At 41.6% G+C, this 51681-nt stretch overlaps 1 protein-coding gene across 1 annotated transcript; it reads left to right on the top strand.

Moving 5' to 3' along the window:
- The first annotated feature begins 13935 nt into the window (after positions 1–13935).
- Positions 13936–41247, top strand: LOC141955182 (ATPase family AAA domain-containing protein 2-like). The gene is made up of 25 exons (XM_074895146.1): positions 13936–13979; positions 14449–14512; positions 15512–15619; positions 16492–16600; positions 16823–16938; positions 18195–18369; positions 19614–19702; positions 20045–20204; positions 21791–21881; positions 22321–22635; positions 23898–24024; positions 25405–25588; positions 27137–27322; positions 28596–28728; positions 28863–29071; positions 30327–30486; positions 30930–31052; positions 31147–31296; positions 32470–32868; positions 33486–33607; positions 35572–35700; positions 36069–36123; positions 38965–39017; positions 39179–39371; positions 41108–41247. Exons 1-25 carry the CDS (start codon positions 13973–13975, stop codon positions 41245–41247), a joined length of 3597 nt encoding a protein of 1198 aa, XP_074751247.1. The 5' UTR covers positions 13936–13972.
- Positions 41248–51681: the final 10434 nt, after the last annotated feature.

Genomic DNA, 51681 nt, shown 5'->3' with positions numbered 1-51681 from the left:
ATCTCTGTGTGGCTTCTTTAAGAACTAAACCATTTCACTTTGAGGAGTTAATTGTTTTTAATGTAGTCTTCAACAACTAAAAGTTTTCTCTGTGCTTTCCAAGTCAGGCTTTTCTCGGCAGGGTGTCTTGCTTCCATGACAAAATAGGCAGACCAGATCCAGCTCAGAAGTGGTCTGCTCCTCAGGGGACCTCTGCCTCGGAGTGATGCTTGTAGTGGACCGTTTCCTTCCAGCAGAACTCTTTCAGGATTTTCAGTTGTACAGAGTCTTTTTTTTTTTTTTTTTTTTTCATTATTTTCAAGATTAATTAACTACGAAGGAAGAAATCCTTGGCAGGTTTGGTTTTTTTGTGGTTTTTTTTTTTTTTTTTTCTTTGCTAACAGTCATGGATTCTGCTTAAAGGTCACTGCTATGCTTTTGCAGTCTACACTAGAAACGGTTGTCAGAGGCTACAGGGAATTCTGCTGTGCGTTTTGTGCAGGGGAAGGCTGTGCAGAGTTAGGCAGGTAAAGCAGCTGGCACATGTTCTCAGCGTGGAGAACAGGAATGAGGAAGATAAATGTAAACATTTCACTGAAACCGAAACAGAATGATCATTATGAAGCTGGCTGTAAGGTGGTTCTACCCCTCCCCCCCGTTTTTGCAGACTTTTCCCATGCTTTGAGGCACGGAGTCATCCCTACCTCATTTGTAGGGTGGCTGGGCTCTGCTGGAGTGTTTTAGCTGCAGAGACAATGCAGAAGGGCCCGGGATGAGAGAGATGATTATGCTGGTGCTAGTTACATGTTCAAGTTGTAATGCCTCTTTCCTAACTCCTTGATGTGCAAGGCCTTGGTGTGGTGGCAGCTTTTGCAGTTTTTCTGATATTAACGAGCAGTTTAGTTATTCAGCTTATTTAATTCATAGCAAGTAAAGAGCATACAGGAGCACAAGAGCTCTAAGGTAAACCAGCATGTGATGGGTGTATCCTCCTCCAAGTTTCCAGTCCCAAGAAGTTCCATGGCAGATCCAAAGTGGCTACTGTCCCTTTGGAAACTGTGTGTCTGCAGGTCTCTAACCCTGGTGTAATTCCCCAGGCTGAGCCAGATTGTTTTCTTGTGGCGTGTATTTGAGGGCTGTGTGCACCAAAGTTCCCTTTTTGTCTGGACAAAGTGGAAACTCATTTTTCGAGGCTGAGCCTTCATGACTTGTCTGTGTAGGGACCTCAGCATTAGAGCTCACAGCCTTGTTGCCTAAACACGTTTATCTGTTCTGACAGTGCTTCAACACAGAGTGACTTCTCAGAGATGCCGGATAGCTAAACACAGTTTTTGTAAAAAGACTTTTTTGAAATAATTGTTAGTCATTTCCTGTAGCATGAGAAAATAGCAAAATTTGAAATGCTTTCAAAATTTGAAATGCTTTCAAAATTTGAAATGCTTTCAAAATTTGAAATGCTTTCAAAATTCCTTCATCCAGTGGCCTTATCTTTCCAGTTGAGCCATTTGCTTCTACTGAATTTCACTTCTTGAGTGTGTTTTTTCAGCCTGATACAGCTGATGGTTACTCTTGCTCTGCTGAAAGCTTGTTGGAGTTAACCTCATGGTTCTTGGTGTTTGCTATCCCACTGAACTGGGATGCCTTCTTATGAATGACGGATGGTCAGAGTTAGCAATATACATTGTTACCATGTCCTGATTTGAACCAAGATTAAAGTAAAAAGACAGTACAAAGGATAACAAATGACACAGGTACTGTATTGTGAACATTGCATGAAAAATATGTTGAAGAAAGCAAACAAGTGCTTAACGATACATAGATTTCCCAGGTCACTGTACAGTTTTTTCCCCTAACATCTGTACTGGCATTCTCTTAGTGTTTGTTCTTCTTTCAGTCTGGGATTTGGCCCAGATATTGGTGAAGCACACTCTTGCAGTCATCTTTTAACTGATGTGGCAGTTTAAGATTTCTCCCAGGGAACACTTACTTCTAGATCAATGAAGCAGAAATATCCGAAGCAGGAGTTACAACTTGTTTTTTTTTTCTAGTTGTCTCAGTGATGTATGCTGAAAGTATTGGTTTAAGTCTTTATGTACTCCTGTGTGTGAGTGTGTACAAAACTCTGCCTTCTTGAAATAAACCTAGGGCTCTGACAAATGAAAATCAAGTTGAAAGGCTTTCTGTTATGATTTCTTTCTTAAACCTTTGAGATGAAAACTGTTAAAGGTGACTCTCACAGACCAGACTGCCTCTCATGAAGCATTAGGTCTTGTTACATCCATCTACATGGGGATCCAAGAAACAGAAAATATCTTTAGGGGTTTAGTCTCAGATGCCCCAATTCAGATGCCAGCTATGGGAAGCATCTTGTGAGGCCTGGCTCTAGCCTGGAGAACAGCAGGAAGAGAGGCGCTCTTTAAAATGAGTGGGAAAGGAAAGGTGATTGAAATCTTCCTCGTAGAGAGGCTTGTCTTATCATGAGAGGTTGTCAGGTGAACATTGGGGACTGCATGTTTCAAGCCTGTCTGAAGAGAAGGCCATCAGACAGTTGCAGAATTGCCAAGCTCTGTGGCTCAGGGCTGACCCTTCCGCAGTGGGTGTCCGCAGGTCTCACTGCGCAGCCCTGCAAGGGCCTTGAATGTGCATCATTGCCCTCCTGTAGCGCCCTTCTTCACGCACTTCTGTCATCATCTCCATCAACTACTAATGGAAGTCCCTCTTGGTAAAGTTAGTGTCAAGAAGTAGAAGAATCTGGTCTGTTTTCTGCCCTTTGCAGGGTGGACTTTGAAACTTTGGGTTGTAAACTGAACAAGCCCCCTCTCATGGTCATCACAGCTTTCCTGTCATTGTAAAAGCAAATAGTACTCCTCCTCCTTGCAGAAATACAGAATCACAGAATCATCTAGGTCGGAAAAGACGTTGAAGATCATCCAGTCTGACCATTAACCTACACTGACTGTTCCCAACTACCCCATATTCCATAGTGCTATGTTGAGCCTGCTCTTAAACGCCTCCAGGGATGGGGACTCCACCACCTCCCTGGGCAGCCCATTCCAACGCCTAACAACCTGTTCTGTAAAGAAACGCTTCTTAATATCTAGTCTAAACCTTCCCTGGTGCAACTTGAGGCCATTACCTCTTGTCCTATCACTTGTTACTTGGTTAAGGAGACTCATCCCCAGCTTTCTGCACCCTCCTTTCAGGCAGCTGTAGAGGACGATGAGGTCTCCCCTCAGCCTCCTCTTCTCCAGACTAAATGCCCCCAGTTCCCTCAGCCTCTCCTCATACGACCTGTGCCCCAGACCCTGCACCAGCTCCGTTGCCCTTCTCTGGACATGCTTGAGTCATTCAATGTCCTTTTTGTAGTGAGGGGACCAGAACTGAACACAGGAATGGAGGTGCGGCCTCACCAGTGCGGAGCACAGGGGTAAGATCCCTTCCCTGTCCCTGCTGACCACGCTAGTGCTGACACAAGCCAGGATCACAGAATCAACTAGGTTGGAAAGGACCTGGAAGATCATCTAGTCCAACTGTTAAACCATTGGCCACCTGGGCACACTGCTGGCTCATGTTCACCTGGCTATCAATCAACACCCCCAGGTCCGATAGCAATGTGAACAAGATCAGCAGGCATAAAAAAAAGTGTATCTTCAGTTGCTTTGGTTTCCTGTAGATAAATGCCGTCCTCTTGAAGGAAATCTTTTATTGTTCCTCTGAATGCAGTTATAAATGGAACAGAAATAGGAGAAAAACTCTACTAACTAGTTTTTAATCCCAGGACATGCATGTTCAAACTTGATTGCTCCTCAGAACCAATTTTGAAATAACACTCTTTGTTTTTTTTCATTAAAAGACAAGTTTATATGAAAGACTTTGCTGCAATAATTTTTTAAAAGGATATCAAGTTATCCACAAGAAAAGCATGGCAGAGAGGAGCTTTAGCTTTGGAAGCTGATTTTTCCCCCCCGCCATCAAGACAGGAGAATTGAAAGAACAAACTTGCCTAAATGAGGCAGAATTTCCTTCTCAGCTCAACAGATGTGTTTCAGATAAAAGTGTTCTTGTTTCCTTCTTTTCCTAGGAATTTTCCTCTGGCAAAATTGTATGTTTCAAGGGACACTGTTTAAGATCAATGGAAAAAAAACATATTGCCCTGTTCAGACTCTAGCTTTGACGAAAGCATGGAAATATTAAGTGAAAATGTCAGTTGAAGACACTTGATGAGGTATTGTATTTTGAGATGTCCAATCTCTGTTCATTTTTGTGAGAGAAGAGAAACCAGGCCTGTGAGAAACTGACAAACAACCTGGGAAAGCAAAAGTTGAGGCTGATTGAAGAAATGCCTCAAACACTCGCAAGACAAAACTCTGAGTCACAGGGTGCATTCTGTGGAGGCCAAAGCTGATAACGCTGCCCGATGTAGCTGGGGGAGAGAGCCCTGTGGAGACAGGACGGCTCTGCCCTGGGGCACCTGGGCAAATTTCAAGGGCCATGTGTCCGGTGAATGACTTTTGCTTCATTATCCACAAAATGCATATTAAAGTTGACACCCCTCAATATGCTAACGAGGGCTGTCATGATCATGCTAATGACATCATCCCATGAAACACCTTACCCCTCCCTGTACATGGGATACGTAGCTATGTGGGTCTGCCTAGGGGACGGACCCAAGGAAAATGGGTATAAATCAAAGAGGGTAAGAAAGGACTCTCTCTCTCTGGCCCTCTCCCCCCCCCCCCCCCCCCCCCCCCCCCCGACCGTCTGGAGAAAGCAGTGAAGCGAAGAAGACGAATGCCAGCGAAGAAGACGGCCGCCTCCTGGAACCCTCGCCGGCGGGATCAGCGCAGGAACCCAGACCGGTGATCTGTATTCCCCCATTCCCTCTATCTCCCTCTTTTCCTTTTTCTATTAAGAAATGCAAAGCATATTATATTGCTCACCACAACTTGCTCTGTACTTAGCCAATTATCATGTGTTCAATTAGTGCATTGTAGGTAGTTAATAAATGCTTGAACTTGGAGACTTGTTGTCCGCTCCAACTGGGGATTTGCGAATCTGAGTCACTTGTCCCCCTCGTCGGAGCGGGACGTGACAATTTTATAGAATGAAGAGGAAAAGTGAAAGCATGCACAATGAGTCACATCATGATAAATCTACAGCTAAAAATCTGTGGGTGTATATGATTATGTTAATGTCAGTGCCAGTATCTTAGAACTAGAATCACTCTTCTTAGGAAATGTCTTTTGCTTGTATAAAAACCATGCCTCTTTCCCCAAATCCCTTGAGACTTCTCGTCCACTTTGGTTTGGTTTTGGAGATTATTTGCCCGACCCTGAGACTTAAAGATTTGCAGGTTTAGGGAACGTCCATCCCTATAAAACTCTTTGCACATGATAGACAGCAGACTTGGGGTCTGAATCCGTATGGTCCACAGGCTTTTATTTGCATGATGTGGAGCACTGGATTATAAACCTGAAGTTCCCTAGTCTTGAGGGGGGAACCATACAATGCGGTACGATATGATACAATACTTCTATACAATAATTCTAATCCAGTAATTCTTCTCTCCTCTGCCCTCTTTATTAATGTAGAGAGTTGGCAAAGCCGAACTCAGACCAAAAAAATGAAGACTATAAAGAAGGTAAGTAGTTGTAATTCCTTAGGATTCCTTTTTAGTCTGGTTTCTGAGAAGCATTGCATTTGGTCACTCTATTTAACTTGCCCCCAAAATCTTCTGAACACATCAGCCAGAATCGGCTGAAGTTGTGAGTATTGATATCTCCAAGATAGTGAATTTCCTATGAGTTTTGTGAAGAGAGGTAAGTGCAAATAGGAGGATGTGCTGTTAATTCCTTTCAGGCTGTGGGAGAGCACAGTGTGAATTCCAGCCTGTTCTTAGGCACTGGAGAATCTGTTCCTTAGCCTGGGTTTCTTGGTGACATAGATTTTTCTGGAGTTTGCAGGACACCAAGTAATGGAAAATCTGTCTTGCAGCTAGGAGGGAATGTTGCAGTATTGTCGTGGTTCAGCTAGGATAGGGTTAAGTTTTCTCCCAAGCAGGGGGAAGGGATCTCTAGCCGAGTTATTCACACCATGCTGATGTCAGGTCCGTCATGGCAGTGCGGGAAGCTTTCCTTTGTGGCTTTGGTGGCAGAAAGCACGCGTGGCGGGCTGGCTGTATCCTTGCGGTATTTCTCTGTATATCTTTTGTCTCGTTTACTGTCATTACTGTTTGTTGTTGTTACTATCGCTACTGTTGTTGTTCAGATTGTTTTATTACACTGTTGTATTAAACTTCTTATTTTAACCCGGGGTTTGTGCCCTACTTGTGTCTGGGGGTGGGGGAGGGACAACGGCAACGTGGTCTCCGGTCCCAGCAGGGCCTAAACCAACACAAGTATTATCATAGAACAGTTTGGTTGGAAGGGACCTTAAAGATAGATCATCTAGTTCCAACCCCTTGCCATGGGCAGGGACACCTTCCACTAGACCAGGTTGCCCAAAGCCCCATCCAACCTTCCAGGGAGGGGACAGCCACAGCTTCTCTGGGCAACCTGTGCCAGTGCCTCACCACCCTCACAGGAAAGAACTTCTTCCTTATCTCTAATCTGAATCTACCCTCTTTTTTGAAGAGTTTAAAACCGTCACCCCTCGTCCTGTCCCTACACTCCCTGATATCGAGTCCCTCCCCAGCTTTCCTTTAAGTACTGGAAGGCTGCTATAAGGTCTCCCCAGAGCCTTCTCTTCTCCAGGCTGAACACCCCCAACTCTCTCATCCTGTCCTTGTAAGGGAGGTGCTCCAGCCCCCCGGTCATCTTCTGGGCCCTCCTCTGGACCCACTCAAGCATGTCCTTCTTATGCTGCCAGAGCTGGACACAGCACTGCAGGTGGGGTCTGACGAGAGTGGAATAGAGGGGGAGAATTGCCTCCCTTAGCCTGCTGGCCACACTGCTCTTGATGCAGCCAAGGATACAGTTGGTTTTCTTGGCTGCAGATATACATTGCAGTGTCATACTGAGATGCTTCTCACCAACACCCCCAAGCCCTTCTCCACAGGGCTGCTCTCGTTCCACTCATTGCCCAGCCTGTACTTGTGCTTGGGATTCCCCCTACACTTGTGCAGAACCTTGCACTGGGCCTGACAGAAGTTCGTGAGGTTTGCACAGGCCCACCTGTCCAGCCTGTCCAGGTCCCTCTGCATGGCACATCCCTTCCCTCCAGCGAGTCGACTGCACCACCCAGCTTGGCATCATCAGCAGACTTGCTGATGGTGCACTCAGTCCCCCTGTCCATCTCTCCAGCAAACAGATTATTATATATTGCAATATTTTATGATATTGTAATACACTATAATATTGATTTCATTGTAGTGTTGTAATCTTTATTGTTTGTTTATACTATTGAATTAATTATTATAACATGCAAGTTAGAAAATAATTCAGTCAGGAGACGCACAAACCCACTGATGTCAGGAAGGTGTCCCTCTAGCTCAGCGATTCATCTTGGAACTGAATTGCCGTGCTGAGAGCACAGGAAGGCTCAGTGCTCCTAGGCTGTTTGCTGGCAGCTGGGAAAATCCGTTAGCTCCAGGCAGTGTCCTGCTAGCCTTGGGCTGTATGCGGGAAGGGACCTGAAATGCACTTTGTCTGTAGTAATTCAAGTTCTACCTGTGCAATGTACATTGTTATTTAATGAGCTCTGCCTTAGTGTTATTGTTGCTGATGATGAGAGGGAAGCATAGCTGTGTTTATACTGACTATCTCACTGATCTCTCCACTGTTTTAATTATAGTACAAGTAACAAACCCATGGCAAGTGATGGTGTGTGGTAAGTACTGGGCAGATCTTTCTTTGCAAGCAAGCAAGGGTTTGAGTTCTTTGGTATTTGTCTTGAGGAATTTCTTACCTTCTAGAGATTTTGTGTGATGATGGAGAAAATTAAAGTGATGCATGTTTAAACAGTGTACTAAAACCACGCATCTTAATGAGAGACTTCCCACGTAAACAATTTTTTAAAAAAACAATTAGATACAATTTTACATGGATGGAGCAAAAACACTTGATATGGAGTTATATTCGGGAAGAAGTAACTGCATGGAACAAAAGTTGTGTGTTTGTTTTCATCAGAGTGTCTTTTCAGTCTATTAAAAACTTGAGATACAGGTCGTGCTTTTAAGTAGGTAGTTTAAAGAGAAGTAATTTAAGCTGAATGCTGTGGTCACAACAATAACTTCCAATTCAGTATTTGAAGAAAAAACCCCAGTCCACTGCATATTTTCTTTACATTTTATTAGAGCAATGGTGAAATAAAGGGGAATAACGTATTTTCTGCCTCACAACATTTTATATACGAATGCATTTTAGTCACCAGAACATTGAAGATGAGAGCTGAAGCAAAAGCTGCAGGACAAGTCCATGAAGAAAATGAGGCTTTGGAAGTCTGCCGAAGCTGCAGACTTCGACAGAGTCATTACACCGCTACAAATCAGTCTGTTTTGTTTGACAAACTTATAACAAAGTAAGTGGGCTTTTTTTTCACCATCTTGCAAAAGTACTAAAATGAGCCTTATTAGCAAGCCTTTGTGCTATGGCATAATACTGGCTAGGGACTTTCTCCTTTGGACAGCAGAAAAAGGTGCTACTCGTGGCAGCCAGAGCTAGATGTGTTCAGTGGTTAGGCTGAGACATGTCCACGTGCCCCTATGTAAACATTCCGTGCTACCATAGTTACCAGGCTAGTAGGTTCCACCACGTTCCGTAACTTGGAACTTTCTGGATCTTTCTAAGACCTGGTAGTGTTCAGCTGCTGTGGACCAGGTAGGGTCTGCTCCTCCTCCTCCTCCTATGCCCCTATGTCCTGTAATTGTTAATATACGGATTTATATAAGGTGGGAGCCTTTTTACTTCACAGCCAATCTGTTTAACCGATTTTTGGGGGAATACGTGCTTGTGGCTGTTTTAGACTTCCAGACATGCAAGTGTGTGGGGGAGGCTGTCTTTGGAAGGTGCTTCATTTGTAAAGACTCTGGGCACAGTTTACGTTTAAATTACGTTTAATTTTACGTTTAAAATCCCAGTCTGTTTTGGGATTGCCAGGTGCAGAGACCTCTTCACAGTAGAGCATCTCTTATGTGTGGACTGGGTGGATTTGCATGTTGTCTTGTGAACCCAAATGATCACTTTATGTTGTGATTTTTGGTAGCTTTAACTTGCCCTCTGAATCAATTTTCTTAGCATCCAAAGTGCCTTCTTAAATTTTAATTAACTTTTCTTCCATGCTTAATGAATATTTTTATAATGCTTGGTTAAGTTAAGCTACTGAGCAAAGTTTTATACAGCAAGGGAAGTAGTCCTAGTGTTTCTGCTTGTCTGTCAATGTCTTAATTCTCTTTGTGAAGCCCAGATGGACATTGTTTTCTGAAAGGTTTGTCAAGTGTAACAGCAGCAGCATGTTTTTTCCAGCATATATCGTCACGGAAAATCAACTTGAACCTTAAACTACGGTTAAGAGAAGAATAAGTAACCTGTTGTCTGAGGAAGGCTGTGAACTAAAAATGACAATGCTATCATGCAGAACAACTTAAGTGTTATTAAAAACTGCCATAATTTTTTTCTGATGCTATCACCTTCAAAGTTCTTTTTTTCCTACTAAGCCAGACTTTTTTTCAAACTGTTTAGCTAGAGAAAATAAACCTGAAAAGAGTATATGTTTGCAAGTCCTCAAAGCTTGTTCTTAAATCTCTCTATGCTCTTGCATGTCAACTTTTTATCTTAGTACTGCAGAAGCAGTCTTGAAAAAAATGGAGAAGATACGTAGACAGCAAGTGATGGAAGACTGTGAGATGTTCCGCAACACAAAAGTAAGATATTAATTTAATTTACTATTTTTGTATCAGCAGTGTATTTCACATAGGGAAACTAGTTGTAATTTTAATTTAGCTGAAATAACTTCTTCCAAAGAGTAGTGTAGTCTAAAACAACATTTGTTTTTGCTCTGTAATTATAGTATAATATCTTTCTCTTATAGTTATGCTACAGATATGCTCTAAGGGTGGAGGGAATATCTTCTTCAGAAGCCATGAGGTGGCAGTGAGATGCTGAAATCCATGTCTTCTACTACACTTTCTGAATTACCTTACGAATTTTGAATAGACACTGTTACAAACAGCTGTTTTAGGTCTTGGCTTTTCACTTCAAATCTTACTGAAAAATTAATTCATTGATGTTTGCTTCAGCTATGTTTGTTCTTGTGCCAGACTTGCCTGGGAGCTGAAGTACTCCTCTGTCCCTAGAGGAACTTCTGTTAAAATTATACACAGCAATCATATTTTCTATGTCTTATTTTTGCTCTGTTAAATTAAGTTCTTGCTGTCCTTTTGAATGACAGGCACTTCATTTCTTAAACATATTCATAGCCTACTTTTGTACTGTTTTATTTAGATCTGAAATCCTTTTTTTTTTTTTTTTTTTTCCTAATGAAACCATAATTGTCCCTAGTACTTTGTATATCATCTCTGAAATGCCTGTATGATTTTTTTTTGTCTGCTGGGAGATGCTTTTTCTTGTGTTCTGCCACACTCTTGGATTATTAATCTGTGACTGATTGATACACTTTGGTTTTGTATCTGGAGAAGTATTTAACTATCACGTGTCCTAAGTCCTATTTCAGAGCAGAAATTCTTGTCCTGAAATCGTGAGTGCCAGAATGATGTTCCTATTCTCTCTTCTTGTACTTAAATTTCATCTTTTGTGTATATGGAGTACCTCGATAGTGTTAATATAGAGGCTCCAAATATGCCCGTGTTAGGTTTTCTGCATATTTGTGACTGATCTTTCTTGTTTCTTTTAATTAGGGAAATCTTGATATTTACTCCCAAGGAGAGGAAGAAATCCGAACAGGTGGCAAAGAAATAGATGATAAGCCAAATGACATTGTAGGTTAGTTCTGTTTTAGATTTTCTTTACTGTGCTCTAGCCAAAAGCCTTGTCTTAAACAATTGAGATGAGCTGAACTACTGGGTGTTTGTTACCTCTTGAAACATTCTGTATTGTTGTTGACATTACGAGCCATAGTCATGGACTCTAGGGCTGTAGCGTAGTGTTCTCAGATCAGGTATTCAGAGAAAAAAAAAAAAAAAAAAAAAAGAAAAAAATCATTGCTTTTGCAAAATGCTTGCAAGATAAAAGGCAAGAGATGGCTGTGGACAGGTGGGAATACAAAGAACTGAACGGTGTTGCTCCGAATGAGAAAGAACGATCTTGCTACAGCACAAGCACGACAGTTTTCATGGTTTTGAACAGCACAGCGAGAGCATTTTGTGGAAGTCAGGTGGGCTGCCAGATGTGTATGGAAAGCTCCTCCCAAGTGTGAAGATCAGCAGGGGAGAAGATAGACGTGTTCCTTTTTGTGTTTATCAGTAGTCAGTGGAAGCTGCTGTCTGGGCAGTTAGTTAGGAGCTGTCATCCTGGTACTCATGGAAATACCATGAGGAATAAGGTTAAATTGTAAAAGGCCATCTTAACTTTATGTTTGAAGTGAGGAGGGGAAGACTTTAAGGTTTTAAGGAGAGTGATAGTTGTGATGAAGGCAGTCAGTGCAATGGCCCTTGCAGGAGTTTTCTGGGTGGAAAAGGAGGGGGTGAGACTGTACTTAAGAACAGAAGAGAATGTGGCAGTAGTTGAGCCCGTCAGTGTTAGATTTTGTGATAGATCTCTGCACACCCACAAGGGAGCTCAGAGGGACAGTGGCAGGAGGGAGAGTCCAAATAATACCCTGCTGGGCTACTGCCAGGGCCATCCCAGGGCCATCAGCCCATCCAAGTCCTATATGCACGAGCCCAGAGGAGCACAGGGGTGCACAGTGAGAGGCAGGGACCCAAATCAAGAAGGAGCAGCTCCCTTGTCTGGGCCCCTCTTGGGGCTGTCCCAGCAGAGCCATCAGCCCCAGTGTGCAGGTGTGAAACCCATCTGGATGAGTCGTTGGGAGCAGCTCTCCAAATGACATTTTGGCCTAAGGGATTACTGCCTAGAGGTGGGACATATTGTAGGATGCAGGGGAAGAGCAGTTTGCACAGGACTTATTATGGGATCTTTAGGGCAGGAACCAAAGGCAGAACAAGGGAGGGGTTGAGATAATTTCAGGAGGAACAAGAGTGGGAAAGTAGAGGGGCAAGAGGATAAAAAGGGCTGGTGACATGTCAACAGTTTGCTGGTCAGCACACTTGACTGATGGTGCCCTGCACCTGATCACCTCTCTGACCATCAGAACTTGAATAAGAGATGATTTGTGCAATAACCAGTGAGGGCAGTATCTTGTACATGTTACACAGACTGTGTGAGACCTGGCGATAGAACCTTACACTGGCAATAGAACCTTACAGAAAGGTTCAAGGTAAATGTCCAGGTGTCATTGAGCCCTGGGGTGATCTTGTTCCTAATCACGAACAGGCCTGAGAACAGTCCGTGGCCTGTCGTTAGGCCTATGATTAGATCTGACCTAGCCTGTGGCTCCCGATCAGACCTTCATGTAGAGCAGTGAGAGAACACTTGGAGCCATAGGAGTGGTCTGGTGAGAGGCTGACCTAAAGAAACCAAGGTAGGACAAGGCACGAACAAAAAGAAACATTAGGTATGCCAAGGCCGTTTGACTGGAGAGGGAGAAGGACAGGGGACTCATCATTTGGAGATTAGGAGTTAGGAGAATATCAACTCACGACTTTAGTAAGAGCAGCTTTAATAGAAGGCATGGGCATTCTAGAGGGAGGAACCGTATGGCTTGGTTCAGGTGTGTGGATCTCAGGCAGTTGGGCAGGAAAGACTTGTCCTTGTAGGTAGTATGTGGAATGGGAAGTAAGAGTGAGGCAATTAGTTTGGGATCAAAGTGCAAACTCTGGAATTTTAATTTAGGAAAAATCTAAAATGTAATTCTATAAGGAAAAGCATGCCAGGAAGGAGTGGGGCAAATATTTCAGTGCTGGTGTAAAGAAGATGAGTGGAGCAAGGGGAAGGACTAGAGAAGCAGAAAAACAGAGAAATTCATGCCTTTAAGAGGAGTATTGGAGTATCAGTGGCTGGGAATGGTAGTGATACCAAAACATTTTTTCAGTTTTCCATGTGCTGTCTATATATCTTGTGTATTACCTTGCATTCAGAAAGCAGTGCAACCTTTTGGGAAGAAAAAAAAAGGGTAGTTCTTTCCAAGGAATGAAATTCACTTACCTGTAGCGAGCGGGTAGGTAAACAGAGTGTGTCCATTCCTCACATGGTGTACAGCTATGAATGTGAGAGGTTGTTATGAATGTTAAGAACCTGCTAGATAATGATACTGCTTTTTTGCACTCTTACCATCTTTCATGAAAAAAACTTTGTTACTTTCCAGAAGCTAGTGGCATGAACTGTATGCCTTCAACATTGTTTTCTGATTGGGGAAATTCAAACCATTGTCCATTGCCCATTGTTGCTCATGTAATCTGTGGCAGAGGCAGCATTTGGAGCTAGATTACAACATGCTTACTCTTACCACTGTAGAGTATTAAAAACATTTCCTTGAAACACTTTCTCAAAAGAACAAGACTTTCTGAAATAGTGGTTTTCATAGGAGCTGCATCTTAGCTAATTGAGATGACAGAACTGTTGGTGTTAAGACTGATTAGAAGTCACCCAGCCATTGGTGCAAGGGCAAAACAATATCTGTTTTCATGCTCCTCTGTGTTTTCTGATTTCTGGCACGTGTTTTGCATAAACTGGCCTTAAGGTGTTGCAGGTTTTCAGATCTATTGTGTCCTTAACATTAACATAATAGTAGAACCTGTTAGGCATCTGTGTAGTGCATTTTTTAATCTAATTTGCAACAGTACTTAAAACCCATTTAATGTTCTGTCAATCAATGTACAGTAGTTTTATCGGAAGAAAGCGACGCGAAAGGTGATGGTGAAGACACTCAAAAGCGTTACAACTTTCGACAGAGGAAAACTGTTCAGCGCTATCAAGCTCCGATGGCAAGTACGTTATATGCATAGTTCCTCTTCAGACTAATTTCTTGCGTATGAGTGAGGTTTTGTGGAATGAAAATATATATACACACACTCCTATTTACATTTCTTACCTTCATTCTGCAAGTAAATTTTATTAAATACATGTATCCTGTGCACATGATCTTTCTTTGCCATTTGTCATACTTACTGTTGATTTTTGGTAAAAAAATTACCTACATATCCTTCGAAGAACAGTAATTAAACACACTTGATAATCTTCCCCTTGTGTTCTTCAGTTCTCCTTAAAAAGCAGGTATGTGTTTTTTCATTTATACTGTGCACTGATTTACAAAAAATGAAATCCCCTTCCCAAATCACTTGCAACTTCTTCTGAAATTAGAGATGGGTGAAACACATCATGTTTTCTGCCTCCTTCACTATCCTGCTTTCTCTTAAACTTGTCTGTAACATTGTTCTAAATTCTTTGCTTTCAACAGAACCGGAAGAGCGTAAGATGTATTTTTCAGGCCAGTCACAAGGGTCTTCCAGAAGAAATAAGAGGTTGGTGTATAGTTCTTCTATAGAATAGTGATAGTTCTTCTTTATCAATAGTGCCGTCAGTCACATTATTGAATGAAGCTTTCAAGGGTTTCTGTATTGGTGGTAATTACAAGTTAATAGTAGGATTATCGATGTGGTCTGAGGGTATAAAGACAACGAATGTTGGGGGGGAGGCTATACTTTTTATTAGCCATTAGATTTTTTAAAAAGGGATTTTTACTGCCTTTTTACTGATGCTACCTTATCACTGATAAGGTGATTATGGAGGTTGTGGCAGAGATTGTGGAACTGAGATTCTTTTATTGTGGAATTGAAGCCAGCATATCTGTCTGAAAATCATAGACTATTTAATCTTGAGGGATACAAATTATTTTCTTAAAATTGATGATAATAGAGGGAGAACCTGTATGGAAGTTTTAATTTTTTGTTGATCACTCAAATACTGATTCCTCTCTGGAATCAGTTAATTTTTCCGTAAGAAACTGTTCTTAAACAGGAAAAGTGCTAAATGAGTTTATAAATTGCAATAGTAATGACAAAGGGATTTTGGATCCTGTAACCGGTTAGAGCATGGAGAATGGGGTCTCTTGCTAGATAGGAAGCGCTTTGTTTTGCATCCTTGAAAGCAGACAGTTATGGAAGGAAGGGGTTTTGAAGACAAATTTTTAAATAAGTTAAAAAGGATTATGTTTCCCAGAGTGGATACATAATGCTAAGTGAGGTTCTGTTTGTGTGTGTGAGAAAGATTGGACAAAATGAGTAATCTGTTTATGAAATTTTGTGAACTGGTTAAACATTTTACCTTCCAAAGAAAAACTAAATTTTGCTGTCACAAGGAAAGTCATGTAATGTAACTTGAAATCAGATTCATTCATAAGAGTGAAACGATCTGGAAACTTAATAGATCTCAAAGTAAATTCTGCGATAGAATTCACTTAGATTTCAATATGACTTAGTGCGTACTTCAGTTTGGTTACTTGCTTGTTTCAATGTATGCAGACGGAGACAGGCAGTCCACGACAGTGATTCCTCATCCTCATCGTCATCTGAAGATGAAGAGCAGTTTGAGAGCCATAGGAAGAACACCCATAACAGAGATTTAAGAAGGTTAATGAAATTGGAGAATCTGGGAGGAGTTTGCATCTGCCTAACTGTGAAATGTTATCCTCTTCCTCTTGTGCACTTTCTAAACTGTCGCAATATCTAATCACATCTGTTGATAGTGACAACTGTAACTGGACTCTCTAAAACTGGATTTTTAGAATTGATTTTTAAGAAGCAATTTGATCTCTAGGTGGGAATGGTGGGAGGAACACTTATATCATGTTTTAATTACTGTGCTTTACAGAGGTTTATTCAGAAAGAAAACCACTGTAAAAAAAAAAAAAAAAGTTATAAATAGAGGAAATGACTGAGGTTTTCTTACATAACAAATGCTCTAGAAGAACTATTTTAATGACGGTTTAACAGATAAGTTTTCAGCCTGATGTCTTTCAGACCTGTGTGTCTTCTGGCACATATATCGTAAAGTCCTCAGCAAGTCCCAGCACTGGTGGACAGCCTTCATCATGTTAATCCACACTGAAATAAGTATCCCCTTGGGCTGTAACTTTTTGAATGTAAAATCTTTAAAAGATGTCAGTGTATTTTAGGGGGTTCTTCCATCACACGAGTCAAGGTCAGTTCATGGTCTCCACGTACAGCATAGCTGTTTCTTGCATTCATACTGGCGTGGATATTCGTAAGTGCTAAGAGTTGTTAAAATAATTAATGCTTTAATGTCTGGAGTGACCATTTTCCTTTATTTACTTATGGATATTAAATGTAAACCCATTTGAAGGAACATTTAACTATTTAGGAAGTTTCTGGTAATTCGTGAGGTTTTTGTGCATTCGCTTCCCATCATTGTAAAAGCAAAAATCTTCTAGCTGCATCGTAAGTTAGAAAGCGCCTTTCTCTTTCTCCTTAATTCAAAACAGGTGTCTTCCACTAAACTTTGGGAAAGATATGTTGAAGAGAATTCACAAGGATCGAATGAAGATTGGAACAGGTCTGTCTGATGGTGATCCAATGCAAACAGATGGTCTGGTAAGTATTTTTAGTTCATTGTGTCAGTGAATTGTTTACAGGGCTTATAAAAGCTTTCAATAACGTGCTGTCTACAGCTACCTTGGTTAACGGTTTTTCTCGAGCAATTTGAAACTGCCCAGAATGTTACATTTGTGCTGACATGTGATTTCTGATGGAACCTTATTGTGGGTGCAGCTTTCTTTAACATGCAAAAATGTGTTCTACTGAATTTATTTTTAGGTACGATTTGATGGTGTGGGTGGTCTTTCTGACCACATTGCAGCTTTAAAGGAGATGGTCATTTTTCCACTGCTTTACCCAGAAGTCTTTCAGGGATTGAAAATTCAACCGCCAAGGTAACAGACATTGCTTGAAACTATAATTCACTTGTTTTCCGTAGAATATTTGACTGAGGTATCAATATATTTACATGCTTCAAAATTTTCAGTGATGTTGATGAGGATTTTAGCAGTAGCAAAAAGTAATTTCTTGAAAATGGATAGAATCCAGAATACGTGTGGGCTCAAAGATTTAGTTTTTGGTGAGAATACACTTTAAAGGTGTCTTGCCTTTAAAAGGTGGCGTTATGTTGTTTTTGAGTGCTATGTACAAGTCAGCTTAATTAGTTTACAAGCAAGGAGGAGTTAATTATTGGTAGTCATGTGTGTTGCTTGGAAGTCGTCCACTTGTCTCTCCCACTGACTCTTTGGTTGTGTGGTTTGTTTTTTTTCAAGTGCTCAAGTAGCAATTTTACAATTGATAAGACTTGCAACTAGAACCTTGCAGTGTGTGTTTGTGTTCGGGCTAAAATAAGAATGTGTCCACTTCTTATACAGCTAAATTAGTTCTGCATTATGAGATGAAATTATTAGAGATCTAGTTGTTAGCTTTATATGCTCTTCGTCAGCAAAACTCGATCACGGACATTGAAATATGACTTTAAATTCTTTGCTTTCAGGAACTTAAAACTATTGCAAATAATCAAAATAAAATCTCTCAGTGTTTTGCTTCTTTCTTCATTGGAATTCTCTTGAAAGAGCAGTGTATTAGTTTTTTTAGATGAAGAGTATGTTTATCTGGAAATGCAGAATATCCTCCCAGCTTTAGAGTTCCTCCTCATTTATCATCAGCAATGGATGGTCTGGGAGTCCAAATCCAGTAACTTAAAGCTTTTTGAAGGAGAATGAAATGCTTTACTACCAAATCTTGATTCTTGTGAAAACAAGAATGAATATGCAGTGCATCACTAAAAACTGAACTGGTGATTCATGTTAGAGCCCCGTCTCATCCTTCACTGAAGTTTGTTCTTGTTTGGTTCCCCCGTGCTGTAACCACCCCTGTTGGTTTGTCATCAGTTTTGGAAGTGTCCTTGTGGATCTTTTCTCAGGGTTTTGTACATCTGTGTTATATTCTTTGTTCATTTTGTTTGCTGCCTTGTTGAATTGTGCAGGAACACAAAACTTCCATCCAATTTGTCTTTTCTCACACTTCAGCTGTTACTGCTGTTGTATAGATGAAATCTTTTATTTAGGAGAGAAGAGTTGTGCGTTTTAGGGATGGGGGTTGTAATGTTTTTTTTCTTAAATCTTTTTTTTTTTTTTTGTAATTGCAGAGGCTGCCTATTCTATGGTCCGCCAGGGACTGGGAAGACACTGGTGGCTCGTGCACTTGCTAATGAATGTAGCCAAGGTGGCAGGAGAATAGCCTTTTTCATGAAAAAAGGTGCTGACTGCCTGAGTAAATGGGTGGGTGAATCTGAACGAGAGCTTCGTATGTTATTTGATCAGGTAAGGTTGAAATGTGCTATGTGTTCTGAGCTGTAACTGTAATTTTCTGTGGTGAGTATTTTTAAGAACAGTTCACTCTTTTTTGTGTTTTGTCAGTTCCTTCCACTAAAATGGGATTGCCCGTGTTTCCTTTTTCAGTGGGTTTTTTTAGGGGCTTGAAATCTTGAGGTGTACTGTGAAAGATTAATAAACAAGAAAACCTCTCAAAGCAAACGCCCACCCTCTGCCACAAAATAAAACAAAAACGCACCACCAAACTTTCCCCCCCCCCAAAAAAAAAACCAGCCACAAAAAGGGTTTCAAGAGGCAAGAGATATGAATCATAGAACAGAATCATTCAGGTTGGAAAAGACCCTTGGGATCATCGAGTCCAACCATCAGCCCTGCTCCACGAAGTTCTCTCCTACACCATATCCCCCAACATCTCATCTAAACAACCCTTAAACATATCCAGGGATGGTGACTCCACCACCTCCCTGGGCAGCCTATTCCATTGTCTGACCACTCTTTCTGTGAAAATTTTTTTCCTAATGTCCAGTCTAAACTTCCCCCATTGGAGTTTAAAGCCGTTCCCCCTTGTTGTGTCACCTGTGAGAAGAGACCAGCACCAACCTCTCTACAATGTCCTTTCAGGGAGCTGTAGAGAGTGATGAGGTCTCCCCTCAGCCTTCTCTTCCTCAGACTGAACAGTCCCAGCTCCCTCAGTCTCTCCACACAGGATTTATTCTCCAGGCCCTTCACCACCCTCATTGCCCTCCTCTGCACTTGCTCCAGCACCTCGCTGTCTCTCTCGTATTGAGGTGCCCAAAACTGGACACAACACTCCAGGTGTGGCCTCACCAGTGCAGAGCACAGGGGGACTTTCACCTCCTTATGATATGGTGGCTTTAGATCAGAGGGAGAAAGATACAGGCTAAAAGCACGGTCATTCAAATTGATAATGGAAGCTTGCTTCCAGAACCTGTAATTGAATTAAGTCCCGGCTCTGTTCTCAGTGGTTGCCAAAGAGCTGTAAAAAGTACTGGTATGATTTGTTTCCTATCACCCAGTCTCAGGGGGGCTGACATAGGCTGCTGTCTTCTGTTACTCATGGCACTTACTCCATTTGCTCAATTAGTAGAGATCCCTGATGCTAGTCTGAAGATCTAGTTCTAGTGACCTTCCAACCATAACGTTTTTCATGCATTTTCTCTTTAAAATAGTGCTGGTTTACTTCTGTCAGCATTCCTGTGTTTTCATTCCAGGCCTACCGGATGCGACCTTCAATTATTTTCTTTGATGAGATAGATGGTCTTGCTCCTGTGAGGTCCAGTAAGCAAGACCAAGTTTACAGGTAGTACATTTTTTGTACCTACGTAGAAACTGCTCGATCTTTGTGAAAAGAAGATCACAACCTATTTAACTTTGTGACACATTCATTTATCCTGAAAACTAGTAATACAGTGCTACTAAATTTCCGTTGATTTTTAAACAATAGTTGGAAACAATTCACTAAGCTTGAGATCAGCACAAGGCTTGTGTTACCTTATCTATTTTTTGTATGTCTTCAAATGAGTCACTAATCTGTTAAAAATCAACTAAAAGCTTATCCTTTTGGGGTGATCGTTGGAGAAGGCCATGTAAAACATAACAGAATTTACTAAACCAGTGAATTAAAATTATATCTTCCTGTTAGCTCTCTTGTTTCAACACTTCTGGCACTCATGGATGGCTTAAACAGCAGAGGAGAGGTTGTGGTAATCGGAGCCACCAACAGACTGGATGCCGTAGATCCCGCTTTACGAAGACTGGGACGCTTTGATCGAGAGCTCCTCTTCAGCTTGCCAAATAAAGAGGTAAGAACTTAAACTGTCTTAATGCTAATGTAGCAGAGTCCATCTTTATAACAAAACCATGTAACAATGCAGTATCACTGAGCAGTTAAAATCAAAACTGGTTTTGTACAACGTGGACGAAAGAGGGATATCTGGAGAGACTGTCTTGTACTGTGGAGGGCAGATCTGATACTTGAATATTTATGATTAAGTTCTGTAATTAGTTCTGGTTTCACTGTGACCAGCCAAGAAAATGGGATGCTTCTATCAAATGTTTAAGAAAGATTGAATGTATGAATTGGCTACAAATTACTGCTATCTCATCTTGGAAATGAAAGAAATGGTGTGCACACAAGAATTTCATTTTTGATAACAAAAACCTTAACCAGGGTGCAGGAGTGAATGAAAATTTCCTGTTGCCAAAGCAGTTCATGCTTGCTTACTTATTTAATTCACTTGGGCACTTTCACCCTGAATTGTTCTTGCTCTTGGTTTGTGAAGGGGTAGCAGCTCTTCTGTGTTGGATTGTTCCCAGGCTGGGTATCCTGGGAGAGGTACTTATTAACAGGGATTTGGACAAAGGGGTGAAGGACGCTGCACAGGTGGAGGGCTTGGGAAGCTTCTAGCTCAACGGTGATAGCTAAGCAATGAAAGTATTATAGCAACCAAATAATAATAATATCATTCTAATTCTATTATAATCATTTAATTACAATATTATAGCAACCAAAACATATTGAAAGGGTGACGACAGCGTGCAAAACTGGAAGGCTGGTTTTGTGTTTTCCCTCTGGCTGTCACTGACACTTCTTTTTCTTTTATTAGTGCTTTTTGGAAAAAGGATAAAACACTTACTGGATTGAAGGCTGGTGAAAGTGCACTAAACAGTGTATTTAAAACAAACATGTGTCTCCAGTTTTTACCTGCTCTCAGCAACAGGAGAGGGGGCACCATGAAACAGATCAAATATGCTACTCCCTACTGTGGAAATCTAGAAATCTGCCCTAATTAATCTATGTACCAGGAAATACTTAAATGAAAGTCTTGCTAATTGGAGATGAGGATAGGCAACATTTGACACTTTCTGGATCAGTGACAGTAGTTTGAGTCATAATTATTATTCTTTGTTACAATTGTAGCAATTTGAAATGTTGTGCTAGGACTGTTTTCCTTGAATGCATCTGCAGAAAAGCAAATTTGATGAACTAATGAGACTGTCACCATGAAGTTTTGCTGAATTTGAGAGAATTTTCTTTGGTCAAAAATCTCTGTTTGCAAATAATTTAGTTATTTTTTCACTAGAGGTTCTTCCTTAGGACCATTAGGTCTTCTACTTGTGGAAACTTACTTTTTATGGAAGCTATAAATGCATTAGATTTCACTGCAGACCCCCAGGAAGAGTTTAATGTAACAAGTTGAGAATGATTAAATATTGTGCTTGAAAAAGCAGAGAGCATATTAACTGAACTTTAAAATTCTTAGAAGTTTAGTAGAGAAGAGAATTATTTGTATTATTGTGAGGTTTTTTGGGGTTTTGTTCTGTGGTTTTGAGGGTTTTTTTAAGAAAAAACCTGGGACAAACTAAAAGGCAACCATTCTGTTTCCAGTCTAGAAAAGAGATTATAAAGATTCACACGCAAGGCTGGAACCCTAAGCCATCGGACAGGTTTCTTGAAGACCTAGCTGAAAAATGTGTTGGTAAGTTTGAAAACTAAGTGAGTTACTGTATGTGACTGAGCCCCAAGGAATCTGGGCTTGTGTCAGGCTCTACCCCAGCTCTTGTGCCTTGCCTGCAGAGTGAGGCGGTGAGGCAACTGGCACGTCTTGGGAGCAAATAACAACAATGTCAGATGCTTCTTTTCTTTTGATTTTATTTTGTCTGTCAGAATGTTGAACGGGGTTTGGGCATCTTCCTTGGGAGCAAAGTTTTGACTGTGATGCTGCTTCATAAGTGCAGGATATCAAGCTGCAAACCACATAACAAAATTTCTCCGCAGTGCAGTCACTCTAAATTCTCTCTTAACCAGTTAATGTTGGGCTGTATACAGAGTCTTTCAGGGTTGCACTTTAGAAACCTTGGCCTTTACTTCTGTGTCGCCTGAAACTGACCTAACGTGATTCTTGTTTTGTTTATTAGGATACTGTGGTGCTGATATTAAATCGTTATGTGCTGAAACTGCCCTCTGTGCTTTGCGTCGCTGCTATCCTCAGATATACAAAAGTGATGAGAAACTGCAGTTAGATACCAATTCTATTAAAATAACAGCAAAGGATTTTGTCGTGGCTATGAAGAAGATTGTTCCATCTTCACAGAGGGCTGTGACTTCACCTGGGCAACCGCTACCCCCTATTTCAAAACCACTGCTTGAAAACACCCTAGCAGAAATTTTACAAGCCTTACAGAAAGTATTTCCCCATGCAGAGACTGCACTAAAGGAGAACCAACAGCAAGGTACAGCAAGAACATCCACTTTAAAATTCTGCCAGGGCAAAAGTTCTGGTTTGTGCAGTCAACATAGGCAAACCTCTCAGCTGTAACGATAGTAGAATGTGATAATATGCATGTGCACAGTGCTGCATGAGAGCTGTGAATGACTTGTCGTTTGGAATAGAGCGCTGTGTGTTCTCTGCTAGAGCACCCTGTTTCTGACAGTAGCTAACACGGTATTTGTAATTTCTAGAGATGGATCTAAAGTTTAATGTATGGGGCACCTCTTTCAAAATAAATGTGTAAATGGGGAGACAAGGGTATTTTTACATGAATGCTTCTAATTCCTGTCTGAAGACTGTCAGGACCACAAGACAAGGGGTTTAAGCTAAATACTGGTTTAGGTGTCATGACTTTTAACCATAGTCTCTGAATTGAAATGTTTGTGGATCACACTGTACACTTGCACGTGAGATCAGAATGTTCTAGGAGTGGATACTTCGGGGCTTGGCTTGCATAGCATATGTCACCTCATGCTCCTGACTGTATCAGCCCTGATCAGGTTTAGTCTGTCAGTTGGTGTGAGCAAGTAAATGTATCGACTCACTCCACTCCTGATTAATGGAAATTTGTGAATAGTTAGTTGTTATGCTCATTCCTGGAGAATATTCCACCAATATTGCTCCCAGTAGGTCTGGGAGATGTATTTGCATTGGGGAAAAACAGAGGCAAAACTCCACCAGCCAAATCAAAGCAGAGAGGCTCGGGGATTGGTAATGGCATTCTCTCTCTGCTGCCCGCTTTACCTTATCTCCTCCTTCAGTGATCGGCAAGGAGCCGTATTTAGTAGGTTATTATATTCTGACTTACTAGTCCGAGACAAATTGAAGTCTGTGGCCATCGCATTCATGCACTAATTGCATGAATCGCATTAATTGCTCCACATCCAGTGGGGGAACCTCCTCCAGAAAGAAGTAGCCTTATTGGGTTTTTCACGTGTCTGGGAACTACAGAAGTTGTTCCTAATCGTCTTTATTCTAAGGAAAAAAACCTCCAAGTTTTCACCAACAGAGGGATAATAGCTTACGCAAATCACGGGATGTAGGACAGCTTTGTAGAGACTTGTGCAGTCTCAGATCTGTGGTAGAATGAACTCCAGAAAATAGCTTTCAGCATGTGCCCTCAAATACAAGTGGTTTCCAACACTGAGTTAGAAGCTTGATTAATGGATTAATGTGATATTGAGAGATGGACTATTGAGGAAAGTTAACAAACTTATCTTTCAGACAGTTTAAATAATATTTTAAGAGATGATGTGATTGACAGCGATGAGGAATTACCATCAATCTTTGAAGATGAGCCAACTCATAATATGCCTGATAGACAAAAGGAAAGCCTCCTCACTTTCAGCAGGTAAATGTTTATCCCCTTTATGTTTATGTTTTGAAGATGGCTGGGTCTGTAAAGAGTTTTGATGTGAAGGGTGGTAGATGAAGGAGTAAAGCGGGGGGGGGGGGGTGTGGGGTGTGTGTGATCAGTCTTTGCAAGACGTAAGGGTGAAGGTCCAGCTGGTTACTAATGTTATAACGGAGTACATGATCATAACCCATTAAACTGAACGGCCCGGCCCTCTTTTCCCAAGTCAGTGGTCTACAGACTATTAGAACATGATTTAACCCATGGTATTCCTTGAAAGACTCAAGACCAGAGAAATGTGCTGTCTGTCCTTCTAGCTAAAAAACTCCTATGGATTTGTGTAGCCATCTTTTGACCTTCTACCTTCCAGGAGCGTTAAACCAGTAGCAAATTATGTAGCAGAAACAAAATTGAGAAAGGGCTCGTTAAAACACTGTGAGAAAAACATAAATGATGTCTGCATTTTGTAACTTTCACCTACTAAATTAATGTTAATCTTTTGACATTTTACTGTGGAAGTCGTATAAGCCAACAGTTGAAAAAAGAGATTCCTGTCATCCCTGTAGTGTCAGTTATTTTTCTCACTTTCTGTCACTGTGCTGTCCAGAAAATCTTTGGACTTGCTGAGCTTGGTTAGGTCTCTAGGATCTTGGACTTCACCCAGTAAAAGTACAACAGTATTGGGGTGGAAAAATCAAATGCTTTTCACAAATGTGTTTTGTGGGAGTAAAGCAACATGACTGAGAAACGAATGCACAATTCAAAGTGAAACAATTAGAGTGGCTGAATAAAACAAATCTAAATCTTCTACGTCTTCAGTATACCGCTGTAATTTAACCGATCCAACTGTGCACTTGAGATAACAGCTAATGTGTTTCAGTGCCCATGTTATTTTTTTTTTCTAAAAATATGGTTCTGCCCCTTCCTTCCCACAATCTCCAGTAACTATGGCCAAATTTCAGCTAAACTTGACAGGTGTAGAGATCTCACAGTTACTTAAACTGGTGCGTATGGGTGGTGAAGAGATCCAGACTAGTGTGTGCTGAGAGTTGTTTTCCCCCATATCAGGTTACTGATGAGTTGTCATGTGTGTATTGAGCTGGACAGTCCCCCTGTGGAATTGAAGAGCTGGTACTTAACTGAGCCCAACGAAGAGCAGACACGCTGGGGATTGGCAGGTTTTCTTAGGGGAAGTAGGGTACCTGTTTGTAATAAAATGGGCTGTGATGGTCTTCCTGATCACAGGCCAGCTTCTTATTTGCTTGAAAATGGAGAGTATTTACCAAAAGAAAAAAGTGCATAGGAAAAAAAAAAAATAACATCTGTATGCCTATTCATCACGTCCTTTTTAAACTTACTTTCTCCTTACTGTTCTAGAAATGCTCATTATCAGCCGACATCTTGCAGGCCACGGTTCTTAATAACTGGAGATTCAGGATATGGGCAAGCTTCTCATTTGGCACCTGCAGTAATACATGCCCTGGAAAAGTTTCCAGTTTATGCACTAGACCTAGCTGTTTTGTTTAGTAGCGTCACGTCTCCAGAAGAAACATGTGCACAGGTATCTGTTTCCTCTTTAATCTCCTAAAATACATGAACTGTATGTAAACCAGTAAAGTAAGCAAAATTCATTGTTAATGGAGTTGGCCTGGCTTGAATGTGCTGTTAGGTTTACTTTTGTCTGAAAATCCGCTTTTTTTTCTAGATCGGATGACACTAAGGATGTTGTACATGCCCATATTTTCCATTTCAAATTAAACAGTGAGGATGTTGTTAGCAGCTGGAGAAGATGGGAGGTGCTGCTAATAAACGTCTCATTATGGCTAGGAATCCTGCCAGACTCGGTGGGATCCAGAATGTTGTTTTCATTGCTGCTTAAGACTCTGTGCTCCCAGGAGATAGCTCTGCATCAGCCCGACTGTTTGTCGTGCACTTTCTGTAGCCACCTTTTATATTGGTAAAGCAATTGAGGTTTTAGGGAAAAGAAGTGTTTCTTTTTTATACACATACAGCTGCCCTGCTGCAGTATATGCAGTAGAAGCATTAAGATTCATGGAACACTTGCATTGGTACTATGGTGTGGGTTCTTAACTAGAAAAATTAAATGTAAGCAGATTTAGCACTGCTTTCCTTTTTACTTGTAGGCAGGAAATCCATTTCATTGTTTGACATCACTGTATTAAAATATTCTGACCTTTAATAGCAGCTTTTCAGAGCTGTACAAGTAAGGACAGACACATTACATGGCCAGATACTCTTTAGTCGTATAAGAGGAGCAATTCCTTTCTTGTTATGTGGTGGTTGCACCTGAAGTCCTATAACCAGCATGTCTAGTCGCTGCCCAGATATACCACATGCACTTCTCATCTTGTGACAGGCACTCCCAGAATACTGATAATCCCAAAGGGTGCATAGAGAAATTTGCTATGTGAAAGGACTGTTGCCATTCTCCTCATGCAGTAGGTGCATGTCTTCCTTTGTGGTTGAGGTACTACCTGTAGGAAATGGCTTGTGATCTTTCAAAGCATTGGGATCTGGTCTGATGGATCCTTTGGTAATGAGAGGCTGTGTGTGGCTGACCTATTCAGACAGGCTAAAGAAGGGTCACAAATCTTACAAAATGTACTTGAAATTATGAATTGTAACCAGGCCTCTTCTACAGTCTCAGGCCTCATCTTCTCACATAGGTCTTTGGTTGTTCTGACTCTGCTCCAGGCTGACTTGAATATGTGCCCACTCTGAATTGAAAATGGTGTCGCTGCAGTCATGTAGTGATTTACCCAGACTAGTACATCTTGCTGAAGGGTTATCTTGTTCTCCTGCTAGTCTTGGGCACACCACCACACCAGCTGAGTTGTGAAACACTTTAGGAGTTATCTTACGCCTAGGAAGTTTTGAAATCGGTCAGAAATTCAGATCTGTTTCTGTCTGCGTAGCAATGTCTATATTTGAGTCAAAGTGAAACTTTTACCTTCTTGTTAAGAAGTTCTTCTTCTGCTGGTTTGTTTTGATGTTTTGGCTTCGTAAGATAGCTTGACTCTTAGTTTGACGTACTCGTTACCCTATTCTACATGGTTTAGTTTTCTCATCCAAGCTTTTCTTTTACCAGCTGATGCGAGAAGCTCAGAGAACAGCACCAAGTATCATTTACATCTCACATATCCATTGGTGGTGGGAGGCTGTTGGACCTACATTGAAAGCTACTTTTATAACACTACTGCGGAACATTCCAGCATTTGCTCCAGTTTTGCTGCTTGCAACATCTGATGTGTGTCATGCAAAACTCCCGAACGAGGTACTTCTGTTGATATTTGTCTTATTTTTTTTTTATTAACTTTCTTGTTAATTGATCAGTCCTTTAAGAACCAGAGTACTGTGCCCTGTTAAGCAAATTTACACTGTTAGTACTCAGGCACCCTAACCAGGTCTCTTAAAATTTGCTTAAATAAAACAATGCTGAAGGCATTTGTGTAAAGTGTTTTCTGAGTAAAGAGATTGACTTTGACCCAACTTTTCCACCTTCTCGCACATTCATGCTTATTAGACAGATGTATAAATTTACTTCAGATCATAATTCCAGTGACTTCTAGATAGTTAGGTATGTTCTTAGTCAAGAATATACAGTGTTTGCCATGTAAATGGGAAAAAGATATTTTTACTGAAAACCCTTTACTGAAAATGAAAGATCTTTTTACTGAAAAAATAGAGTGGTCACACCATTAATGACAGAATGTCATTTCAAATTTAAATACCTCCATAAAAATTTCAATCTCCATGTAAGTGAACGCTTTACAAATTAGAAAGCTACGTTCCAACTTCTCTAACTTGGTAGCAGATTTTCACCTGTATTCCTTAACACAATTCAGTAGGAGTACATGCGTGGCTTTCTAGACATCTGAGAGTGTGCATTAAAGAAAGGTGTTCCAAATGTGAATATGCTGCTCTGATTACCTTGTCTCAGTTACTGGGGGGGGGGGGAGGTGTGTTTGCTTAGCTAGATGGTTTTATCATCAGGGGCTTTGAAACAGTTTAACTTTCTACAGAAGTTTTTAAGCTGTTAATAAATTCCTTCTAAATTAAGTATTGAAATTCCTTCCATACCTTTTGGTAGTAGAGATTGAAAAATGGGAGTAAAACTTGGAAGTATGCAACTTCAGACACCTCACTGAAATTAATTTTCAAAAAACCCAAACCAAAAAGCCCTCACTCATCTGCTGAACCCTGCCCGTTCCTTCTGTAGTTGCCATAAAGATTCAAACTAAAGGGCAGCAAGGCAGGTAAATGCAAAATCATCAGTCTTGGAGGTGGTGAATGTCACCACTTTATCAGTGTGTCATATGGTCCCTTTGCTGGGCTTGAGCTCTAGGGGAGTTTCTTAGAGAAGATACGTAATCTGCCGTGCTAACCTATGAAAATCTAGCCTTTTAAGGCCAAGAAGATAACTTTTTCACAGTTTGTCTTGTCTAGATGATTATTCGGTCTAATTTAGAAAGGTACTCATCTTTTTGGAAGAGAATATAAACTTGTGTAGCCTTCTATCTGTAATATCTTTTCTCCTCATGTTTTAGATAAAAGACTTGTTTATTAATGATTATGAAGTTTTCCAACTCCACTTGCCTAATAAGGACAAAAGAAGAAAGTTTTTTGAGGACTTAATTATAAATCAAGCTGCTAAACTTCCTGCATCAAAGGGCAACGCAGGTGAGGATATACTTCTCTAGCTGTAAGTTAATAGGTACACAGTATTTGCTGTGGTGGTAATTTTCTATCAATAATTTTCCATATGCTTATGTTTGAGTACCATAAATTGAGTAGAAGTTTCTGATTGATTTAAGCTTGTCAGCCACTGGAAGAACTGCCTGAAGAACTGCCTGTAGCACTGCCGCCTAAGCCTCAAGAGCTGACAGAGAAAGAAATAAGACAGCCGGAGGAGCAGAAGGAGGAGATGTTGCATCACCTTAGGGTTTTCTTACGGAATGTGACTCTCAGACTTGCCGCTGATGGATGTTTCAGAGCATTTACAAAGCCTGTTAACCCAGGGGAGGTAAATGACTGTTGTCCTTTAATACCATTTTATCCGTGTGTATTCATCATTTCTCTCTGTCTATTTCTCAGTGTTTGTGTTCTCTTTATAGGAAGGTTTATCTTTGTTTTTCGGACCATACTGTTCTGGTCTGTCAAGAAGCAGGAAGTGAATTTTGCTTTTGCTGACTCCTTGAGGCTCTCGAGTGTCTGTTACTTGACTATTCACTGGACGCCCTGGGTTCCTTCTAAAATGCCATTAGAATTTTAGAATATTTTAGTCAGAAGGGACCTGTGGCAGTCATCTAGTCCAACTACCAGTTAGACCAAACATCAACACAGTTTGCTCATTAAAAGGCTTTGACGTGTAGGCGTGTTACAGCACTGAAAAGCAGAGAGATCTCTTTCTTTATTCGAAACAGTATCTATAGGACTGTTTCAATAAAGTCTAAAGCTCTTTCACTGACTGTTGGTAGTTTCTTTGAGAACAAGAGTAGAAGCAGTAGTTTTAAAATAAATGTTAAGATTCTATTCTCCGTTTCATCTGGGGCTCCTCAGTATGAGATCAACCGTAAGGGCTGTATGGTTTCTTCTTCCTCCCATACACTTCTGAGTCTCTTTCTCATTGAATTTATTGAATAAGTCTAAGCCAGGGACATATACTTCCATGTCAGCTGTAGTTTTAATAGAGCTTTGAGTTTCAGCAAAGTCCTGCTCCCCTAAGCATCCACTGACTTGTTTTTCCCTTTACTTCTAGTTTCCGAGATGTGAATAATCTAAGCAAACATAGATGTCCTCACCTAAACTAGTCATTAGGCTCCTTTTATGGTCTGAGAAAAGAAATCAGCACCTCTGGGTCCAGTTAACTCATTCTAAACTAGATGTCTAGGACAGATGCTTCCATGGTGTAATTCCTGCAGCCTTTTCCTTGCCTCCAACAACAAAGAGAATCTTAGGTGGCTTCACTGAGAAAGGTTTCTTGGCTGGGATTTTCTGAAGCAAAGTGAAATGAATCCCACTCTGGGTGTCTGTTTTCTTCCCTGCCCCACACAGGCTTCTGACCTCCCTGCTGCTTTCTTTCCCTCTTCTGGTCTGTTTCTTCAAAGCCAGTTGAAGTAGCCCTTCTATTTTCAAGAAAAGAACTTGTTAATTTCTGTGTTTTCGGATGGATCGTAAATATTTGGGGTTTTTACAAAGTACTTTATTTGACTTTATTAAAATAATTAATTTTGGTAGACAATGTGTTAAATCTCTGAGCATGTTTATTTCATTTGTAGGCATCTGATTATGCCAGAGTTATTAAGCAGCCCATGGACCTGTCGACCATTCTTTCTAAGATTGACTTGCACCAGTACCTGACTGCAGAAGATTTTCTAAAAGACATTGATCTAATCTGCAGCAATGCTTTAGAGTACAACACAGCTGAAGATCGTGGAGGTGAGGATGTGTTTTTATCCTGGATTTGGAAAAATTTTAAATTTATAAATTGATAGATGTCATCTGTGGGATTAGATCATTTTAAACACCCACAGAGAGCGTTTCTTGCCAGGTTGCTAGTGTTGTAGCGTTGAACTACGTGGGTGTGAAATGGCGATAGAAGTGTTGATCAGTAACTAGTGCTTTTGCTTTAATAATTAACTCTTATGTTGGTTTATATATATATATATATAAATATATATTTATATATATATATATATATAAATATATATATATATGTGAGGATATATATATATATATGTGGATATATATATATGTGGAAAATATGCACTGAGATAACCTTTCATAACCTACCTATGACAAGAACAAATCTTTCTAAGTAGTCAAAATAAAGGATTTCATTGGCTGGTAGAAAATACTCAGTTCTGCCTGTAAAATTTCAGGTTGCCTCATTAGGCACAGAGCTTGTACTTTGAGAGATACTGCATACGCCATAGTGAGGGCAGAACTGGACAAAGATTTTGAACAATGCTGTGAGGCGATTGAAGAATCTCGTAAGGAAAGAGGTATGTTTTTTGACGCTAAGGACTTTAATACTTGTCTTAGTATTTGTGACCAACAATGCAAGACACAATTCTTTGGTCTCTTCTTTCCTGCAAGGCTGTAGCTCTTCAACATATACTCCATCTTACTGCTGTGCAATGCCAAAGCCGAACTCTGTTCCTGGGTATAAGGAAACAGAACCAAAGTGTAATGAAAAAATGAAGATGCCAGCAGCACCGATAAATTCCAGTACACCCTGCTCTAAAGGCAAGTGGCATTTTATTCACACTTTCTTGGAGACGGTGTTAAAGTCAACAGTGCCTTCTCTGTTCTTATCACATAACAGGTTACTGTGATGCCTGGTTCTTCATGCCAGAGTCATCATATTTTTTAACTTGCTTCAAAATATGAGATAAATCCAGAGATCATTCATTCAGTATGGTTATGAAGGTCAAGTACAGTGGTTAGTTTACATCGTAAGATACTGGCCTTGATGGCCCAACTGACATGTAATGGCTCCTAAATTGCTACCTCTTGAAGCCAAAAATGTTGTACCTGGCAGTTGCTGAACAATCAACTAGTTCTTAGTTATATAATAACAGCATTTTTCCCTTTCCTGCCCAGAAATGCTAAACTCTATGCTCCCTCTTCCTGTGATTTCCAATTGAAGGGGGAAAGGGGAAAAAAAATAGGGGAACAATCATGATAGATATGTAAAGGAAAGATCATGATTTCCTCACTCTTCCTGTGAAAAGGACATGAAAGAACAAAGGGACTTGGGTGTCTCCGTTAAAGCACATGACATAGTGTGAAGTTTCCTGGGTCTCACTGGCATGACTGAGAATTTTGCCATTGACTTCACCCATATGCTTTGAGCGGTACTCCCTGAATACAAAGAATGGTGGCTTTTTCTGGAAGGCGAGAATGCGAATTATGTTTTAAACAAGGTTAACTGAATCAGAAAGCGTATGAGGCATAAGTGTTTACGGACAATGTTTTCTCCAGTAAATATTCCCTTAGAATTGTCTCTTTAACTCTGCCCAACACACATTTAGCTTTTGAAGTTTACAGCTTTAAAACGGATTTGAAGAAGGGCTTGTCTCCAAACGCTTTTCTGTTTATCTAGATTAATTCACGGAGTAAGACAGTAAGCAACTTCACCTAATAACCTTGCTTTGCAGTAATACTTCCTATCAAAAGTAAGAATTTTCTGCTCAAAAAATCTTGAAGCTGATGGTTTTGTGAATGGAAAAATCTAATAGCAAATTGACCTCATTAATTTGCAACTCTTTCTCTAGACACATGTAGGGAGACAGACACTGGTACTTGAGCTTCTTTGATCATTTTCCCTGTAAGTCAAGTAAGATGAGGATGCTGGATTTGGAAGGACGAACTGCTTGGGTAATGTTTTGGATTACTTTTTCTGGTATCCCTTTGTAGGTGTATCAAAAAGAAAATACAAAAAGAACAAAGGCTCTTTGGGTATCAGGGCAAAGAGGAGGAATTTTCAGTTCAATAAAGAAAATAAAGTTCCGGAAGAGCAAAATGAGGTAGAGAGCAGTGAAGAGTCTCCAGAAAAACATGTTTCTAATATGGATCACGCTGAAGTTGAGCCCACACGGGATTACTCTGTGGAAGAAAATGAAAATGTACTTCGAGAACGACAGAAAAATGGGAATGAAAATAAATCTGGGGCAGAAGATGAGACATTTTTCCTTTTCACAATGCCTGCTTTTGAAAAGAAGAGTGTCGTGCTTCCTGAACCTTCAGACCTAGGAATGAACAGTGAAGTGATGGCTTGCCAAGTAGCAGAATGTTTGGAAGAAGGAAATTCAAATGGTAAGTGAAAGGTCAAACAGGTCATGTAGCTCCTTTTTATTCCTAAGAGGGTTACACTACTTAGTAGGATTTGGTCATCTTTAATGCCATTCTGTTATTGCTGCTGTATCTCCCTAGAACCAGCACTCAATGTTTCTTGCATAATGATGCCGCTCCTTTAGTTATGCTAGCCAAACTCATGGGTTTTTGCAGCTGCTGTTTTTTTGATTCTGAGGTGTGTTTTTCAAATGGCACCAAGCTGTGCTTCAAGCAGTGTGGAGCCAGAGTCACATGTGGAATAGAAGACATATGTCCTAAAGTTTGCAATGTAAGATGTGTTTCCTAGCCTGAATTACTTTGCAAGTTTTACCATGCAGTGCTGTAATGGCAATGTGACGATATTTTTTCCCCTGCTGCCTTCCGTAGTGCTTTTTTTTTTGTGTCTGAGTTGCTGATTTTTATGGATCAGTGACTTTTGCCAGAAAGAAAGTGAAAGTCAAGCATTTATCAGTGAAAAAATGGTAACAGTTTTGTCTCTGTCATTCCAGAAAGAACTGTGTTCCAGGTACAGGATACTTCACTGATACTGTATTCCAGATAAACAGAAATTCTGACTTAAGAAATTTGTGTCATTCCAGATTTCTGGGTATGCTCTGTAATTCATGAAAGATATTCTCCGGTCAAAGAGCAGCAGGTGATACATGTCAAGCCATCCACGGGGACTGCCACACAGCCAACGATTGTCGATTACCAGTTCACAGTAAGTCTAATTTCTGTTTTGTTAATACTGAAGCGGGACGTTTTGTTGCTATGAGTACAGTTGCCAATTAAATGCCAATTAAACAATGGCAATTAAAACAATATATGGGGAGGATATATAGCTTGTGAAGTAATTGAACTGGTAATGGGCTATGACTGTTGTGTTTCCACACCTGGTGTAGACTGTTGTTCTTGCTTTTGGTGAACTAAATTTTAGGAAACTGGGTTCTCTCCTCATTTTTTTAATTTAAGAGGACTTGCTGAATTTTAAAATAGCCCACTGACAACCTGCTGGTACTGTTGGTTAGTGATGTCCTAACAGTTTCTGTGATGGATTTGGGGGTTTTGGTTTGGTTTCTTGCAGGTTTTTATTTATTAGGAACCTGAAAAGGACCTCTATTTCTACAAGTGATGACTTTAAACCTGAAGTTACCAGGCTGGCATAAAGCTCATCATGGCTAAAATACGAATACCTGCTTTTCTGAAATTCTTTCAAAATCCAGTGTTAGAATTTTGCATTCATAGTTACAGTGTGATAAGGATTTTCCAGTCTCTTGTAGGAGAGAAGTTGCTATCCTAGGCTACAACTGGGGAAAGACTTAAAGATGGGCCCAGCTGCAGGGAGTAAAAGAGGTTCCTTAACATGAATTGGAGAGGGTAGAAGAAGGACCTGATCTTCAGGGAATATTGCAGTGAGGAAAATTAAGAAAATGGCTAGGTTGCAGTCCTGGAAGTTGGCCAATGCAGAGGAGGGCTGCTGTTTACCTGCCATGATGAGAAAGGGAATATTACATGGATATTTCCCCTGTTTGGGAAATTGTGGCCAGACAGGAATCCCCTTTGGTGAAGGGGCTCGTCAGCACAGTTCTGTCATATTTTTAAGCTGTGACTTAATTTGTAGAGGTGAAACTAACTTTTTAAAGCTGGCTTCCTACAGAAGCAGATTTCAGGGAGGGGGTTTTGTTCATGTCTTCCTGTGTATGCAGAGGAGCCACATAGGTTTTTCATAGAGTCAGGGTGCTAATAATGTGCTCCAGGGTTATTGTCCACTTGGCAGGTGGTAAGTACGATAGAGCCTTTGTATATGTTTCAGCTGCAAGGAGTGACACAGTCATGAAATGCATCTGATGTGAGGCAGCCAGACTTTGGCGATGGGCAGTTGTGAGGCAGTAATACTTTCATTTGGTATGGCTGCTCTGTTAAGCTAATCTTCACAGCCTCACACACCACCCAGATACTAAACAACTACAGCAGGGGAAGAAGGTGCTGCCACTCCCTTGTTCCTGTTGCTTTCCCAGAGATTATCACATTCACATCTTTACCAGAAACAACTATGTGAGAGATGGGTCATCTGCTACAGGCAGAGATACTCTACTAGTTTATCCACTCGTCAGTTTAAAGGCGGGAGCTAACGGATCTGACTTTGCTTTCTGATGTGCTTCAGACACCTGAGCAATGTGTTCTGCCAGCAGCTGTAGGCACAGTACACGTTCAGGTAATGGTGAGCCCCTAAGGATGCTTCTGTTTCCAGCTGGCACAGCTGTATCTAGAAGATCCATTGTGTGGTGCCCTGCATTGCAGAAACAGTTTCTCTCATGAAATGCAATGGTGGCTTTGCTGTGGCAGCTGCCCTACAACAAAGTGGATTGTGTCATTCCCTGCTGTTCTGGAAGCAGTTGATTCACAGTTATGATTGTTGATGTGATTCATCAGTAATAAAGTATTGTCTGAAATTTAATCCTTCCTTTTTTCTGCGGTGTGAAAAAAACCAACCTCATTTTCTCCAGTTAAATCTTGTGAGGTATTTTATCTGTTCTCTGAAGCATCACTCATTTTATTTAACAATATAAGGAAGTAGGATGTCACTTGTGTTGTGCTGTTACTGTTTAGCTTCTAAAAACATAAAGAGCCTATGCAGAGGTTCTTGCACTATTCTCAACTTGCTGTTTCCATTTTTTTCTTCAGCAACTGTTGCATTTTGTCACTGTGGCAACTGAGAACTTCAGTATATTTCAGCTGGAAAAACTCTATGCTGTTCTTAGTCACTGCATTTACCAACATCGGAAAGATTACGACAAAACCAAATTAGCGAAGGTACGTTTTTCTTGTCTTATAGCACTTTCCATCACTGTTATGCATGTGTGTGTTACGCATGTACATGTACTCTAGACATCACGCTTACTTAGCATGACTCTTTGCTGCCTAGTTACCTGTGTGACAAGACTTTTTCATTTGTCTGGAAGACATTTATCCGTATTGCAAAACCATTGTTGTATTTGGCATAATTGTTGGCAGCTTCAGCAGGAAAAGGCTTGAAGTCAAGGGGTACACCCACACAGCCCTCTCAAAAGCAGTTAACCTCAGTCTGTCAGTAGTGCTTCTCCAGAACCTTTTTAGGGGCGGGTGGCTGTGAAATGAGGGCGCTTTTCTCAACCTGTTGCTTCCTCTTTCTCCCCTTATAGGCAGAGGTGGTGATACTTCATATAGCAGTCATTCCGTTCTTGAAAAGAAATTTAAGTATGAGACATAACAAGACTTTGAGACTCTCCTGTAGTCTCATCTTAACCTTTTTTTAACTAGTGTGACTCAAGCATCTTTAATTTGACATAAGGGGTGTTTTCTGCCTATGCTGGTTTAATGCCGAGTCAAATTCTCTGATCTCTTCCTGTAAGAGAGGCTCTCTGAGTTGTCAGAACTCAGCAGAAACCGTCCAGAGGCACCCATGGTCCCAGTCTGGCATTTCCAGTATCAAATCCATTTAGATAGGTTGGATATTCAGTCTTCAGATTCAAGATCATTGAATCCAGTTGTCTCCGAGATGCTTGTGCCTTAGAGAGATAAAATTCTTCATGCCTCTCAGTCTGCCTTAAAGAAGAGGAAGCCTCTTCTCTTTGGCCCTGGTCATCTCAATCCCTTCTTCCCACCTGGTAAAGAGTTAGAACAGACACTCCATTCTGATTGTGCAACAGTGAGGATTACTTGGATCCAGGGAGCCCATTCCTGAAATATGTGCCCGTCTTTCATCCCATAGAATGACGTAGTTTAGCATGAGAAGGGATTTATTTACGTTATCTCAGGGCTTGTGAGCTTTTGTGACTTAACTTTTAATGCTTAAATTAAAAGTGACTGGGTTTCTTTGTTTTCTGCTTCTACCTTTAGCTTTAACATATATAACAATATCTCGTATTCAGAGTGACTGTGCAAATCAGTCAGGAACGAGCTCTGCTGTATGTAGAGATGGACTCTGAGGAATTACTTGTTAGAGTGCAGAAAGTAACATTTCCAGCTTTTAGCTGTGGCTTTTCAGGAACTGCCTGCTCTTTCTAACTGTTGAAAGCACTGTTGATGCAGATCCATAGAGTCTCCTTAGCCTCCTCTCTGTTTTGGATGCATAAGGGTGTGTTTGAAGCTACTAGTGGGTATAGAAAGACATTGTGGTGGTGATACCCTGTGTATTTGCTAAGTATTACTAAGATTTTCATGTATGTACAGATTCTTTTTATGAAGACATAAACAGAGTTCTTAAGCATATATTCATGCTGACTGCTACTGTCTTTTTTTCTTAATAGGAAATGAAGAAAGAAATTGCAGCCTTCAGTTATGCTCAGTGATAAAATTGATTTCAGCATACTTTGTGATGTTTTCATTCCATGTTGTTATATGTGTGTAATTCAACAAAGGTTACTTCTGCATATTTATACATATATTATATAGATCTTAAAATACTTTCTTAATAAATTTTAAGTGCTTTGATAGTTTTGTCCTATATATAGAAATGTACATATATGTGGCATACTGCTGTGATTGCCTTTGGAATGCTGCAGATCTGAATATCTCCCAGATAATTTCAGTACCTTTCTTTAAAAGAAAACAGTTGAAAAGGTGATATGCTTTTATCACTGTTTTCCACATTGTGGGAATACATTTTTCTGAAATAATCTGTGGGGTTGTATAGTCCATGGCTTATTACATAAAGGTTTAAACCACGTCTCATTTTGGTATATGAAAAGTAAATCCTTTAGAAACCTCTTCACACATTTCAGAGGGAGGGTTTTTTTAATTACCTGATAGCACCTTAAGTGGTTTTCATAGAGCAACAACCTGAAGAATGTGGGAGAAACACTCCTTCCACAAATGTAAGAACTTCTGCTGTGGCCTATTTTTGCCAGTCAGAATAGCCTAACTTGAAACAAAGCAAGATTTACCCCTCTAACTTGCTAAGGTAAAGTTTATTCTTGCTTGTAATGACAATCTCGATACTGGGGAGTAGCATTTTAATAGAAATTGCTAGTTGCAGATGAGGTGATCTTGTAGTTGAATTAATTTGTAACTATTTTTCTAGTAACCTGGAGAGAATTGTATCTCCTTATTACATAGAAGTGAATATATTGTTCGTGATAAATATATTTAGAATAAAAGCAAAGCAATAGCCCATTTTGAAGATTTATGACTCTTCAAACCAGCACATTTCTCAGTTAATTGGACAGAGTTATTTTTTTAAAATTAATATTAAGATAGGCAAAGCTTAATTTTATGAGAATAAAATTTTGTATCAGTTGCAATAAAATAGGTGGCACTAGACTTTGCTCTTGTGTTAATGTCATCTCACATACAGAATGTCTGGTGATAGTGAATGCCTAACTGCAGTCCCTCTGTGTGTGTTTGGTTTCTTATGTTTTAGCTTTCTTTTTTTTTGTTTCTTTCTAGTGTGTTTGTCCAAACCTACACAGAATTTTTTCATCTATCTGTGTTGTTTGGATGAGTATTGATAAAAAATGAATCCCCTTGTTGGGTTTTTTTTGTCTGCTCTACCTACTTTCATCGCAAAGTAATTTTTATCATTCAAAACCTTACCCTTAAAAACCACTGTGAGTCTGAAGACTTCAAAATAAGGACTGTATGTGAGCAGCTTACCCCCATCTTGCTGTATTGGTTATACAGCAAAGGCAAGTCCAGGAGGAAGAAAATCGACACTGAAAACTTGCATTTCAGTGTAATGTGTTCCATTGGAAATGTAATACAGGAGTTAACGTCATTTTTCCTTCTCTTGGTCTCCACCTTGGCTGCTGTCACCGATTCTCGATGGGACTGTGGGGGTGGTTCGCCGACCGTGTTCCCCAAGATTACGCTTGGAAAAACTGAACGGGAGTGACTGGAAATGAGGAACCAGGAACATTACTGGGATTGGAACTTTTGCTCTTCCAAGCTTTGATCAGACTCCTTCCTGTTGCCAGTCTCAACAGGATACTGTACCTATGCAGTTTTAAAAAAAAATTATAATGGTGTAAATCTTGATCTTCCATGACCAATGGTTAACTCTTTAACAGTTCCCATAAGCCACCTCTTTCTCTTTCTCAGGGAAACAATCACATTTTACTGTCCGAACTAAAAAGGCAAAGAGTGATGAAAGAGTACGTATAAACACAACATTTTTGAGAAGCAGGCAGGGGGAGTTTAATAAATATTGACTAAAATATCTAGGTATGTACTAAAGGAAAAGGTCCCCTTTCTCCAAGTTCTGTAACAAGACAGAAAAAAAAAAAAAATAACGGGTGTGTGTTTTTTTCCTCAGAGTCGTTCCCTCTGCACTCCTCGCCCCTGGATTGGGTCTGTGGAGCCTGCGGCAGTGTTCTCCCTCAGCGACAGCTCGGGGCGCCTGAGGGATGCTCGGGGCTGGCGGTGGCAAAGCCGCTCTCCCGGGGCTGCGGCCGACGCGGTCCTCAGCGCCCGCCTGGGTGTGTGGCGGGAGGGTGCTGTGATAGGTGGTAAGCTGACTGTTCATCAAATTCAACAAACTGTAATATGAACTATTGCATATTGTGTAATACTAACAACAAATGCTTCATTGAACTAACCTGATAGTGTAAAAAAAAAAAAAGTGACAGGAAGGAGGGGGGGGGACAACAAGAGAAGAAGCATCTGTATGTCAGAAGATGTGGAGAATTGCAGGCGCATAATTGAATAAAACAGGAGGATGTTCATGACCATGAATCTCATTATGCAAAGAGATTACTGGGCCTAGATTGATAAGAACACTACAGACTCAAGAGGATCATCACATTCCAAGCTACACCGTGAGGAGGACCCACAGCCTTCCTCCCAGAAGACCACCCCCCACGATTTGAAGACCCCTGACCGTAGTTTTAACAACTTCTGTGCAAGCCTAAAGGACTGATAAGCTAATTACCATATGAAGCGGGAGTAGGCGGGTTCAAGTAATGAATATGTATAGGTGTATAATGACTATGTAATACTTTGTAGTATAAGATTGAAACAGAGTGCCCTGGAGGGTGCGGTCCGTTGTTGGAGCAGGAGACTCCCCGGCCGCCCAGCGCTGTTTCGCTTGTTGCCGCTTGCTAAATAAATAAATTGGGAACTCTGACTCAGCCAGTTTTAAGAACTCAGTTCATAACGGGTGCCAGCGCGGAGCCGAAGTTTGCCGGCGGAGGAGCAGGCCGCGAGGGCGCCGCTGCCGCCCGGCCACTGCCGGCCCGTCGCCCCCGTTCTTCCCTGCCGCAGCCGCTGCGCGCCGGCACCTCGTCGGGAAGAAGGGCGAGGGGACGCCGGCGGCCCCCGGGCTGCGGCGCCGGGGCAGGTCCCCCACGGCCGGCCGCTCCTCGGCGGAGCCGGGCCGCCCTCCAGCGGGTGTCTGCCGCCTGACGGGCGGGGCGGCGGCGGGGCGGCTCCGGCCCCGGCCCCGCTCCCTGCTGGGGAAGCCGGGGCACCGGCCGCGGCTGCCCGACCGCCCCGCGCACCCGCCCCGGGGCGGCGAGGCGCCGGGAGGATGCGAGCGGGCGCCGCGGGAGGCGGCGAGGCGAGGGCCCGGGCGGGCGGCGGCGCTGGGAGTTCCCGGCTCACCCGCCGCCCCCCGCCCTAGGAGCGGGGCGGTCGTCGGTGAAGCGCAAGATGGCGGCGCGGCCGCGAGCGGAGGTGGCGGGCGGGCAGGCCGGCGGGCGGGGCGGGCCGAGGGGCGAGGCGGAGCGGCGCCGTCAGGCAGGGGCTCGCGTCTCCCGCCGGCGCGGGCGGAGGGGCGGCTCTTGTCGCTAGGAGGTGGGAGGGCGACCCCCCCGCCCGGGGAGGCGTGCTCCCCGCACGGCCCCGCGTCCCCGGGGAGCGGGCCGGGTGCTCTCCCGGCGGCGGCAGGGCAGCGACGGCGGGTCCTGCCCGGCGGGGGGGCCGGGCCGGGCCCGGCGGGGGCTGCCGCCCCGCTGCCGCCCGCGGGGTGGGCGCGGTGGGTCGGCCGCGTCCCGCCCGCCTCCCTATTGTCTGGGGCTGCGGGCGAGTGGCTGGCGCTGTCCCTGCGGCCGGGAGGCGGTGGCGGCGGGGGGTGTCGCCGGCCGGGTGCGGCGGGCTCCGGGCTGCCTGCGGGGGGAGAGCCGGGGCGTAACTTCGCAGCGGACTGCTCCGTCCCTCCCCCGGCCCGGCCCGCAAGGGGATTAAACCCCTTCGAGCCCGACGACCGACCGTCTCTCACCCCTGCGCTTCCCTTTGCTCGCCGCAGGGCGGAGGAAGATTCGGCGGACTCGCCCGCCAGAAAGGAGAGGCCAGCAGTTCAATCCCGGGGCGCCCGCAGGAGCTGGCGAGTTCCCGCCCGGTTTCCCGGGCTGCGTGCCCCTGCCGGCTCTCGGGCTGACGGACTGACCGACAGACAGACTGACGGCAGCCGACGAGCCGTGAAGTGCTGGCTCCGGAGTTGTCTCGCATCCCGTGGCGTTGCGGAGTGGGTGTGAGCGTGGAGGAACAGTGCGGTGTCTGTGCAGGCCAGGTTGGGAAAGATGTCTGGCTTGTTCTTCTGGGGGTGTCTGGGTCTTGGGGCGCCTTCTGACGCTCGGCTCTCCCCTAGATCAGGATGAGCAGCACGGGAGATCAACACCGACTTCAATAAACCGTGTATGGCGGCAGTTCTGGATCTCTGACAGGGCTCAGAGTATCTGCAGTAGTGACCGTTATCGGGTAGGTATTTGTGCTTGATTTCCAAGCTGCTTGGACTTGTTGGTAGGTCAAAGTTTACTTTGCCCCGTGTCACGTGAAATAGTGAAGGCTGAGATGTCTCTTGGTCTGCAAGCTGGAATAGGTGCCGCTTCTACACTGGATAAGTAGGGAGAGTGTACTCGGCGTGTCGAAGTGCATATAAACATTGTATAAATAAAAAGTGCATTTTGTTATGAAACTTGTTACGTGAAAACAAATACTCCGTTAAAGATAGGAGTGAAAAAAAGAATGTTAAAAGCTGTGCTCTTGGCTTTGACCAGCAGTCTAGTTTTTGTTTGGCTTTGCTTAGAAGGATTTCACACAGAAAAAATAAAGCTTGCGAGTACTTACAGAAACCCTGTTTAAAGCAACCTGCGTGACGCAAGCTCGGGGGCTGCCCTGAATTGGGACCTCTTTGAGTGAGCACGCATCATTTAGAAAACCCTTTTGTTACTGTCTTTAGGTGTTGCCAGCAAGGCAGTCTATTTCACTTGTATTGTTAAATGAATTCCCTTGAGCCGGTTAGAGGCAAATGCTGGTTTTTATAACTGAAATGATTGGCTTTTAACTTCAGGCTAGTGGTTCTTGTGTCTTTGCTAGACTGAAAATCCCTCTGTCACCACATTTGGGTAATGTGTCTGTATACTCTGATTGTCCCCAGACTTGCCTTTGTAAAACATAGCAGTTTGAGGTAGAGCTTTTCTTTGTGAGGCTCTCTCTCTTTCTACTCTCTTCATGTTTCTTATGACTCTCTTCTGGATTATTTCCTCTCTTACAACAGCCTTGATGACCATGTGCGTGGTTTAGCTGGATTCAGTGGCCTGGTGCCTAGCCTTAATTACTGTCACTCATGGCTGTTGGTCGTTATCTGCACAGACAGTATTTATCACTGCATACCAACATATCACTGGAGACTGTTAGAGCTGTGTATCGAACAGTTCTGCCTTCTGTAGATTTCTGAGTACTGAAGAATTTCTGTCGAATAATGGACTTTGTGTTATCATTAGGTTTCCTTTTGTTCCTGATGTACTGAAAAGACTGTTTCTTGTGTCTTTTGCTTCACTGAGCAGTCTATTGCACTTCACTTAAGCTTATTGCTATGCCTGAGCATGTCCGTGGGTTTTTGCCCCATTTGTTTACAGGTAGTCTAAGGGAAAGGATTAAATTTTGGTTAGCTTCTTCATCTAGTTATGATTGACACTGCTGACCCTTTTGTGTAGATGTGCCTTTAGAAGAGTCTTATTTCAAAAGCAGTCATCTATCTTTGAAGTCAGATTCTTTCCTCTAGTCTGAGTTCAGGATTTTTTCCACCTTTATGGAACTGGAACTTTTAAAGCAGCAAGTACATATAAACCGGGGTTTTATTCTGTTTGCACTTAATAAATATCACCAGGGCACAATGACTTGTAGCTAAGCTGTGGCTAATCATTATTTTGGTGATCGGTTTCTCTTTACGTGGCAAGCAGAGGTCTAGTCAAGAGTTCCATGGTGTCAAATTCAGTATTTTTATGTTTTCTAATTTTTAGAAATCCTGAACCTGTTGCAAAATTTACAGAATTAGCTTTTCAGTGTCTGATTATTAAATTAGAGTCCTGTGTGGTAACAGTTTTGGGGTCATGGCATGAGGGAAGGTTCTGAATGGACATGCTGTTCTCTTCTGGGTATTAACGGTCAATATTCCCTCTCCTTGTGCTTTAGATGTGGTGTCATTGATCCATGAGTGTCCAGGATGGTTCACCTCTGAGTTGTCAGTGACTTGTTTACAAGTGACGCAGTTTTCAGTATAGTACCATTTCCCCTTTTTCTTCTGTTTACTTTGTATTTCCTAAATAGGCAGCAATGTTGATCTTAGTGTTCTGCTCCTGTATCTCCCTACTGTGTGTCAGTAGCCTCACCTTTGTGAATACATACCTGTAAGAATACAATTTTCTGATGTTATTTTTTTAAGTTTCTGATATTGCCAAATTAGGCATTAAAGCAGCTTCTTTTCTCAGGCTATCAAAGGGATGTGATTACTTAAGTTTTCAGCATTATTAGTATCATCATTATTAGTTTCAATTAATTGTCTTTATTCTGATTCATCTTCTCTCCTTTTTTAAAATTTTTTTTGTGGCTAGTTCAGTACCTTTCCAAACATTCAACCCCCTTCGCTGCATAGACAGTTGTTTCTTTTTCTGTGGAGGTGGGAGCCACCACAAATGATACATTTCCTTATCCCGTACCAGCCAGATGGCATTTCACAATTCTGTGCCTTGCATCACTTTAACTGATGGTTCATTTCCAGTTCTATTGCCTTTCTGTCAAGGAACTAGAAGGAACTTTGGAAGGTCCACTCAAGTCTTTTTCATATCTTCAGAGTTCAATGAACTGTAACGTATTTCATAAAACAGTGTCTCTACTACCAGTGGATCCTTTCTAATCAGCTTCAGAAATCGGCCAAAACTGAGCAAAAGTCTGCTGCTGTTGCCTGTGGGAAGATGTGTACCAGGCTTTTATCCTGAAGAGCTTTGAGATCATAGTAGATGTTAAACTGCAATAGAATGCCGTGAAAAGTGTATAATCTAAAGGGGCAAGAACTGGAATGTAGAGTAGAGCATGCATTTATATTGTTAAAAATCTAAAAAGGGCAGTATCACACTAAAGCACAGAAACTAGGAAAATTGCCGATGACTAAAAGAGGAATGAATGCGGCTAGATGGAAGAATGTGTAGGAAAACTGGTGAAGCACTTTCAATATGCTGCTTTCTGCACTCCGTAAATTATGTCAAATATAGCAAAGAACTTAATGTTGCAAAAATCCTTTAGCAGCTTGACCTCTGCTTATGCCTAGCAAGTACAAAGGAGCTCAGTACCTTCTACTTCCAAAGAACCGCCTTCAGCTTGTGTTTGGAGCCATTTAAGAAAGTGAGTTTGGTATTTTAGGTTCACTCCGTGCAACTTGGCCTCCCTGGTGACATTCTGCAATCTGCTACTCACCCTCCTTACCCATTGGTCTCACTAGGAGTTGAAGTGCTGCCAGGGGACCCACAATTTGAAATCATTGCTCAAGCAAGCTTCGAAGGCTGACCGTTTTGTTTAAACTGTGGGCAAACAGAACTGTATCATGAGGCATACATAACACCTGTCCTTGCTCTTTGGCAAGGCCAGCATCGTTCAGTGAGCTCCAAATTCACCCCACCAGACAGAAGGACAGAAATGAGCTTTTGAACTTTCTAATGGTTATGATAAAAGTTCCACACATCCAGCACTCTGAATCTTCAAAGTGTCTTATGAACCATGTCTGTGTGCCCAGGTGGCCAAGAAGGCCAGTAGCATCCTGGCTTGTATCAGAAATAGTATGGCCAGCAGGACTAGGGAAGGGATCATCTCCCTGTACTTGGCACTGGTGAGGCTGCATCTCGACTACTGTGTTCAGTGCTGGGCCCCTCGCTACAAGAAGGACATTGAGGTTCTAGAGCATGTCAGAAGGGCAACGAAGCTGGTGAAGGGTCTAGAGCGCAAGTCCTGTGAGGAGCAGCTGAGGGAATTGGGTATGTGTAGCCTGGAGGAGGCTCAGGGGAGACCGTATTGCTCTCTACGTCAAAGAAGGTTGTAGCAAGGTGGGTGTTGGCCTTTTCTCCCAGGTAACAAGCGATAAGACGAGAGGAAACGGCCTCAGGTTGCACCAGGGGAGGTTTAGATAGGATATTAGGAAAAATTTCATTGAAAGGTTTGTCAAGCACCGGGACAGGCTGCCCAGGGAAGTAGTGGTGTCACCATCCCGGGAGACGTTTAAAAGACATATAGATGTGATGCTTAGGGACATGGTTTAGCAGTGGGCTTGGCAGCGTCAGGTTAATGGTTGGATTCTAAAATCTTTAAGGTCTTTTCCAGCCTAAATGAATCTATGAATTGGATAGGAAATAGCTTTCAATGTCAATTAGGCAATTGTGTAGGTTTCAAGGGCTGATTCCTTGTTTATAGGTGAGGAGTGCATTTATTTTAGCATTGTTTTACCTTACAAAGCTGCTAAGAACTCTATAGATGGGAATGCATGTTTGTATAGTCGCAGGCAGTCTTGGTAGAGGTCTCTAAGCTTGGCTTTCCTAAAAATTGAGATATATTAGCCTAAACAAAACATGGTACTAACATGATGGCCTTGCTCCCTGTGTTATAATGGAAGGGCATGCTTCCTGTGTCAAAGTGCTGTTGATTTTAAGCCTCTCCTATTGGCTCTGTGCATTGGTGTAAGGCTCTGTTTTGCTAATTCAGTCAAAATGAGATCTAGGAATATTGTATCCCCTAAGAAGAGGGGACACAATGGAGAAGGAGTCAGGAAAGAAAAATTATTACTACCTGAGCTGTAGAAGACTGGTAGTTAAACCTTAGTTACAGCTGTGTGCTTCTTGAAAATGCCCAGACTCCTGTTTAATCTTTAGAATACTTTCAAAGTAGAATACTGCCTTTTTATCCACAGGTCAGCTGCCTTCAGCAACATCAGCTGGAGCTGAGGGTGCTCTGCCAATCAGAGCTGTATCAGGAGTAACTACTGATTAGACAATAACTACAATTAGGCAGTAACTACAGGCACCTGGCAGCAGTTGCCACCTAACTAGGTGGAGCAAGTGGTAAAACTCAGGGGTTTCTGTTTCTCAGTAGGATTCTCAGCAATGTGAAACACATTTATAGCTTTGGTGGAATTTTTGGAGCATTCAGGACTGCACAGTGTCCAGCCTTGTTTGCAGTGTTGAGTACTTATGGCTCTCTGTCCTCCAGACTTCTCAGTGGGGGTCTGAACTGACAAAAGGTTCATCATACCTGGAGCGTCACATCAATTCAAGTTTTTTGTGCGTGGATCAGTTTGAGCAATTGGTGCCTGTACAAGATCTCTGCCGGTACTGTAGCTATCCGTTAAAACACGATGCAAACCCACACAACTTTACTCCTTGTATCTTATGAGTGGTTTTCAAATTTGGCTTCTTAATACGTTTTCCTTAAATTTATTGCAGTTTGTGGGTAAGTAAAGAACTATTTTTTATATTTCATTAAAATAAATAATTAAAGGTAGAATTTTTGGGGGGTGAAATGATTGCAGCTTTGGGTGTTTTATCTTACAGTCCACAAACATTAACTTTAAATACTAATTTAAATCCTAATAATTCTTGACAAGTAGCATTTTTTTTTTTTTTTTTTCCTCTAGTTTGTGGGTTCCTGCAGGGGAAAATAAGGCTTTGTTAATATCAGCTGTTTGTTTCTTTTGGGGAAAGGCAGGAAGTTGTGAGAAAAAAGAGTAATATTGAAGTAAAGTAAGTTTACTCTTTCCATATATAGTAGAGCAATAGTCACATGTGCACATCTTTAGAAATACATATATTAATCCTTGTCTATAATGTTCAGAGAGGGAGAGGTTTTATGTTTCTAAATACACGGAAATTTTACTTCAGAATCCTTTGCTTTGAAAGCTTTCCAGTATATTAATATCTGTGTGGATGATGACGGTGCATAAACCACACTCTGTGGTCACGTGTGCTTACTGACAAAGAGTGAGGAATGTTTTCACTGCAGTTCAGGCCAGATGCATATGGGCACGAGCTGGTTCTAAGGGCAGATTTGCGGATATATGCTCCTTTATTTGAGTGAATATCCTCTTTTGGGATGTAATCCTCATGAAGTTACTATCTGTGAATTAGCGAACAGGAGCCCTCTTCCTTACCAGGTAATGTTTAATTCCGGATGCTGCAGAGAGCTGGGGCTGAAGGTGTGAGCTTTCCGGGGGGTTGGAATTGAAGACTGCTCTGCACCGGAGCAGCTTCTCCGCACTACCTTATGCGGGAAGATTCAGCCTTTTCCACCCGAAACAATGAAATGAAAAGCTCAGTCAGCCATTTCATCTTGAGATACCCCGCCCTCCAAAACAAATACTAAAAAGATGATGTAGGTTTTGGCCCATGCATATCCCAGTAATTTCCACTGATTAAGTTGATGCTTGTAATTGGATCTAGACAGGCCATATTTTGCAAAAATATCTTTTTTCATCTCAGTAGAGGAAGTTACAAGATTTATATAGTCCCTTTGATATTTTATTTAACCAGTAACTGGTTGGGAAGGAAAGAGTGTGTTTAGTTTACCATTGTCCTAGATTTAGTTTTAATATCTAATGTTTAAATGAAGGGGGGGTTGATCTTTATTCTTAATGATTCATGCTGCCTCGAAGCACAGTGGTTTCTAGTTGTGTGCTGCCTTTCTCACTGGGGGATGCAAACAAAAGAACAGTAATTTCAGACTCCTCCTTCAGTTTCCAAGAGAACCTTAGCAGCTCAGGGATAGCTTTGAATTTTAAAAAGCATTTTTGTTCCAAATTATGTAGTGATTGCACACAAAATAGCAGTGCTGTAATATGCAATTTAGAACAAAAGCATGATGGTGCTCATTTGCTTTTAATACTGCTTTTTCCAGCGGAAAAACAAAAAGTGGATTCAGTTCCCATAAACCAGTCTTGCAAAATCCTCTCAAACATTTATTAGTCTAGACACAAAATATTCTCAACCGGCCTCAGATTGACAATGGCCAGGAAAAAAAAAAAAAAAAAAAGGCGAGCTAATATTGTACTTGGCTGTCAAAAAAGGGAAAGGGGAGGAAAAAAAAGCTTGCCCCAGTGAACTAGTTACTAGTGAACCAGTAACATTTTGCTGGGGCCGCCTACAACAAGAGATGCATCTTATTCCCACGAGGTTTCCAGGCCTGCCTATTCTCTTATGCTAAACTTAGACACTCTCATAAACATTCTCCTTGAGTACCACACCCCACTCGTCATATCCTGGGCTCTTCTAATTTGGTTGATTCAAGAATGACACTAAACATGTTCATCTTGCCTCTCCTAACCAATCTTTGTATTCTCCCATCTCCCCCCCCCAGTTATCATTTGCCTAATGCATTAATTCAAAAACAATCCTAATATATGGGAACTGGCATAACTGATAGAATTAAAATTATTTAAAATAGGTGATTTAATCACAATTTAGATCTGTGTGTAGAGATCCTTGATTTGAAGTATTTCTTCTGATCTTGATTTGCATTTGAGCTTTTGCTAACTTTCATAAATGATGAATGATTCTCATTGTTTGATACTGTGGTGGTTTGAAAAACTTTGTTTTGTGAAGGGAGAAATTGTATCAGTGAGTGTTTATTTCATCTGTCCTTTACCTCAATGTACATTCAGAGTATTAATTTTTACTTTTTGGCAATTTCTTAGAAAACAGTGAATTATGCATATCTTGTTCTTCAGATAATGGTTAGTGCCTGTAATTCCCAATTTATGTCCTGTGGTTGGAAATGAAAATTTAGTTAAGAATTCCCCTAAACAGCATAACATGTCTGTATTATTAATTAAGCTACTGTAAATATGTAGAATATCAAAGAATACATTTATTCAAACATGGCTATTTTTTAATGAGACAAAATATGAAACTTTTTCATACTTCTTAGCTGAAATGTATTGTTTCTGTGATGTTGTATCCATGTCTGTTAAGGTTTGAGCTCTGGCAGAGCTCATGCTCAAATGTGAATTGGAGATTTTACACAGAAAACAACCTGTACTGCTTTTTCAATTTTGAGGCAGGACACTTCTGTCATTCAGAAAATAATTTGTGTCTTCACTCAGTGCAGATGTCTTCAAAGTGAGTGTCTGTCTGTAAGGTTAGTCCTTGACTGCCACTAATTCAGTGTTTTCACTAAGAATTTCCAGTGAAGATGATATGCTTCTAAAAAAAATAAATTATATGAACTACAACTGTCCATTTTAATACTGATTTTTTCCTCAGTGCTTTTATCCCATTAATAAAGACTTACCTCTTTACAGTTAGAACAGGACTTCAGGCAGTCATTGGTGCTCTTAATGAGGATGACTGGTTTAATGCTGGTAAATTAGGTAGGCGTTACTCATTGCAGTGAACGTGTTCAGTGTGTTCTTGACACATTAGCGTAAATTAACAAATTACTTCTAACTAAAACTGATTTTGATTTTCCTACTCTAAATAATAGGAGGTATAAACATAATATTGATTCTTTTCTTCCTTCACCCCCAACTCTGATGCTATCTTGTTTGGTGATGTGTAATATTTTTTTTAGGCTTTTCTGTTGCTTCTTAAATGTGTTTTTTATTAACACTTACAGTATTTAGAAATAAAATTCTACTGCCTATTCTCATTTAAGTCAGAGAGAGTATGATTTTGACCCTAGGATATTTATGCAGCTTTGAACGACCACTATATTTTAAAACAGAACTAATCCAATTTTTTGATGGTGTTTAAATCAAATGGAAATAAAAAAAAAAAAAAGGCAAGCAGCCCCACAGCTATTCATTTTAAACACAGTGTTTTAGTTAGCTACATACTTTCCACTTAAATCCTGTTGTGCTAATTTTCCACCATTATACTAGCATGTGAGAGACAAAAAGCGAAACTGTGTAATCTGTTTTCGGTGATTGTCGCTGTCACTTCCCTGCCAGGACCGAACATGGGAGGCTTGTGTTTCTCCTGCAGGAGTTGCTCACATGACAGTCAGCTCCAGCAGAACAGGGCAAAAGGGGCAGCCCCTGGCTTGCCTCAGCCAGTGGCTCCCAAACTGGGGGTTGTCTCCTCAGCAGGGCTCTGAGCAGTTAGGAGAGGGGTCCCACGTGTCGTAGAAAGTAAGTCATGGAGGTGAGATTCACAGTCAGAGTTTGGGGCTTCATCCTGGATAACGATGGAGCGGGGAACCAGTCTGGTGAAAGACTTGATTCCTGCTGAGTTACTTTGCTGCTGCGTTGAAGGCCTTCGTTTGGGTGAGCTGGGAGCAGTGGGGGACAGCATTACTGCTGGGCTCCTAATCCAGCGGTGCTTGTGAAGCAGAACATGTGAAACACAGTCACTGCAAACCTCCTGCTCCCTCTGCCCTGGGCTGAGGTACTTGTTCTGGTCTACTGACTCTTTAAGACCCTTCATTACTCCGTGGTGACTTGAGTACGCAGTTACCTCTCTGACTTCTACGGGTGACCGTACTTCGAGATGCAGCTTTTTATTCCATGTGTTATACTTGGAAGGCTCTATAGCCCCCTGTCTTTTACTCTTTTTGTCACTGAGCTGATTGGCAGTAAACACTGTTTATCCACTCCGTGAATGCGTGATGGCGGGGGGGGATCCGTCTTTGTCGCGCACAGAATAAGACATTATCTCCCACAGAAATCAGTGGGAGCATCTACGGAGTACAGTACAGAACTCAGCAGGGGGGGTGGAGTCAGGTCACTGTTGCAAATTAAAATGCTTTGCTTTTCACAAAGGTTAGCTTGGTACACAGTGGTATTTTACTAGATAGATGAGACCTGCAGAGAGTGTTTATGTAGGCAGCTTGAGCTACCCTCCTTCCTTTTAGTTATAAGCTGAAACATCCAAAAATGGTGAGGAGAAAAATTAAGAGTAGAAGGGGCTTCTGGAGATCATCTAGTTCAGCGTCCTGCTCAAAGCAGAGTTAACTGTGAAGATAGAGTTGTTTGGGGTCTTACCAAGTTTTGAAAATTTCCAAGGATGGAAATTCCTTAAAAGTTCCCAGCAGATCTCTAAACCTCTCCAGACAACAGTTACATAAATTACAGGTCTGTATCCTGGTGTATGCAAGTCTGTGCGTACATGTGGAGCATGTAGCAGTGCCTATTAGGGTCACCTGGTGAGTCCATTGTAAGTCCTTGTTTTCGGTTTCTTATGACCATTGAAATGAGAATTTCTCACACATAGTTTCTATTTGGAGACTGCTTTTGTTCTCTGTTCGTTGAGTTTTGGGGGAACATTCAACTGGTTTAAGAGCAAAATTAACATCAAGGAGCGAAGCAAGGAAAGGCAATCTCAGTGTAAAAGCAGTATTACCATTCTTTTTCTGAACAGCTCTGTGCCTCAGGGACAGAGGAACTTGACAGAGGAACTTGAAATTTGGCAAGGATATAGCCCTGAGGTCTGAGAAATGCATTCCACTGTTTAAAAAAAAAAAAAAGGCAGAATTGTGAATCATAATGTATCACTGCCTTTTGTATCCAAGGTAGAATTTTCGGGATCTTTTGTTACCTGCTTTTGATCATGCCTTTATGCCTGTCATGCA

The sequence above is a fragment of the Athene noctua genome, unplaced genomic scaffold, assembly GCF_965140245.1.
Source record: "Athene noctua unplaced genomic scaffold, bAthNoc1.hap1.1 HAP1_HAP1_scaffold_130, whole genome shotgun sequence".
Classification (NCBI taxonomy): domain Eukaryota; kingdom Metazoa; phylum Chordata; class Aves; order Strigiformes; family Strigidae; genus Athene; species Athene noctua.
This window is presented reverse-complemented; position numbering and strand designations above follow the sequence as displayed.

Coding starts and splice junctions, on each gene's coding strand:
- LOC141955182 (XM_074895146.1), top strand. Junction 22,636..23,897: donor AAAGGAGAACCAACAGCAAG/GTACAGCAAGAA, acceptor CTTATCTTTCAG/ACAGTTTAAATAATATTTTA. Junction 33,608..35,571: donor TTGTCGATTACCAGTTCACA/GTAAGTCTAATT, acceptor TTTTTTCTTCAG/CAACTGTTGCATTTTGTCAC.